The 72,089-nt window shown below is 38.8% G+C and overlaps 3 protein-coding genes and 3 long non-coding RNA genes across 10 annotated transcripts in view; 2 read left to right on the forward strand and 4 right to left on the reverse strand.

Annotated features, from left to right (window-relative positions):
- Positions 1-25,797: 25,797 nt before the first annotated feature.
- LOC108170884 (uncharacterized) lies at positions 25,798-30,722 on the reverse strand. Its single transcript, XR_011574258.1, has 8 exons — positions 30,512-30,722; positions 30,071-30,266; positions 29,388-29,737; positions 28,960-29,146; positions 28,784-28,841; positions 27,596-27,919; positions 26,329-26,432; positions 25,798-25,845 (listed from the first exon to the last, which is right to left on the reverse strand). It is a non-coding gene; the product is annotated as an uncharacterized lncRNA (long non-coding RNA).
- Positions 30,723-33,172: 2,450 nt separating this feature from the next.
- Positions 33,173-34,624, reverse strand: LOC103450048 (uncharacterized). 2 transcript variants are annotated; one of them, XM_008389365.4, is made up of 3 exons: positions 34,404-34,624; positions 34,167-34,226; positions 33,173-33,930 (listed from the first exon to the last, which is right to left on the reverse strand). In XM_008389365.4, the coding sequence occupies exon 3, from the start codon at positions 33,919-33,921 to the stop codon at positions 33,370-33,372; it is 552 nt and encodes a 183-aa protein (XP_008387587.1). In that variant the 5' UTR covers positions 33,922-33,930; positions 34,167-34,226; positions 34,404-34,624; the 3' UTR covers positions 33,173-33,369. The 2 variants fall into 2 exon arrangements, with proteins under 2 accessions (XP_008387587.1, XP_008387586.1); XM_008389364.4 differs by having other exon boundaries at positions 33,173-33,940.
- A 7,399-nt stretch (positions 34,625-42,023) lies between these two features.
- On the reverse strand, positions 42,024-43,187 carry LOC103450049 (uncharacterized). The gene is made up of 2 exons (XR_531487.4): positions 42,914-43,187; positions 42,024-42,421 (listed from the first exon to the last, which is right to left on the reverse strand). It is a non-coding gene; the product is annotated as an uncharacterized lncRNA (long non-coding RNA).
- A 1,937-nt stretch (positions 43,188-45,124) lies between these two features.
- On the reverse strand, positions 45,125-52,532 carry LOC103450050 (ethylene-insensitive protein 2.1-like). 2 transcript variants are annotated; one of them, XM_008389366.4, is made up of 8 exons: positions 52,333-52,532; positions 50,986-51,736; positions 50,553-50,639; positions 50,302-50,412; positions 50,009-50,221; positions 49,121-49,315; positions 46,319-49,033; positions 45,125-45,730 (listed from the first exon to the last, which is right to left on the reverse strand). In XM_008389366.4, exons 2-8 carry the CDS (start codon positions 51,232-51,234, stop codon positions 45,359-45,361), a joined length of 3,942 nt encoding a protein of 1,313 aa, XP_008387588.2. In that variant the 5' UTR covers positions 51,235-51,736; positions 52,333-52,532; the 3' UTR covers positions 45,125-45,358. The 2 variants fall into 2 exon arrangements, with proteins under 2 accessions (XP_008387588.2, XP_008387589.2); XM_008389367.4 differs by having other exon boundaries at positions 52,110-52,495.
- Positions 52,533-54,706: 2,174 nt separating this feature from the next.
- On the forward strand, positions 54,707-58,589 carry LOC114820232 (uncharacterized). Of its 3 annotated transcripts, XR_011574332.1 has the most exons (6): positions 54,707-54,979; positions 55,072-55,134; positions 56,498-56,559; positions 57,560-57,664; positions 57,911-58,235; positions 58,422-58,589. It is a non-coding gene; the product is annotated as an uncharacterized lncRNA (long non-coding RNA). The 3 variants fall into 3 exon arrangements; XR_011574333.1 differs by lacking the exon at positions 58,422-58,589 and having other exon boundaries at positions 58,186-58,414; XR_003767708.2 differs by lacking the exons at positions 56,498-56,559; positions 57,560-57,664; positions 57,911-58,235; positions 58,422-58,589 and adding an exon at positions 55,534-56,468.
- A 12,925-nt stretch (positions 58,590-71,514) lies between these two features.
- Positions 71,515-72,089, forward strand: part of LOC103450051 (synaptotagmin-3-like) — a 4,619-nt gene continuing 4,044 nt past the window's right edge. Inside the window, exon 1 of the mRNA XM_070810136.1 lies at positions 71,515-71,799. Within this exon, the coding sequence (XP_070666237.1) occupies positions 71,689-71,799 (111 nt within the window). The 5' untranslated portion in view covers positions 71,515-71,688. The remainder of the gene's footprint in view (positions 71,800-72,089) is intronic.

Here is a 72,089-nt window from a genome sequence, read left to right on the forward strand (position 1 = left end):
TCCATTTAGGACCCTCTTGTCCTACAGCTCCTTAAAGAAGTATACAAGTTGAAGGCTAAACGACAAGCTGAGATACCTGATTGGAACCAACCTAGGTCTGGCCCTTTTACAAGGAGGATCATCGACACCCCCCTCCAAGCAAAGACAAAGCAGAAGCTTGGCTTGCAACTCTATACTGGAAAAGAGGACCCAATTGAACACCTTAACCTTTTTGAGTCCATCATGGCATACCAGATGCACACCGATGAAGAGCTATGTCTTCTTTTCCCCTCCACCTCTCTGGCAGAGTTCTAACTGGTATTGTCGTCTTCCACCTGAGACGGTAGACTCATTTGAGGAATTGAGGAAACTATTTGTTGCTCAACACATTTTCCAGACCGATCGCTTGCACTCTGCGGATGACTTGTACACTATTTGCCAGAAGCCAGACGAGTCATTACGTATGTATACTGGCTGTTTCAGCTATGAGTATTCTCGTTATGCCGAGACAGATGACAAGACTGCCCTCAAAGCCTTCACGGCAGGCCTACGTGATTGTTTTTTTAAGTACATGATCAATGTCAACACTAGGAAGACTTACTCTGAGGTGATGGCGCAAGCTTATAACTATGCCTCCGCCGAGGCAATGACATACCAAGGGAAACCCCACACAGCCACCCCTTATCAGCAAGTAGGGAGTGGAAGCCAGATCCAACCAAATGAGAAGACTTCGACATTCCAAAGGGCAGCGATGCCTCCTTCTGCCTTACTTAATACTTCCCAAGTTAACAGACATATCAATCTCAGGGCAAAAGGAAGATTTTCATCCTCACCAGTCTCATTTTAGTAAAAGAAGTAATGGACACTATCAAGATAACCAAGGGTATTGCCACGATAATGCCCGCCCCCAGGCAGTCAACACAGTGGGCCAAGCACGTGTCAGGACAGGCCCTACCCCGAGGTATGAGACATACACACCTTTGAACGCCACATGCGTGGCCATTTACCCTAGTATAACACACCTGATACCGAAGCCAATGTCGAGGCAATCGGGTTCCAAGCCCACAAAGAACTCGGGCACGTTTTGTTGCTACCACGAGCATAACGGCCATGACGGTGAGAAGTGTATCACCCTTCGTGATCATATTGAAGCTTTGGCATGTGAAGGAAAAATTGATCAATTCCTCCTTCACCCTCTAAGGGGTAACCGTAACCAACGCTAGGTGAATGTGATATATTCCATAAGTGGTGGCACACCATATATCTAAATTTTCCAACAGGGCCATGAAAAATAGTGAACGAGCTTTAAAGTCTGGCCACCAAGTGTTTCACGTGGAAGACATCAGAGGAGGCAAGTATCAAAAGCCTAACTGAGATCCAATATGTTTCTACCCTGAGGAAGAAAGAGGTATCGTCTACCCTCACAATGACCCACTGATCGTGGAAGCTCATATAGCCAACTTTGAAGTACGACGAATCCTGGTAGACACGGGGGCTTCGGTCAATATCATGTTTGCTGAAGCTTTCAAGGCACTTAATGTAGCTGAACACTTACTCGATCGCTCGATTTCTCTTCTGATAAGCTTCTCCGGTGATATCGTGCAACATTTGGGGAGCATACACTTACCTTTCACCATTGGTACAGGCCCTTACACAGCTACCATTACCATTAACTTCCTGGTGGTTGATTGCCCAAGGGCATACAATGTCATCTTGGGGCGCACAGGCATCAATGATCTCAAGGCCATGGTATCCACACATATGTTGTTGATGAAATTTCCAACCCCCTATGGCAATGGTTACAACAGAGGAGATCAACTTAGTGCACGATCATGTTACAACACTTCGGTCAAGCAACATCACCTGTCTGTGCCCAAGAAAACCTTGTCTATACATGACCAAGTCATAAAGACTAGCCCAGACGAAGCCAACTTGGATCTTCACGGTGGCAACAGTCAACCTGACGATCCTCGAGATGACTCTTTCACCCAACAAGCACAACTCGCTGAAGAGTTGGAGAAGGTCTCTATCTCAAAAGATTATCCGGATCGCATGGTGAAGATTGCCACCACCTTGTCACCACCCATTCGGTTGGCATTGATCTTTTTTTTTGCAAGAGAATACTGAGGTCTTCGCCCGGTCATACGAGGACATGCCAGGCATTTCTCCCGATATCATCTGTCATCGCTTAAGTATTGACCCCAAGACCAAGCCAGTGAGACAGAAGCGAATATCTTATAACGCTGAACAATACGAAGCAATGAAGGCAGAAGTTGAAAAGGCATAGGCTTCGTCCGCGAAGTCAATTACCTAACATGGGTAGCAAATGTGGTCCTTGTTAAGAAAAATCCGACCAAAGAAAGTCTCTTGCTCCAAAAGGTCTTATGGAGAATGTGTGTCGACTATACCGACCTAAACAAAGGATGCCCAAATGATAGCTTTCCTCTTCCTCTCATTGACAGGCTTATAGACTCTACGGCAGGGTGTGAACTCCTCAGCTTCATGGATGCTAACTCAGGATACAATCAAATCTTCATGAACCATTCGGACCAAGAACACACAGCCTTCACTACTAACAGGGGACTATATTGTTATAAAGTCATGCCCTTCAGCCTAAAGAATGTAGGAGCGACTTATCAAAGACTAGTCAATTCAATGTTTGCCGAACAAATTAGGAAAAGTATGGAAGTTTACGTTAATGATATACTAGTCAAGAGCAAACATGTTGACCAACACATCGCTAACCTATCTGAAACTTTCACCATTCTAAAGAGGTATCGAATAAAGTTGAATCCTAACAAATGTGCCTTCGGTGTAGGCTTTGGCAAATTCTTAGGCTTCATGATAAGCCAATGAGGCATTAATGTTAATCCCGAGAAGATCAAAGCAATCATCGACATGAAGGAACCGGTAACTTCAAAAGACATCCAAATCCTTACTAGCAAGGTGGCAGCCTTAACTAGGTTCATCTCTAAGGCCACAGACATATGTGCTCATTTCTTCAACTTAAGGGAAGTAAAAAGTACATTACATGGACTGCTGAATGTGCCGAGGCATTCAAGAACCTCAAAGACTACATGAGTAAAGCCCTTCTGCTCTCCAAACCTAAGGTTGGTGACACTCTTATTATCTATCTGTTGGTATCGGTTTCAGCTGTAAGTTCCATTCTCATTCGAAATGATGGTAATGTCGAACGGCTTATCTACTACACTAGCAAGGCCTTACAAGATGCAGAGACACGATAGTCCAACATTGAGAAATTGGCTCTAGTATTGGTCATGTCTGCTCGAAAACTTCGCCCTTTCTTCCAAGCACACTCCATCATCGTGCTTACCAATCATCATCTTCGACAGATGCTCCAAAGTCCTAACACTTCAGAGCGAATGCTAAATAGGCAATAGCATTGGGTGAGTTTGACATCTCCTACCAACCAAAGCTAGCTGAGAAGGGCCAAGCAGTGGCAGACTTCATCGCCGACTTCACATATCCTGTTGACATTGTTTCTACGCCTAAAGAAATGGTTTCATTACCCTTGGAAACTCAGAAAATAGAACCAACAGCCCCAGCATGAAGTCTATATGTTGATGGCTCATCCAATCAATAGGGTTGTGGAGCAGGACTAGTCCTTATGACACTTGAAAAAGTGGCAATGGAGTATGCTCTTCGTTTCAAATTCAATGCGTCGAATAATAAGGCCGAATATGAAGCCCTCCTAGCAGGCTTACGTTTGGCCAAACACCTTGGGGTTAAACGAATTGATATCTTCAGTGACTCCCAATTGGTGGTTAACCAGGTCACCAACAACTTTGACACTAAGGATAACTTCATGGTAGCATATATGGCACAAACACAATTGTTGCTCCAGCACTTCCACTACCAGATCACCCAAATTCCTCGAGTGGTAAACAGTCATGCAGATGCTTTGGCTTGCCTCGCCTCAACGGTGGAAGACAAAATTGGGAGAAAAATTTAGGTCGAATTGTTGGCAACACCAAGCACCATGGATGCGGAAGTGTGCAACTTACAACAGGGGGATAGTTAGATTACCTCGATTTATAGATTACTTGCTCATGGAACCCTTTCAAGTGACAAAGTCCAAGCTAAGCAGATTCGATTCAAGGCTACCCATTACTTGATCATTAATGACCAACTTTACAAACGGGGTTTTAACCTACCATACCTAAGATGCCTTACGCCCGCAGAGGTGGAAACTATCCATCGGGAAATACATGAATGAGTCTGTAGAGATCATCCTGGATCTCGATCCCTAGCACACAAGGCTTTTCGCCAAGGAAATTATTGGCCAACACCCCACCAAGATGCCATCAGAATATCCCGCTCATGTGATAAGTGTCAACGCTACGTAACTATTCCTCACTCCCCTTCTAAGCCGCTCACTCCTATGATCAGCCCTTGGCCCTTCACCCAATGGGGACTTGATTTGATCGGCCTAATGCCTGCAGAGAAGGGTAAGGTCCGCTATGCAATCGTTGCAGTTGACTACTTCACAAAGTGGGCCGAAGTAGAACCCTTGGCAACCATTACTAAGGCAAAAATAGAAGACTTGTATGAAAGAACATCCTTTGCAGATTTGGCATTCCCAATGCGATAGTCACTGACAATGGGCAACAGTTCGACAACAATAAGTCAAGGATGTTCTGCTCTAAGTTCAACATCAACTTATGTTTTGCCTCCCCAGCTCATCCCCAGTCTATTGGACAAGTTAAAGCCATCAACAAAATAATAAAGCAAACTTTGAAAACTAGCTTGGACAAGGCTAAAGGTTGTTGGCCAGAATTTGTACCCAAGTTCTTTGGTCAAACCGCACTTCGTATCGGACATCAACAGGAAAAACCCTATTCTCACTTGCCTTTGGTACAGAGGCAGTTGTCCCAGTTGAGTTTGAGCAAGCAACGTTCCGAGTCCAGAACTACGTGCAAAGCGAAAATGACAAACAACTTACCCTCAACTTAAATCTAGTCGAGGAACACAGAAACCAGGCTCACTTGAGGAATGTAGCCTACAAGCAGCGCGTCTCCAACTACTATGACTCAAGGGTCAAACCTCGTTCTTTCAAAGTGGGGGACTGGGTATTGAAGAAAAGATTACTCTGCGACAAAGTCCCGAGTGAAGGAACACTTAGTCCAAACTGGGATGGACTGTTTGAAGTTGTTGGCATCAGTCGCCTTGGCTCCTACAAGCTTAGAAGCTCCAGTGGCAAGACCCTTGGCCATCCATGGAACGCTGATCACTTGAAGTATTATTACAAATAAACTTACATTGTACAAGTGTTAAGCTTCAGTCGTTCGACATCCTATGTAACGAATACTATTTGGCATGAATTCAATAAAAGAGGTGATTTAGACAACTCGGTCCTAATCCTCTTACATTCCAAGCAATGAAACACTTGGGTTCAAATCTTCAACATGAATGTTTCCAACAGGAAATCAAGTCTAAGTTATGGCTTATATCTAAACAAAGGATTTGCTCAAACATAGCCAGGCATTCATCAATGATAGTGCAAATACTTGGTAATTAATAACAAACTAGTACATCCAAAGTACATGGCACATGCCACACAAACAACAAACTAGTACATCCAGAGTATATGGCACAAGCCACACAAACAACAAACTAGTACATCCAGAGTACATGGCACAAGTCACACAAACAACAAACTAGTACATCCAGAGTACATGGCACATGCCACACAAACAACAAACTAGTACATCCAGAGTACATGGCACATGCCACTCAAACAACAAACTTGTACATCTAGAGTACATGCAGAAAAATAGGGCACTACAAGTCAACCTTATCTGAGGCCGAACCCCTAACAATATCACTCTGCGTTTCAACCCCATCGCCATCACCACCTTTCTCAGCATCTCCAGGACCATCCTCATTTTCCTAAGACTGCTCACTGATACTAGCCTCATTATCAAAGTCATCATCACTACTAGGATCAACTGCGAGGACGAAGGCTTCACCTTTTTGTCAGTACTCATCCATCTCATCACAGTACTTTCGAATAATGTTTCCATCGTCGTAACGCTCAAGGACGGCCATCCATTTCCTTTTCTCAAAATTAGCCGCTCGGATGCAGTGAGGTCTAAAGGCATTGTGAAAGGCCTGGGAACCTAAGAACTCCTGCACAGCAGCATCCCTCTCAGTTGGGATACTCTTCTTCAGCCTAGAAACCTCAACCAATGCACTATCTAACTCCCATTTAACCTTGGAAACCTTAAGGATGGTTGTCTCCAACTATTCCTTAGTCGCTTCCAATTGTTTCTTGAGCCTTACGTTCTCACCATTCCGCATCTTCAAACTCTCAAAGTTTTCATCCTTAAGGCGAATGGCATCAGCCAAAGCTTTGCTCATTTTTCTGGCGTCATTCACAAGCTGCTTATTCTCTTTAAACTTTACCTTATACCGCTCAACTTCTCGTAATCTGTCATCATACCCGGTCATGACCTACATGACAAGATAATCGTCACTACTAGGAAAAAGAATGGAGAAAGCAAAGAAATGACAAAGTAACACTTACATAAGAAGATAGCCTCATCATCCGGTCACGATCTGATTCGTTCTCATCTAGCGGCTCGCCAAGCTCATCAATAGTGGATCGACGTCTTGCCAGGTAATTATTGACATACCTAAAACTACTTGGCTGCATGGCAACCTTCAAGTCCTTCCACTGAATGCCGCCAACCTCTTCCTTGTACTTTCTCTTACGGCTACAGCTAGGGCCACCTTCTTGGTCAGTAGACTTCATGGTTGGAGGAAATATGGGATTGATGGTAGGAAGATGAGGCAACAGTCGTCTCTCATCCCCTGCAACTATGGTAGCAGCACACCCAATGGCCTCAGCTTCAGCCTTCTTTGAGGCAGCAATCTTGAGGGCTTCCTCTTATGAACTAACATGGGTGCTTTCCCTTTCTTGGCGCTAGTCTCCCCTTTCTTGCCCACTTTCTCCACTGGACAAGAAAAATCAAAGTAAGGAATGCAACTTTGTAAAAGAAAGAGGGGGCGAAATGAAAGACACAACTTACTTGCTCGTCTCTGGCAATCCGACACTAGGGGCTGGAAACCGTACTTTCGAAATAAGGGTCGTAGCTTGCCCAAATGTCTATCCTCTTTGGGCACCCTCAACACCTTCTCTATATCAGCTAGCTCCCTTCCAAACAGTTTGATAATCCCTCGCGTCACTGCAATAAGAAAAAAATGTTAAAAGCAAGAGAAAATCACAACAAATAGCAAATAATGCAAACAATGGATACATTACAACCTACAGTCTGGAAGTGAGTAGGAACACGTCGCTTAGGCGTGACATCTTTAGCATACTCCCAATCATTATAAAGAAAGCACCAACGGTTTTTCCAAGTGCAGTACGTTTTTTTCTTACCAAAGACAATACGTTCTCTCTCACTCCAACATGCACACTTAGCATAACCAGTGCATGCTTTCACCGAGCGCATCTTATAGCAGTAGCGCCACTGATGAAAGGAAGGTTCACCTAACCCACATTCCATCCAAATAATATAAAACCCAATCAAGGTATCCCAAAAACTAGGGTAGAGTTGTCCAAGCGCATATCCAATGAAAGACAGCATCCGTTGCAACCACGGGTGCAAAGGCAGCTTCACCCCTAAAGTCAATAATATCTGGGTATAGAACATAACATGACCCTTAGGCGGTTCAGAGGACAATTCTTCATGATGCACCAAACACATTCCTACACTACGGGGGATACTACATGACTGCCTTAGGGCCTCAAGCTGCTTTTCGTTATCTAACAAGTTTTGCACTAAATGGTCTGCTGTGAACTCAGAGCGAAATATGGGTATGGCATCACAAACAACCCCCTCACCCACTAACATGAATGAGGAATGACCAATATTGGCTAAGGCTTGGCAATTGCGAAGATCACCCAATCTCGAATTTTTTGTACAAGACTCCAACAAAGGCCCTGAAGACTCCAACATTGCAAGCTCAAACCTAGAGTTAGAGTTAGGGGAGCCCCCATCACTAAGACTTCCAAACTCTGACATCTACAACAAACAGAAACAAACTCTATCACCACATGAAAGATCGAAACATAAGGAAGTTCCTAGGGCATGGAGAAAAACTCAATCAGTTCATTATGTTCTCAACCAAATACATGAACACTCAAACAATTCAACAAGAATGAAAGCATGTGATCTAGTGGAGAAGACTACCAACCTGAAGATGCAAACCAATGCAGGAATCCCTCTCAACTATAAAAGCACTCTATCTCTAAAAATCACTACAAAATGAGCACATGAAGACAATGAAAAGAATGGAAACTTCTCATTCTTATAGGGTTCAACATGGCCAAAGAAATTCAAAATTCAAAATTCAAACCATGAGAAAACCCCACATGGAAAGTCTTCAAACTTCCACACAAGCTAGGGAGTTTTCAAATTTCAAACTTGCAGCACCCCCTCTCCCCCTCAAAAAAACAAAAAAAAAATCCAAAAAAAAAGGGAGGGAAAAGGTGAACACATTAGCTTCATCAATGGAGGGCAACCACAATTCTCAAAAGCTTCACATACTCTTGATCAAGACAGTGTGAAGCAAAACCAATTTATGCTGCCAACAAGAGCTTCATCAAAGGAGTTCAACCACAATTCTCAAAAGCTTCACACACTTTTGATCAAGACAGTGTGAAGCAAAACCAATTTATGGTGCCAACAAGAGCTTTATCAAAAGAGTTCAACCACAATTCTCAAAAGCTTCACACATTTTTGAACAAGACATTGTGAAGCAAAACCAATTTATGGTGCCAACAAGAGCTTGATCAATGAAGGGTAACCACAATTCTCAAAAACTTCACACACTCTTGATCAAGATAGTGTGAAGCAAAAACAATTTATGGTGCCAACAAGAGATTCATCAAAGGAGTTTAACCACAATTCTCAAAAGCTTCACACACTCTTCATCAAGACAGTGTGAAGCAAAACCAATTTATGATGCCAACAAGAGCTTCATCAAAGGAGTTCAACCACAACTCTTAAAAGCTTCACACACTCTTGATCAAGACAGTGTGAAGCAACACCAATTTATGGTGCCAACAAAAGCTTCATCAATGAAGGGCAACTACAACTCGTAGAAAGCTTCACACTTTTAATCAAGACTGTTCGAAGCAAATTTAATATATATGGTTCATCCAAACCTTCGACTACTACAAGGTGTGGCTTGCATCACAATCTCTTGCTCAACAGTGTGGAAGCAAAATTTGTATATGTTGTCTCTCCCACATTTTCAAATTTCTAATTTTCCCAAAAAAAAAAAGGGAAATTCAACAAAGCTTCATCAATGGAGGACAACTACAAATTCTCAAAAGCTTCACACTATCGTGATCAAGATAGTATGAAACAAAATCAATTCATGGTACCTTGCAAAGCTTCAACACAAAAGCTTCACCCACAAAAGCTTCACCTACAAAGCTTCAACTCCAAAGCTTCACCTACAAAGCTTCAACACAAAAGCTTCACCAACAAAAGCTTCATCAATGGAGGACAACTACAAATTCTCAAAAACTTCACACTATCTTGATCAAGATAGTGTGAAGCAAAATCAATTCATGGTACCCAACAAAAGCTTCAACTCCAAAGCTTCACCTACAAAAGCTTCAACACAAAAGCTTAACCCACAAAAGCTTAAGCTTGACCTACAAAAGCTTAAGATTGACCCACAAAAGCTTGACCCACAAAAGCTTGACCCATAAAAGCTTCACCTACAAAAGTTTCACCTACAAAAGCTTCACCCATAAAAGCTTCACCTACAAAAGCTTCACCCACAAAAGCTTGACTCCCAAAAGCTTGACCCACAAAAGCTTCACCTACAAAAGCTTGACCCATAAAAGCTTCACCTACAAAAGCTTGACCCACAAAAGCTTCACCTACAAAGCTTCAACACAAAAGCTTCAACACAAAAGCTTCAACTACAAAAGCTTCACACACTCTTGATCAAGATAGTGTGAAGCGAAATATATCCGGGAGGTGGTGGTCCATAATAGTTTCCATATCCACCACCACTACCTCCAGCTCCACTATGTCCTTCATCATTCCCACCTCCGGTGGTAGGTGAGTCTCCTGATCTTGTACTAGAGCTATCATTAGTATCAGCACGATGTTGTGGTTGTGTAGGATTGGAAAAATGTGGAATTCCAATGTTGCTTGGTCTTGGGTGCAAAAGTTCTTCGAAAGAGTCAGCGCTGCTAGATCCCACCTCCTCCTCTAATACTCTTTCTACATTTATCCCTTCATTACGTGCTTCTTCAGCGAAATTATTTTTTTTAAATTCAGAAAAATAGAAAGAATTATATTTTTTCTTATAAATACCCAACCATCATCTTCCACAGCACACCACATTTCAGTGACATTATGACGCCAGGAATTGGCGAGGGGAGGGGCGGATTTAAAAGAAGACTGCTGTTAAGACCTAGCTACGTCTTCGAGAGATTGCACAGAGAGAATACAGAGAACATTCACAATTTCATTCCTATCTCAACTTCCTTTACAATTCGTTATATGTAGTGAGTTCTAACAAACAACCCACCCAACTAACTCTCATCCAACTATTACCAACAGAATTATGCCATCTGTCACAGAGCTGGGTTGCCTTCATCATCATCTAAATGAAGAGGTCTAATCCATTGAAAAAGTTGGTTACCCTCCGTATCATCATCTTCACCAACAATATCAAACACATCTAGTGGGTCACCACGGTCGACATGATCGATTTCTGCTTCCTTATCTCGAATTTGAAGCTTCATGTTGTAGTAGCAATAAACTAATTTTTCCAAGCTACTATGAGCCAACTTATTTCTTTGCTTTGTGTGTATGAGTGCAAATGTGCTCCAATTTCTTTCACAAGCAGATGAGGAAGCTGTTTGTGATAATACTTTTATTGCTAACTTTCTCACAGTTGGTGCATCGGTCCCATACATGATCCACCATTCAGCTACAATGAAAAATAATATTGATAAGCCTAATAACTCCAACAAATTCTATTATAAACTTATAGTGAAATATGTTTATACTCACTAGGAGACATATTTGTTCGAGCAGCAACTGATGTTGGTTCTCCAAATGTTCTTCTTGCATCTTTAAACCATGTTAGCTGAATACAATAAATTGTGTTAGTTTAATCCAACAAAGTAATTATTATAATTTAAGTAATTGTGTACCTCATTTCCAAATTGGCCAACTGCTGGTGATGCAGGGTCTAATTTAGAGTATACATTATGTACAACACGTATAAAGTTACCATCATCTCCAACACCGGGTCTGTATTGGTATCGGGGATTCAAATAATATGCTGTTCAAAGAAACACATACTCCAATAAGATAAATAATACTTATGCAACTAAAGAAATGAATTGCAAATTATGACATAATTTATACCTGCTGCATGCAAATCGTGGTATAATGTTTTATACCATCGGTCTTCAATTATTTTTACGACCCACCTTGCACCATGTTTTCTTTCCAATTCATCCTTCACTACACGCATCAACTCATATACTGCCCCCATAGTAGGATACACTTCTGTGTCAACGATCCGTAAAACTTTGTAAAGAGGTTCAAACACTTGACACACATGTTCTGTTTGACTCCAAAAAGCATGATCAAGCACTATACTTTCCACCATACGACCTGTATTTGAGCGGCTGAAATTGTGGTTGACCCAATCGTCACTAGTGAATAGTTGTTTCAACCCTGCTTTCTTCTTGAGTAGGCTGTTTAATGCAATATAGTTGGTGGCGAATCGAGTGGTAGCTGGACGAATAATTTCTCCTCTGCAAAATTCACGCATCTTTGCCAACAACCAACCGTGATTGTAAATATAATTTGTGATCGTTCTAGCTCTTTTGACCACAGTAGCAACATTCTCTCTCTTCCCCATTGCCTCAAACATAAGATCAATACAATGTGCTGCACATGATGTCCAAAACACATTATGATGCTTCATTAACTTTTTTCCAGCTTTGACAAATGCAGAACCGTTGTCGGTCACGACTTGGACAACATTATGCTCTCCCACCTCCATGATTACATCCCTCAATAATTTGTAAATATACTTGTAATTCTTTATATGGTCTGAAGCATCAACAGACTTCAAAAAAATTGTCTTTCCCTTGGAGTATACCATGAAGTTGATGATAGATAATCTGGTCGGGCCGGTCCATCCGTCACACATGATTGTGCAACCATTAGTTTCCCACTTTGACCTCAACTTGTTAACATACTCGCCAATGTCTTTATACTCCATATCCAAATATTTGTTTCTTATCTCATAGGGAGTGGGAGGTTGTACTCCAACACCGGCCTGTTGACATCCCACTACCATATTTTTGAAATGATGTGATGATGCCTTCGCAGCAGGGACATTTTCATAGATAAAGAACTTGCTAATTAGACACCCCATTCCCTCCTTCACATTACCTCCCTTGAAATAACTCCAAACACTCTTTTGACGTGCGTTGGATGACTTATATAAACTTGGGGCTATTGGTGGTGTTGGTTGTGATTCTCTAAGACTGCCTCCCCGTCTCATTTGTGCACCACCACTTGTCCCGGAACCTTGTCCCTTATTAGGAATTTTATGAAGGTGTTCTCTTTCCCATGCTGACTGTTTGGAAGCACGTAATGCTTGTTTCAAACTGCGTCGTTCTTCAGGTCCCATGTCATCATCACATTCGTCCTCATCGTCATCATCATCACTGTCAACCGCTTGGCCATAGACTTCTCCCCGTAGCCCAGCTCGAATATTTTCCATTCCTTGTGTCATCTTTTCCTTCTGCTGTTTTTTATTTTTTAATAATGTGCTGATGAATGCCTTCACTTCTGGGGGGACATTATCGCATCGTTGGACATTTTTTGCTGGATCTAATCCACTAAGATGGTACTTAAGTCGTGTCACTCCACCACTCTTCATTACTCAACCACAATATTTGCAAATTGTGCCATGTTTGTTTCCGTCTATTGGGTCGCCATGTTCCCAAGCTGGATCACGTTTACTAGCTCCACTAGACATCTTAAACGTACCTACATTTATTTTTCATGAAAATTAGACAAAAGAATTAAATAATAAAGTTATTCTACAGAACCTAAATAATAAAGTTATTCTACAGAAGAATACAATATGAAGTAAAGAAAATGATTGTAAAAATTTAAGTAATTAAAAAAATAATATGGAATAATAAAACCTAATATTAATGAATAATAATCCAATTTGATAAAAAAATAATCCTAATATAAATGATGAATAATATTCCTTTTTGATAATAATCCTAATATAAATAATCCTACTATAAATGATGATAATTATGTTTCATGAAAATAATCCTAATATAAAACATAGTGATGAATAATATTCCTTTTTGATAATAATCCAATTTAATAATAATCCACTTTAATAATAATCCAATTTAATGAATAATCCAATTTGATAATAAAAAAAACCTAATATTAATGAATAATCCAATTTGATAATAAAAAAAACCTAATATTAATGAATAAAAATGAATAATTCGTATTTTTTTTTTCCTAAGTTTTGGACCTTTTGGTTCAACCCAACCCAACCCAAGTGTGGTTATGTTTGAGATTTGGGCCTAAGGTCAAGTTTGGAGACTACATTAAGTGGGCTTTAATGAATAGTCCAATTTGATAATAAGCCAATTTAATGAATAATAATCCAATTTTATAATAATCTAATTTAATGAATAATAATCCAATTTGATAATAAAAAAACCTAATATTAATGAATAATAATCCAATTTGATAAAAAAATATTCCTAATATAAATGATGAATAATATTCCTTTTTTATAATAATCCTAATATAAATAATCCTACTATAAATGATGATAATTATGTTTCATGAAAATAATCCTAATATAAAACATAGTGATGAATAATATTCCTTTTTGATAATAATCCATTTTAATAATAACAAGTAATTGTTAACATTACTTAACTACTTACAAAAATTAACATGCAAGTATTAATTACTTAAAAAAATTAACATACGAGTCCACACAAATTTATTTGTTGTTGTATAAATTACAATAATATAAATATAAGTTTGTAAACTTACCTTAAATATGGAACCCTTTGTATTCAAGCTTTGGAATTGATCTGGAATGGCTTTGAAAATGGTAAGGGAAATAAAATAATAAATAACATTAAACATATTAAAATTTTCCTAGGGAATAATTATACAACATTACTTAATTACTTAAAAAAAATTAACATGTAATTGTTAACAATACTTAATTACTTACAAAAACTAACATGCAAGTATTAACATTACTTAATTACTTAAAAAATTAACATGCAATTGTTAACATTACTTAATTACTTACAAAAACTAACATGCAAGTATTAACATTACTTAATTACTTACAAAAACTAACATGCAAGTATTAATTACTTAAAAAAAATAACATGTAATTGTTAACATTACTTAATTACTTACAAAAATTAACATGCAAGACTTAATTACTTACAAAAACTAACATGCAAGTATTAACATTACTTAATTACTTACAAAAACTAACATGCAACTATTAATTACTTAAAAAAAATTAACATGCAAGTATTAACATTACTTAATTACTTAAAAAAATTAACATGCAATTGTTAACATTACTTAATTACTTACAAAAACTAACATGCAAGTATTAACATTACTTAATTACTTAAAAAAATTAACATGCAATTGTTAACATTACTTAATTACTTACAAAAATTAACATGCAAGACTTAATTACTTACAAAAACTAACATGCAAGTATTAACATTACTTAATTACTTACAAAAACTAACATGCAAGTATTAATTACTTAAAAAAAATTAACATGTAATTGTTAACATTACTTAATTACTTACAAAAATTAACATGCAAGACTTAATTACTTACAAAAACTAACATGCAAGTATTAACATTACTTAATTACTTACAAAAACTAACATGCAAGTATTAATTACTTAAAAAAAATTAACATGCAAGTATTAACATTACTTAATTACTTAAAAAAATTAACATGCAATTGTTAACATTACTTAATTACTTACAAAAACTAACATGCAAGTATTAACATTACTTAATTACTTAAAAAAATTAACATGCAATTGTTAACATTACTTAATTACTTACAAAAACTAACATGCAAGTATTAATTACTTAAAAAATTAACATACGAGTTCACACAAATTTTTTTGTTGTTGTATAAATTATAAGAATATAAATATAAGTTTGTAAACTTACTTTAAATATGGAACCCTTTGTGTTTAAGCTCTGGATCTGGAATGACTTTGAAAGGGGTAAGGAAAATAAAATAATCGAAAAGGCTCCTCTGATACTGATACTCCACCTCTTGAAATTTTTTCACAATGACAACTTTGAAAGAATAACACAATACCTATGATACTCCACCTTTTAAAACAATATTGGCACACAGTTTTGAATGAAACCACCGTCCATGGTTTGAAAAGACTACAAATTATAATGGTACTAAAAGCTGCATGAAATTATCCAAATAATTGTAAAACTTGTCGAGAATATGGAGTGAGTCATGTGTCCTCCTGACAGGAGGAACCCACACACACACACACACAAATGACCACCATTCATGGTCTGAAAAGAATACAAATTATAATTGTAAAAACTGCATGAAATTGTCCAAATAATTGTAAAACTTGTCGGGAATATTGAGTGAGTTGTATCCTCCTGACAGGAGGAACCCACACACACACACACACACACATATGACACATCGCACGCACACACAACGCACGCACGCAGACAACCTCACTCTCTCTCTCTCGATCCTTCTCGTTCTCTCTTCTCCCTTCTCTTCTTCCACACACACACTCACACAGAGAGCTCCTCAGTCTCTCTCTCTCTCGATCATCCTTCTCGATCTCTCTTCTCCCTTCTCTTCTCCCACACACACACTCACACAGAGAGCTCCACAGGTTGACATCGGATCCAACACACGCACACACAGAGATCGGACTCACAGAGATCTCCGATCTCTCTTCTCCCAAACACACACACGCACACAGAGATCTCTCGATCTCTCTTCTCCATTCTCCGATCTCTCTTCTCCCTTCTCCGATCTCTCTTCTCCCAAACACCCACATACAAAGAGAGATCTCCGATCTCTCTTCTCCCAAACACACACACACACACACACACAGATCTCTCAATCTCTCTTCTCCCTTCGCCGTTGATCGTGGCTCAGGCGAAGTCAGAGTTGTCTCAGTCGTCTGTGGCGGTGCGCCGCTGAGCAAGGATCGTTCGTCTTCGTCTTCGTCAGGTGAGATTCCATGAAACCCTAGACCCTAAACCGACTTCACCCTGCCTTGAATCGTTTATGCATGCGTGAAATCTGCAGTATATATGTGAAATTGATGTTAAGATTCGTGTTTTTGCAAGGTTTTTGGGACGAAACCGGCCCGGGAATCGCCCCACCGTCTCCGGTGTTCTTCTCCGACGTCGCCTCGGATTCCGACGTCTCCGGTGTTCTTCCATGGTTGCAGGGCAGGAGGCTTATAGAAAGATCTAACCTTTAATTCTGTGATTTTTGCATCAATTTGTTGAGCAAAAGCAACTGCTTCAAGGACGTTCCTGGGCTGGAGAAGTTTAACATCATGCCGTAATTCAGGTCTCAACCCACCAATAAAGCAAGAATGAAGAAGTTTCGGGCTAATATCTCTTGTCCGATTCGTCAGCCGCCGAAATTCAAGAACATAGTCTCTGAGTGTACCTTCTTGCCGTAACTTGACTAAGCTTTCAGCAGAATCCTCCATGGCAGAAGGACCAAATTCGTGACAAAGAATCTTCGTAAATTCCCCCCAAGAAGGATAGTTGGTAAGGCATCGAGCCCATTGGAACCACTGCAGTGCTTCCCCTTCCATGTGAATGGACGCAAGCATGACCTTCTGCGCATTAGCAATACTGAAGAAATCAAAATAATGCTCAGCCTTGTAGATCCATCCCAACGGATCATCCCCTTCATTGAACCTTGGAAATTCCATCTTCAAAAAAGGCGATCGTGGTTGGTGATTGAAATTCTGCCCAATTTCGTGACGAGCAACATTAGGGTTTATCAGATTCTGAAATTAGGATCTCCCATAGTGGCCTCCGATGATTCTCCAATCGACCTACCAGCGAAACGTGCCATCATCCATTGCAATTGAGTGAGTGTCGACTTGATTTCATCTTGGGAATTCTTGACGTCGTCGAATTTCGACTCCAAACTGGAAACGCGAGCTTCCATGGTTTTTCGCAAGGACTTGCGCGACATGCAAACGCGAAGGATTTGGTAGGATCGAAACGTCTGGCTCGATACCAAATGTTAAGACCTAGCTACGTCTTCGAGAGATTGCACAGAGAGAATACAGAGAACATTCACAATTTCATTCCTATCTCAACTTCCTTTACAATTCGTTATATGTAGTGAGTTCTAACAAACAACCCACCCAACTAACTCTCATCCAACTATTACCAACAGAATTATGCCATCTGTCACAGACTCCTAACAACTGCATGCACTAATTAATAATTAATTAACCTTTCTTATTATCTTTGGATGTCTCAGTTTCAACAGAGGAAGAGACGAGAACAACATAGCCAAATAGAAAACCTTGAAAAATCAAAGCTTTGAAACCTTTCATAATTCTCTAACTCGTGCTAACTGTCATTTCCAATTCTAAAATGTTAGCACTCATGCATAAGAGTTAGAGAATCATAAAAAAAAATTAGAATGATATTAGTTCCGACTCAAAAGGAAAAATCAAAGCCTTGAAATCAGCTCTTATTCTATATTGAAATTATTAGGAAAGTTCTGGCCTTGAAGTCTTTAAAAAATCCCACGAGAAAGAAGACTAGAAGGATCTTAATTGTTAATGATAAGTCTTCGACAATCACGTGCTCCTAAACGACAAATAAAGTGTGGTCTCATGTTATCAGTTTTTTAATAGAACCTAAACGCATTGTTCTACTTAAAAATAAATTTCTTTGCCCAGGTCCCAAACAACGTCGTTTGGCCTCGATTTGAAAATTGAAAACAAAAACATGGCAGCACTGGGCTCTGTTGCAAAGCACTAAAAACCAGAAAACCAAACAATTGCTTACTTCCGACGAGACCAAAGGGGCGGTACCACCCCTCCTAGCCTTGATTTCCGACGAGGGGACGGGCGGCCGCCCCTCCTTGACCCTCTGTAGCTTCGCCCTTGGGAACAGGTATCTGACATTTAGATATCCACCTACATTTGTCACATAGTTCACTACTTAGTAGATTTTACTTGTATTGTAATGACTAAAAAGTATCCGCTATTTTTTTTCTTTTCTTATTCATGTAATCATTGTCATTCACTCGAGTTAAGGGACCAACTAGCCATTGGATCTTTGATACTCGATGGTGGAATGTTCATGGTTTATGAAATAAGAATTAGTGGAATACGAAAGACATCATGCTAAGAAAAATGTGCAAAGGTACCCACAATTTTCCTTGGATTTATGTGTGTTGGACTAAGTACTAGATATAAATACGCGTAATCAATCACTTAAGATTTCAAACTCAACTTGGAGAATTATATGAATACTTACTGTACATGAAATAATGGATTGACGTGAAAATAGAGTCCGATCAAAGGTGAAAACTCTGGACTTGTCAAGTAATCAAGTGTTAATGTAAACCTCGAGGGACGATATTTATTTTAAGGAGGGTGGATTGTGAGATCTCAAGAATTTATTATCAAATAAGAGAAATATTTGGAAAAATATGTTTAGATTATTTATTGAGAATGTATTCATGGAAAGATTGTGGACGTCATTACGAGTTTAGAGTACCTTTCGGAACTTGAATGAATTTTTAAGGTATTTTCATGTTGGACCAATGTGTAGATGACACATGGCAGCCACAAGTGTTGGAATTAGCCAGGAGTGATCAATTTGCCAACCACCTCGAAAACACTTGAGAGGCACTTGCCTTAAGTGCCATATGCTGGACTCTACACAAAGAAAAGGAACAAAGTGGGGAACTAGAGCACGTAATTAAGGTGCTAACTTATAAATTGCTCTAGAGTTTGGTGCACAACGTTTGGACATGATGAGAAAGTAAACGCTAAGCTCGGAATCTAGGTAAGGGAAATATGGTAGACTTTTACGGATTAACGGGTATAGACGAAGATTTTGCACTGCACTCTGCCTTGTTATTAATGATGGAAATGGATCCTCTCCGAATCCCTTCTTCCCAATCCACCAAGTCCGAGGCTCCGGGCCATTAAAATTTGATCCAATGGCTACAAAAAGGGGCCCACTTTAAAAGTTATAATAACTCTACCCGTTAGATCAAATTTCAATGGCCCGGATTCCCAAACTTGGTGGATTATGAGGAAGGGATCCGGAGAGGATCCCTTTCCATTAATGATGACTTGATACTTGATTATACAATGCTATGACACTTAATTTAGTATTGTTATCAACTGTGGTAAGGTTATGTACTCACTGAACTGTTGAAGCTCACCCCACTATTGTTGTACAGGTTTATGAACTAAACATTCGAAATGATAGATGGGATGAGATAGATGCGAGAATAGAAATTTTATGTCTTTATTTATTTTTCCACCCCGTTTCTATAGTTCCTTCTATTTATTTTAACTTTTATTTGCTCACCATGAGCGAGGTTATTTATTTAGGAAAACTAATGAAAAGAGTTTCAAAACTTTGAAGTTTAACCAAAAAAACCATCTACTAACTATATTTAATGATAAGGACAAGAACAAAGAAAAAACAAAAAACAAAAAAATCCTAACTAAAGCGCGTGAGCACACTAACCCCATTGGCAAGAAAATATGCAAAGGGGTCCAGGTCCTGATTATCATGATGGTTCCCCAATCGAATCAATCATGGTATTTGTTCTTTATTTTTTATTTTTTCATGTTATAGTTATTGTTAATTTTTTTTATGTATTGTTATTATTTTCATAGTTTTTTTTTTTTTCAGTGTACGTGACAGTCCTTAATGAACATGTGGGGGCTATATGTGTACCACATTAACATATTAACACATTAACAGAAATCTTTGGCAGAATAGTAATGGAGTGACCAACTTGATTTGCAACCCATATTCAAGGACTACATTTATCGATTTTTATTTTCAGGGACTCTCTTTATTGTATGGGTCAATTTAAGGAACTGCGAGTGATAAAAACCCTGATTATAAAGATTAATTTTTAGCTTTTTATATTGATTGCTAATCCTAACACCTCAACATCCAACTATTCAAGGACTACTGCAAACATCACAACATCCACCTATCCAAGGAGAAAGGAAATTACAGCCAGTTCGAAAACTAACGCGAAATGTATACAGTGACTAAGCAAGTCAGTCGTATAGTACATTTTTTTAGTTCTTGTTTTGTAAATTGATAATGGAAGAAAATTAAGTATGGTATAGAAAGCTAAGAAATTGAAGAGATTCAGAGAAAATTCAATTCTCCAGTGAGCAGGAGGTGTAGAGTCGATGCAACCAAGAAGCTGTGATGGTTGTTGGGTTGAGATTGATTTCTATGTGAATTACAAAGTTGTAGCAAGGGTTGGGTTTGATTTGGGTATCTCATGATGAGAAAGTGGAAAAGAAGAGATGAACGACTGAGTATCTCATAAAGAACCTCATGGGCATCACCACCATCATCACCATCATGAAGGTGGTGGTTGCTCAGGGAATGCAGCAAAACCGAAGAAGGTACCAATTCTAAAACTGAACAAAAAAAAAAAAAAAAAAAAACTAGACCAAGAAAGAGACTATTTATGAAACAGGACCAAGAAAGAGACATTATTTATGAAAGTATACAAATTACTATACATTATTTATGAAACTAAACCAATAACTAGACACTATTTATGTAAGCATGACCAAAAACTAGGCACTATATATGAAAGTGGACCAAGAATTAGGCACTATTTATGAAACTTGACCAAGAATGAGACACTATTTATGAAACTGTACCAACTACTATATACTATTTATGAAATAGGACCCAATAACTAGGCACTATTTATAAAAGTGAACCAAGAACTAAGCACTATTTATGGTGTAGCATCGTTAAGTTTCATAAATAGTGCCTAGTTCTTAGTCCACTTTCATATATTTTGCCTAGTTCTTGGTCATGTTTCATAAATAGTGTATAGTTATTGGTCCAGTTTCATATATAGTACCGTTCAGCTTCATAAATGGTGTAGCATCGTTAAGTTTCATAAACAGTGTCGTACTGTTCACTTTCATAAATAGTGTCTGTGATGGCCGCACGTGCGTTAGGTTTTTTTTTGTTTTTTTATAATAAATTTGTGTCATTTTCATTAAATTTTAAGTTTTTTTGTCTTCTTTATTAGAATTTAAGGGTTTTTCATTAAAATTTAAGGATTTTTTCCTTAAATAAAGTTATAGCATAGTTTTTTGTTAAAATATACTTAGCCCAAGCTTTTTTCATGAAGGCTCCTATTTATTTTCGAACCCTGGGTCTAAGGCGTGACACCAACCCCACCTGCAAATTTCTCTCAGGGCAGCAGGAAACCAAATGTCGTCAGTTTCAAAGAAATGAGGAAGAAAGCATTGAAACTTCGACCGAGCTCAAAGCCTTGTTGCCGGATGACGTCGTTTATAAGAGACGTTAGCATTGGTGGAGTGCTCCATGTTTGCTGCTCTCATTGGCTTGAAGAACTTCCTCAGCAATTCTCTCGCAACTGAGGTTCGTTGAGTTGATTGAAATTTGGGTTTTTGAAATTTGTAATCTATGATGTTTTTGTTATTGTTCTTGCTTTATAAAGTAGTAGCCTTTTCATTAATCATCAATTTTTATTTGAAGTACTGTTATCCGGTTTAATATCAAACACAGCATAAATAATACAATTACTAGTCCGATATTGCACTAAAAGCCCGATTAATTTAGTTAGTGTTATTGAATGACAATTTATTTATCCGACTAAAATAATCAGTATAGTCCAAACTGCCAAACGTATTTACCCTTTTTTGCACGCACTAAACCCAAACTTGAACACAACTTCTTTCGGTAATTTTAAACTTTAGCAAGCACTTCTCTTCGATATTTGAAGAATAAGTAAAAATCCATCACAATATACCAATTAACTACACATATAAACACTCAAAGTTTCCTACCACTGTAGGATACAATCATACGACTTTAGTTGTAAGACAATGTTAATAATTATACTCATCATATTCTAATAACTTGAATCAATTACATATTACCCTACTGCATCAAACACACATATCAATAACTCATTAACACATGGGAAGGAATGCAATCTATCGATTTGTTGCCTATTTTCTACTTTCTCAATAAAATCCAAATATTATGCGACATAAAACAGCTAGAGTCATAACCACGGAATTGGGATCAAATCGAAAGTCAATACATATATAATCATAAGTTTGAGATGCTAAAGGAAAACAAAACATGTGTTGCTCTTTAAAATTCCATATCTCCGCCGTCCTACGATCCACAAGATGATGACCTTCCTTTGTACACTGCATAAATATCAAAAACAGAACATGGCTCATCTGGATTAGAAAAGAAAAGAAAATGGTGTTTTCACTCAGTTATCAAATACTAAAAATACACAAGAAAACTTACCTTCCAACAACTTCCGCACTAACTACGAGTATCAGATGCTCCTCCGCTTTTGTTGCTACCAAGTGACAACCCATTATAATGAGAAATAAGAGAAGAAACAACACTGGTAGTAGTAGTTTCCATCCTCCTGAACGCACTATCACCACTTGCCGGCTTTCCGCTCTTACTCTCAGCCTCATATCTAGCTCCCTCATATGCATTACCAGCACGAGCCTCCGTCCTGCGTACATATAACATATCTAACATTATTAAACACATTAATCTATCAAGAGAGAGAGTGTTTAAAAGCTCAAACCCAATTAAGAAAGAACCCCACATCACCAAAACAAATGTGCTGCTTCTTTTCATTTCCAAACTCCAGTGCCACTCAAACAAGCCTATATGCCATGTATTGCCCAACTACCTTACGTATAGAATTTAAGGCATAATGAAGATTCAATGCATAGAATGAAATAAATTGAACGATAAAAGATTAACTTCGAGGTTTCAGTGCACTTTATTATAATTTAAAACAATTAAGTCAATTATTTTACCCTTGACTGCCTTCAGAGATAACTTGGTGGCTGGTAACATTGTCATCTGCGGTTACGTAGACTTTTCTCTCCTTGTCAAATGTTGGGAATGCAATGTGGTGGATATAAGGGAACGTCATTCCTTTTACAATATACCCCAATCCGTTCATACCCCAATCATTGCCCCATGGATTGCTGATGAGCCAAAATTCACCCACATTCGGAGCTTCATCCCTCTTCCTTTTCTTCAACCCAAAGCCGATGATCTTTTCTTCATATGTTCCCCACCCAAGAAGTGTCACAGCATGGGTTTGGGCCTCGCAAGGCTCATCCAGCGACGGCACGTAGACTCCGTGCTTGTAGTTGCGGAAGCGCTGATCTATTGAGATAATGAGAACAATGGCGGGATGCGTTTGAAGTGCCTTCATCATTATCTTCTCAATAGCCCTCTGATTAACATTGATACCGGGCATCCGCATTCGATCAGACATAGGAATACCGGGTGCAATTGGGATTTGCTCGGTGAACCATTTAAAACCATGGATCACAACTTTGACTCCTCTTCTCTCTGGTCGAGTGTTTGCGTGGGTATGCATGAGTAGTTTTTGATTTTCGGGCCCCCAATCTTGTTCGATAAGTGTCCCTTCTTCCACTTGCCAAAATTTTTCCAACATTATCCCGTGTTCACTTATGAACTGAAAGCAATCTACTGGCCTAGACTCACCACCAGACTGATAAGCTAATACACTAGCTGTCATCTCAATTTCTTCACATGAAGAGGATGAACCACTGTCCTTGCCAGTGTGTGGTTCTACTCCAAATATGTAAGGCGCACCTACATTGAGTGCCAAGTCTCTCACGGAGACCCTTGGTCCAACCCCGTAGTTGTAAGCCAGGGCAGCCTCCACTGTCTGTGCGACTGCATGAGCAACACATGTATGTTCTACTCCTTGACTGCGAACATCCTTTGGGATCATATCTAACCAATTCACTTTGTACCTATATATTCTCCTTCAAATATGATAAATAAGATAATGCATCAATGCCCATTTTCATTAAAATTAAGCCAACAATAGTTAATGACATGAGAGTACAGCCTATTATCCCCCAAGTTATCACCAAAGCTGGCTTGTGTTGATAATCTCACTAGGAACGAATGGACAGGGACGACAATCTGAGGAATAAAAGAAAATAAAAAAAAGGAAGAATTGACAAGAAATATGGCAATGGAGGGAGGAAGAGGCAACGTAAGGGACTCTAAAACAATAAAATTAGGGTTTAATTTATTTTTCAACTTTTTTATTAAGAAAAATCTAAATTTTTTTAGTTGAGCTAATTATCCGCTTGCATGTCCACCCTACTGCCACATAGTATTTGAAGTAGTTGGGAAGGCAGTCAACAAATATCCCTTGGAAAAAAAAAAAGAAGACGGCACTATATCATTGATAGTCGTTATATTAGTCTAGTTTAATTAATTTAAGACACGGATTTTGAAATTTTGAACTAAGCTAACGACAATCAATGGGGGGTGAGCATCACCCTAATTTTAAAGAGACCAAAACTAATAGGTGAAGGGAAAGAGAGAGGGGAGTTGTGGAGTCAGTCTCCATACCTAAATAAGTTTCCTGCATGACTAGAAATGGACATTTCATTTCATTTGATTGGATATGAACATAAATCAAAACCGGTAGCTAAAAGGTTACTTCAAGGCCTCGTTTGGTCGTCTATAGGGATATGGATTAGAATGGGGAAGCCTAAAAGTTGAAGGTAGATATTGAAGATAGTTGAAGAATGATCCCTCCTATTTATCATGGTATCTCCCTTCCTCCTACCCTACCACCAATTTGAGTGGGATTGGGACTGGGATTGGAATTGGAATTGATAGGTTTTCTTTATGCTAGCCGGGCCCAAGTAAGTTGGTTGGGGTGGACACAAGAGTTTTATATCTTCTTTTTGATTGTAACATAACTTGAATTTCAATAGGGATCCCTAGGTATGGGTTGATAACTTTAGAGATCAATCCAATCCAATCCACTCGAATTCGTTTCAATAATCTAGTCCAATATATAACAAAGGAGGACATCCGATATGCACCCAATATTAATTACCTTAGTATTGAAAAATAAATGAAACAAATCAAATTAATTATCCCTTAAGTAGTTAGTTAGTAAATAAATGAAATAAATAGGGGGGAGGGGAGTGTCGCGATACCCCATGATTTGCTCTGGCTCTTGTCGGCAAGGAAAGTGTTAGACTAGCAGCCCCATTTTGTTTTCTGTTGGTTTCTCTGCACTAGAATGCCCTGCAAGAAGGATAAAAGTGAGAACTAACAACAAACAAAGACAAAGACAGAGAATCGTATATCGGGGGTAAGGGAAAGCCCTAGCTAACTACTCAACTAGGGTTTGGTCGACAGAGAAATACCCCAAACAAGTGCTGCCCAGCCTCCTCTTCTCTGCCGCCTTCAATGGTGTCCTCTCTCTCTCTCTCTCTCCCTCTTCTCAGTAGCAGCTGAAGGTTAAGCAGCAGCTAAACGTCAAGAGAGAGAAAGACCAGCCAAGGGCGGCGCCCTTCGTCTCCTCTGATAGAATGTTAGGGTTAGAGGGTTTTGGTGGGTTTTACCGTTGGTTGTCTTTTTCTTTCTCTCCTTTCCCTCTTCTCTCCTCTTTCTCTTTCTTTTATTTTTGATGATGTTGGTTTGTTCGTTTGATCGTTCCTTCTAACTTGTAAAGGTTCCTTCGTCGCCATTAATTTAATTCAAACACCTCTTTTTTATCATTATTATTATTATTTTATGTTCAATTATACTTGTAAAACATACATTGCCAAGTCTGAGATTACAACAATCAACCCACATAAATTTATAAATGCTGTATTTTTATTTCATTTTTTTTTCCTTCCATAATGAAATGGGATCGGAGGCATGTTTTCTTGGTTAAAAACAACCGCTGTAGTGGCAGTTTGGATATACTTTGATTTTGGTTATTTGCAACATTTTGTTCCGTTCAAGCCTCTGCCGTCTGTTGTTAATGCAAGATGGATGCATGATTTTGGCTCAACACGTACTGTGTTTGTGTATAGTCACAGATAGCAAGATTCCTAAGCAACTAATTCAATCTGTGTTTCTGTTATACATCATTGACAACGCACGCACACACAGCTTCAACCACCACCAGCTGCAGCCTCCGTCCGTCGAGTACAGCCACTGTAACAAAATTCTATTCTCAACGTCCACCCGCCCGCCAACCTGCATATTCGGCATCGCCATTGCCAGCCATGTAAGGAAACATCACGTATTAATACAATGGCGCGTTTACTAATCCGTAATCAAATTGAGAGGAATTGGATTGAGGGGGAATTGGATTGAGGAGGAATTGAAATGAGGTGGAATCAGAATCAGATTCCTGTTGAAGTTGTTTACTAAAACTGTCAGGAATCGGAGTAGGAATGATGTTGAGTCCATATAAGTTGTTTACTAATTCATTTCAATCGGAATGAAAACTAAGTTGATTACTATATTGCCCTTACATAAATAAATTATTTTCATACTAATAATTTAATTTAATTCTTAATTAAATTTATATAATAAAATTCATCTATATAAGCATGTATAAATAGGTTTTATTTATTTATTAAAAGATGACAAAAATGATATTGAGTCTATATAAGTTGTTTACTAATTCACTTCAATCGGAATGAAAACTAAGTTGATGACTAAATTGCCCTTACATAAATAAATTATTTTCATACTAATTAATTAAATTAAATTCTTAATTAAATTTATATAATAAAATTATCTATATAAAAAAATATAAATAGGTTTTATTTATTTATTAAAAATGACATAATGAGTGTCAAATGAAGGGCAATGTTGGGATAATAAGAAACAAGTGAGGGCATAATTGGAATAAAATATGCATTCCTAATTCCCTTGCCCTTAGGGAATTCAAATACCTCACAAAACTAGGGAATCCGGTTCCTCCAATTTCAGGAATTGGATTCCTTGTTTCGTGTGGGCTCCACCACTTTTTTGATTCCTTAATATTTAGTAAACACCAGAATACTCCGTAATCGGAATTCAATTCCCTTTCTTTATTCCGATTACCCTTACGTAAACATGTCATCAAAGTGATGCTCGGCATCATTACTAACGCATGCGTATTATGAGATTGAGATTCCATACCTTCACCAACCCTTTTTCGTAATTCTTTAGTAAATTTAAAGCATTCAATACCCTACCGCTAACACCTACGCTATTTACTCTACTTAAAAAGTATGCTACTCAAAAGACACCCTTTCTACACAGCAGCAGAACTACGGAATATGACTGACAGGATCAAGTAAAGCTACTTGAATCAAATATAATTTTACTAGCACTACAGGACATGAGGAGACGCACAGGAGAACTACCTGGAAGCACCATTGCAAAAGCCTGATCCAGAGGTTAACTCTTCAAATAAAGCATCAGAAACATATGAGAGCAACCGACTGATCATCCATGTATACCACCTTGCACCCGTGCCATTTGTACTGTCCTTACTCTTTCCATGAAACCTTGCCGTGCTCCCATCAATTCCAATGGTTGACATTCTGCAGACTTCATATTGCACCACTTCCTAAGCAAAATAAAATATGCATTGCATGAAATGATGATTCACACCCATCGCCATGCTCGTTGGCAAGTTCCGTCTCAGCATCCCAGATTTATAGAAGCGAAGCATCCGACCGTAATTCCTCCTCAAATCAATAGTGGAAGATTAAAGTAAACACAATGTCTAAATGCCAACAAAGTCCATGACAAACCTTCACACAGAGGGTTGAAGATTATTGAAAGGAATTATCAATTTGACGAAAGAAAGAGCTAACCCCTCAACGACTCTGATGCCAAATTGGCGAAAATCTAAGTTCTAGTCATTCCCAATAAACACAATACATCCAAAGTCTAACCACCTCACGAAAAAAAAAAACTCATATTGGACAGAGAAAAAAAAATTATGAAACAAATATCAGTAGCTAAATTGATATACAATAAAACATATTTTCAATAAACATCTAGAGACCTTACCAAAGTAAGCCATCAACACTCGACAGATGAAAATGCCGTGCTAAATGAAGACCCCTCCCTTCTTGCATGATCAGTATTCCCCTCCCTTCTTGCATACACTCCAAATAGCAATACATCCTATTTGTGTATAGTGCCAAAATAGACAAGACCAGGAATACTATCATACAAATCCAGTAGTCAGTAAGAAAAGGTTCTCTATAGAGCATGTCAGAAGGTGCAATAATTTATTTTCGCGAATTGACACACTTCTCACACGTGCTACACCAGGTATCGATGCATTATTGGTACATAAATGTACGCAGATCTTTATGAAAACTTTCCAGTTTCGTTCACGTCTCTCATTGAAATCACTTTAAAATCTTTTTATTTATCTATTTACTTACTTTTATGTCAAAAGAAAATGATACGGTATCTCAAAATTTGGAAATATTGACTAAATGAGGCCAAACAATTCATAGCATTAGAATTTCAGATCTTAAACCAAATGGAAGATATTATGTGTACGGCATTGGAGGATCCAATATAACTATTACCTGACGGTCGCTCTTTAAGACGAACTTTCCTAGAGCTCCGAATAGGGGAAGTGAATGGCTGTAAGGATTCAAATTCATAGCAGATAGCTCTTCAGCAACTAAAGCAGCATCTTCTTGGACACAATTATGTGGAAAAGCAGATAAACAGAGCAAGGTAGCACTGGGAAGAAATTCACCAGGGCGGCCTGTTCTTCACTCGATGTCATTGGTGGTACCCAAGAGAGATGCGAAGCTGAAATTACTTTTACTGCCTCGTGGTTTGCTTAAAAAATGATCAACCGTTCTCAAACATGTAATATAGGATCTGGCAATGCCTCCAAGCTAAGGACTTTCTCAGCTCAAGTTGAACTGTTTGCAGATATCCTGTGCGGGGAGGTAAGACAATTATAGTATTAACTGATGAAATTTAATTCACAAAATACAAAGAAATGAAGAAAACTTTTTCTTCTCCAGTTTAAAAACATTTCATAAAAATAATTTCCACTTTCACTGTGGAAGTCAGATTTCTTTATGACAGAACATAAATGGACAAAGAAAGTATGAACATATATGCAATGCAACAAAGGGTAATATTATGAAGGTGCACTGCTAATAGGACCCTCACCGCAGAGAGCTTTTCCCGCCAAGGAAATCAATGAATTGTAACCCTAGAGATAAACGGGCCTCGGACGAGCTCAAGGAAAATAGGTAGTGGTTGACGTTTTTGTACATTATGACTCGCGAAAGGTGCCCCATCTGCTTTTTCCCATAAGTTTACCAACACTGTGAGAGGCAGCAGCAGCTGTTACATGTTCGAACCCAAAATAAAGCAGTATCTGTTCAACTCTGTTGGGTGAGGAGCAAAGGACAAAAGAAACTGAAATCAATTTCAACCAGCCAGCTTGCCATCCAAGCCTACAAAATCTGAGAAATGTATCAACCAGACCAAGTTCTAGTTGAACAGTGGCAGGGGATCTGGAGGAAGATTTCCTTCGCGGCAAACCTGCATCAACCGGCACCACATTCGAAGTTGGAACAAAAATAAGTTAATCTTAGAAGCAAAAGTTATCTCATGCTGCAAGCAACACAAGACAAAAAGTAGGTATAGACAAAAGATTTAGAAGATACAAATGCAAGTAAATACTCAAGAAATCTAATTCATAAGTAACCACCAATTCTAGAGCAGCCACTAACACCCATAAGCAGAAATAGAACAAGGCACTGAAGTTGTTGAAAGTGGATCATCAGATACAACACCAGCACCACCTTTGCCATCAGTCATCGGACGTTTGAGTATAAAAAAATCACCTGAAACCGCAACCGCAAGGTCTCTGGGGACAAGTATACGAGAGCGCTAGCTTTAGGTTGTCCATATGTAGTTCGAAAGCCATGTACTTTGCAGGCGAGAACAATGTCGACCAGCAGATTTTAGTTTACCATCCACCGATGTAATGCAAACCTCGAAAGTCAGGCCCAGATAGCTCAGCAATGTCCGTCCTCCATTCTGCATTACAAATAAGCGAGAAATTTTTTTTAAAAAGCTTCAAGCTTTCAACCCCTCTCCCTCTCTCTCTCTCTCTCTCTCTCTCTCTCTCTCTCTCATCAATTCCCTACACCAAAACAACTTTTATTGATAATATTAAACTAATTGTTGCTGAGAGAGAGATTACAGGAAGGAAAACATGAAAAAGTTTCATACTTTAAACTAAAATTTAGCATGAGAATCGAGGAGGAGCAATAAATAAATACCTCTACAAACACTTGCAAATTAGCAATGTCAATTGTCGCCGTCGCCATGAGAATCGACCGGAGTCGACCCAAACCCCAATACATACGCCTCAGCTTGGGACCGGACACCCTCTTGCTCATTTTCTTGCGGTGGCGCTGGCGGTGGTGATAAGAGGCGGCGGGTCGGGTTTAAAGTGTGACCCTCAACCCACGAAGTCGTTTATGACGGAGAAGACGGTACAGTGGATGGGACTGGGACTGGACTGGGAAGTGGGAAACCATTAATGGTTTGGATTATTACATTTTTCGTATTCCGCACGCAAAACTCAACATTATTAGTTTCTTGTTTTTACTTTTTAAGGAAACTTTTCCAAAGGCCTCTTCGGATTTCCAATTGTATTTGAGTAATCCATTTGGTTCCTAAATTAGTTTTTCTCTATTCTTTTTCACGGTAAAATGGTATGTGTCTTTATAGTAGTGAACATTAGTCGGTCTTCTGTACGTCGAATTATGAAATGCATCTAAGAGTAACTAATTATAAAACACCTCATTTCACTTGGAAGTTATTGAAGTGACATCTTTTGGGCGAAAAAGTTGAGAGCTCTTCGCTTCCAGAGACTTGGTATATAACCAACCACCCAGAAGCATTGTTGCTTACTTTTCAAAATTGAAGGTGCTTATATGTTGCTAGATTCTATGACTTCAGTGTTGTTTACTTATCCAAACTAAAGATATAGCCCGGTTGTCAAGACAATGATATTTACTTATCCAAACTGAAGATATGTTGACGGGAGGGAGGGTTGGGTGCGTGAGAAGTGTTTTGCGTAGAGCGAGGGTTTTTGCGTATAACAAAATATGCCTCTGCGTGTTTATCATCAAGTCACATTTCGAATTTACGATAGTTGAAGTTTATGTCGATAACATTAATCTCAACGGGGCTCCTAAAGAGCCAGAAAAAAATTGTGGTGCACCTCAAGTCAAAATTTGAGATTAAAAAATTTTGGAAAACTCAATATTGTCTCGGCCTCAAGATCGAACATTGTTCTGGCAATATTCTAGTCCACCAGGCGAACTATACCAAGAAAGTGTTGTGTAGTTGCTAATGAGGATAGAGGAAGCCTTCAAGTACTCATATGGTCATCCGAACATAAGTCTCCTTGTGAGCGTTTATCTTTCTGTTTGGTTAGATGTGGTGGTTATATATGTAGATAGCAACTGTATTGTGTTTTTGTCGGGTTTGTAATCATGAAAATGTATTCCTTATGGATGATGTTCCTCATTTTATTTTATTAATGAAATACTTATTACCTTTAATGTAGCTTTCCAAGAGGTTTTGGAGAGAGAGTGATTAAAAAACGTTCCGACAACAATTGTGCTATTAGATTGGAAGCTATTATGTTTAATTTTTCGACAATTTAAGTCACGTAACTTGCATATTAAGAGCTTATGGATGAGTAACTGTATTACTCTCTAAAGAGTGTCGTGCGCATGTCAAACAATTTTAATTGACAGATTACTGGCTACTGCATTAGTAGTGCAATCGATTGAATCCAAGAAATCAGGATTCATTTCTACTGAAATTGGCCATGCACGCTAAACTCAAAACGGAAAACAAAAAGTCTGCTTGCCAAAAGCCAAACATAAGTAAATATTAGAGGCATCAGATGCTACACTTAACGTCAACATTACAAATCGTTCCGAAAATACAATACGCACAAGTAAAAACACCTGATGATTACATTACTTAGCTAGAAGTGACTAACTCCTTGACAAGTCCTTGTGTCGATCCATAAAAGTCTTCTCCTCAAGAAGGGATACATCAAAGGAGGCAACACCAATCACATTGCGCCAAGGTTCTTCTCCTCACATCAGCAACAAGTGTATCAGAAGATTGAAGTCAAGCAAATCCGTTCCCAGGACAACTTGGCCAACCTCTTCACCAAGTCTTTGCCGAAGACGACGTTTCAGAAACTTGTTCAAGGAATTGATATGCGTAAACTTTTTGAGTTGTAAATTGTTAGTTCTCTTTGGAATTATGTCAAACTCAGGGGAACAATCCAAGTATACTCGCTTGATCACACAGAGAAATTCCTACACTTTCTCCACTCTCTCTCTCCTTGTCGCAACCCCTTATTCCCTTGTCACTAAAATAGGCCACAACGGAAATTCTAAAAAATCATCGTTAAATTTACTTTCATGTATTTGTGTTGGACATTTTACATGCTTGGAAATGAAATCCGTTCTGGCTGCCAATTTAGACATGAACCAACGCCCCATAGCTTCTCTCACACTCCAACATGAGGAAGATGTTCAAGCACTTGGCAAAACTGAAACTGAAACTGAAAGCGTGGGATGATGACATACGGAGGAGATGGACGACCGGGTGCCATTGTAATACCATTAAAATGTATCTGAAGGGGCGGGGATCAAAACCCGTGCATGGACGGGGAGGGGAGGGGAGGGGATGGAGAAAACCATGAACAGAGTCCTACTAAGCAGCAACCGGCACTCTGTTGGGAACATAAGTCGATAGATACACACACGAACGACACACCCCATCATCATATTCTCCACAAAAAAAGAAAAAAAAGCCTGCTTGCTATAAGCCTACCAACGGTTAACCTATTTATGCTACTAAACCTCTACTAAAAAAAAGTCTTCTTGCCAAAAGCCAAACACAAGTAAATAATTTGAGGCATAGATGCTATCGAATATACACTTAACGTCAACATTACAAATTGTTCCGAAAATACAGTACGAACAAGTAAAAACACTTATTACATATCTTAGCTAGAAGTGACTACCTCCTTGACAAGTCCTTGTGTCGATCCATAGAAGTTACACAATCTCCTCCTACCTACTTCAAGGGTAGGGTAGGGTCACTTCGCCAGACCCCGAATTATGGCCCGCCTTTTTCCTAGCCTCGTTCCTCGCGGCTTTCTGCACTTAGCCTCCTTCTCCTTCTCCCTCTCCTCCTCCCTCCAGATCAGGTACTCCCTCGTCCTGGCATCGGCCTTCTCTAGATCAGCATAAAAATCTTCCAAGTCAAAAGGCTCATCAGATAATGCAATCTTGCGACCATCACCATCAGTCAAAAGGTAGAGACATTCGGGAAAGGGGGTTTCATCAACAGGCATGTCCTCAGCAACTGGCCATGGCCATGGTGGCATAGCGGGAAATTGATAGGCCGCCTTGTTCTTGTTTGGTGAACGATAGGCCGGCTTTTTGGCAGCCAGATATCTGTTCTTCTTCTTAGCCTTATAGCTCGGTTGATGTGCATCCTCGTCCTCCTCCTTGCCCGTAGAGTTTCTAGTACTTATGAGATGCTCCGAGGTGTTACACACTGATAGTTTGTTATATTGGGAAACAAGGGCGGACACAGCACCAACCGTAACTCCCTTGCGAGCACTGATATCGCCAGCAGCCTCCATCGATTACCTCTGCAATGCACTGATACATATATCAATCACAGTATTAATCATACAATTCGTTGCCAATCAAACCCTAAGAACCGAAATTGCTTCATGGATCTCATGATAATAATTAGAACCTTAATTCAAACCCCAAAACTGAAATTTAGAGAATTAATTCAAACCCCAAAACTGAAAATTGGAACATTAATTCAAACACCAAACCTGAAATTGCTTCAACGAGAGAGAGAGAGAGTTACGTTTACCTAATCGATGAGATCGAGCCTGTGTTCGCCTTCACTCGTTCGTTGGTTGCCAAATAAACCCTGTTTCAGAAAACCCAAAAAAATCGGTTCATCATCCATGTTAGCTGCTAGAACCAAACCCTGAATTAAAATTAAACTACAAAAATAGAAGCAAACTGAGAGAGCAGCCAAACCCTAACCTACCTAACTAAATTTAATTAATTAATTACAGCAAATATATTCAAGCAAATCGAGTACCTGGTTGCTCGGTCTGTCGTCGGATATGAGACTGAGACGGAGAGAAAGAGCGTCTTCCTATCTGTTCTTTTCGTATACCAGCGCAGTATACGGTATTGATCCCTTGCCCGCCTTAAGAGCAATCCCATCCCACCCTACAAATTGCCCCACGGTGATTGAATCCCCATTCCAGCCCATGCCAATTTCCTCACCGAATGAGTGGGCCCAACTCCAACGGGCAAGGCAGTCGGGTGAGAATGGCACGAGGCCTTTTTTGAGGCTATCTAAGATCATCCACGTTATTAATTTTTTTTTTTTTGCTTCAGGCCCGTGACTTTAACGTGCGAAACATGGCGAGTGAGCCGACCAAAGGCAGGTGGCAGGGCCCACTTGCAGGCGCACTCGGACTCTTCTAAAAGGGGGCGATGTGGGTTGTTCTCAACCGTTGGATTTCCAACTACTATATTTCTAGGCCGTAGGATTCCCAACAGTAAAAAAATTTGAATTCTCATACCAACGGTTGGGCCACATGTTCGCTTTGGGTTGTAATTTCTTATTTATTGAATAGAGTACTTTATGTTGTTTCAATTTATTGAATTTAGTACTTTATTTAAACTAAGAGTATATTTATTTAATTTGGTAATTTATTTAAACTAAGAGTATATTTATTCAAATGACATAAACACACCAAATAAAATTACATAAACATACCAAATAAAATTACAAACACACCAAATAAAAAAAAAAGTCACTAAATGAACTTAAAAAACACACCAAATAAAATTAAACAAACACACCAAATAAAAACAAACACACTAAATGAACTTAAGTTTCTTGAGCTTGTTTCAATTCCCACTGGTGCTTTATCAAGTCAATTTGCCAAGCATTGTGCAGATATGGGTCTTGAATCGCAGTATATCGCTGAATGAGCCTTTCATTGTAACTTCCACCCCTTTGTAATGGCTCGTGTTGCAAAGGTTCTTCGATGGCGTCATGAGCACAATATATTTGTGTTATGGAATTGTTCATTGTGTCTGGCTCATATTCATCAACGGCATCATAATCGTACTCATCTTCCACAATCATGTTGTGAAGAATGATGCACGTCATCATGATGGATCGAAGCGACTTTAAATCAAACATTCTGGCAGCACCCCTTACAATCGTCCAACGAGCTTGGAGGATACCAAAACAACGTTCCACATCCTTCCTACACCCCTCTTGACAGCTTGCAAAGTGTTTTTCCTTTGCACTTCGCGGACGTGGCACTGTTTTGACAAACAATGACCACCTTGGGTAATTTTCCTTGCAGGACATCGTTGAACACTGAGGATTGGGCAAGGACATTGAGGTCATTTTGAGCCCCCGGAACACCGAAAAAAACGTGTCAAATCCATGTATCAAATGAAGCCACCGCCTTCAAAATGATACTTTTTGCTCATTTTCTGTCCCCATAAACTCCCCACCATGCATTTCGACAGTTTTTCCAGGTCCAGTGCATACAATCGATGCTTCCAATCATCCCAGGAAAACCTCGCATCACGGCCTTCTTCAGAAGCCTTTGCAAGTCCATCTCAGTAGGTTTTCCGGAAGTACTCTGCGGTGTATAGAGATTCGATTGCGGAGCAAAACCTCATCAGGGACTCAAGAATGGTTGATTTCTCCATCCTCGCTATCTCATCCACTTGATCTGCAGATGCTCCATATGCAAGCATCCGCAAGGCAGCAGTAATTTTTTGCTCAGGAATGAGACCTGTAACACCTAAAGCATCATTCTTTTGTACAAAGTAAAAATCATGATTGTAAACAACAATCATGATTTTGTTGAACAAATGTCGTTTCATTCTAAAACGACATCTAAAGTACGTATCAGGGAATGCACTGTTACGGACAAAATAATCGTCCAAAAGATCTTTACCTCATCATTGCCTCCTTCTATCATTGTTTGTGGAACGGCTGAGCCTGCAGATCTGAGCTGCAACTTGAATGACTCGATGGGAATGTGAGGCTTTTTGAGTAGGTTTCTGGAGATATTCTGCAGTGTAGAGAGATTCGATTGCGGATAAAAACCTCATCAGGGACTCAAGAACGTAACACCTAAAGCATCATTCTTTTGCACAAAGTAAGAATCATGGTTGTAAACAGCAATCACGATTTTGTTGAACAAATGTCGTTCCATTCTAAAACGACATCTAAAGTACGTATCAGGGAATGCATTGTTACAGACAAAATAATCGTCCAAAACATCTTTACCTCGTCGTTGCTTGCTTCTATCAATGTTTGCGGAACGACTTGGCCTGCAAATCTGAGCCCCAGCTTGAATGACTTAATGGGAATGTGAGGCTCTTTGGCTTCTTGCTTCATCATCTCTCATTCTACGGTCCTCATCCTCATCCTCTTCCTCTTCCATCTCATTTTGGGCCACCTGGAGATTGAACATTTATTCCCCTTGCTTAAACAATTCTTTCTCTTGCTCCTCGATTTCCCACAACGTTTTTTAAGAAGAAGACATTGTAAGAAGGAAGCATAAACTATAAATAATGATAGAGATTTTGATTTTGATTTTGGTGAAGAAGGAAGTAGAAACTATGAATAATGATAGAGATTTTGATTTTGGTGTGTGATTTCTTAGGATGGATGGTGGGTTATATGGAGGAAAAAGAAAGGACTAGGTTGTAGATGATGCCACTCGGCATGCCGTCATTCTTTAAAAATCTGATCGAAATCTATCCTCAAAGATTGTAAACAGATTGTGACACGTGGCGCGACGTGATTGGTTAAAAATCTATCATCAACGATTCTGAAAAGGTAATGACACGTGGCACGACGGCATTGGATAAAAATCTTATCGAAATCTATCACCAATAATTGTCTTTTCGGATAATAACACGTGATGCAACGATAATGATTAAAAATCTTATCCGAAATTACAAATAAAATTATTTTGTATTATTTTATAAAATAAAAAATATTAATATTTCATTACCTATTACCATGGCTATTCAGTTTAGGAGTAGAGATGCAAAAGACAGTTACTGTTCACTGGATGGATTCAATAGTGAGTAGCCCTAAGAGGCATTTGCAACGCTGGAGTTGCTCTAATGAACGGTCCTAGTCTTCCAACTTATAAAATAAAATAAAAAATGTAGAAAAAAAAAATTAAAGTTACTGTTGGGTGATGTGACAAAATTAGGGTTGTTGGATTGGGAAAAAAAATGTAATCCGACGGTCCTCAAAGCTTCACCTACAAAGCTTCAACACCAAAGCTTCACCTACAAAGCTTAAAAATATATATATATTTCAGAAATTCAAAAATTCAAAAATTCAAAAATTCAAAAATTCGAAAATTCAAAAATTCGGAAAGAAAAAAAATTGCCTAGGCCTCCTCTTCTTTGGGCCTAACAACTTTCATAACAAATATATGTGAAGGAGGAGTTTTGGGCTACCACTTAGAAAGGAAAATGGTGAAGTGTTGTTAATTTAGAAGCTTGGCTACTAGCAAGACATCTCCTTCGTCAACTCCCTCGACCGGAAACTTGTGGGACTCCTACCATATGTTACTGCACCTTGATACTCGGAAGTCTCACGACCACTCAGTGACTTGGATTTTTCAAGTCTCCAACTGAGAAGTTTTCCTCACTTGGGAAATTAAGGAAACACTACCTCAACCTACATGCTTCACTTACAAAGCTTCAGCATACAAGCTTCAACAACAGAAAAAATTCAAAGAACTTAGTGAAGAAGGTTTTGGTGTATTTAACACAATATGTTGAAATGAAGCAAAACTTATTTATTGATATCTCCGATAAGTTACAAATATGTACATATACATGAGTCAAAATAAACAAACAAGAAGGAGCTTTCACAAAGGTTGCTTAGGAAAAGTCTCAACGGTCGGCAGAGCCCCAAAAAGAGAAGGCACCGGAAGGTGATCATTCGGAGCCTTAGTACTAGACAAAACCCCAGAAGGAGGAGGCATTGGAGGTTGATCATTTGGAGCTTCATTACGTGGTACAGCCCCAAAAGACGAAGGTAATAAATGTCTTTGGAACAAACCCACAAACCTCCTATGATCAAGTAAAATCTGACCATCAGATTCCTGCATCTGGTCAAGCTTCCTCGTCATGTTTGTAGCATAGTCATGTGCGAGCCTGTGTAACTGTTTATTCTCATGCTTGAGCTCTCTAATATCTTGTTTGAGACTTATCATTTCAGCCGCCAATGATTCAACTTGGCGGGTTCGAGCAAATAGGCGTTGGGTCATATTAGACACAGAACCTGCACACTGAACACTGAGAGCCAGAGAATCCTTAACAACCAACTCATCAGACTGTTTGGAAAGTAGTATGTTATCTTTGGGAGTGAGAAGGTTTATGTCCACCATCGCAGCGGTCATATCATTATTCATCACAGAGTCCCCAACGGTAAGATGACCAGTAGGGGATAAGAAGGATGGGCGTCATATGTTGTCTTGAGGAAGCATGGCTGCCTCTTCACCGAAGTTCAAGTCAAAACGACAGTCGGATGGGCCAGACATTTTCAGAAATGATGAAGGAGAAATAAGGTCCAATAAATCTCTGAAGTACGAAAATAAAGGGAAAATTCCTACAAGCAATAACTCTCTAAACGTACTTCTTGCACACAATTGGTGCCCTTATAAAAGAAAGGGCAACATGGCCATTTGTTAAAAAATCAAAAAAGCACCACTCTTTGGATTTCGAGAAGCAGATTTTCTGAGTAAATATGTCGACAATCCCCACACGCAACATCAGCTCCTCGGGTACCATAGATAACTTTGCCAAAAATCTCTGACAAAGTTTAAACACATAAATTTTGAAGGTCCAGCTACCCTACTATTATCCACAAGGGTAAAGGAACAGCACCACTGCTTGATAACTGGAAAGTCCCTATGTGTGTCAACCTCCGTGCTCCGTGGCAAGGCAGACTGGCAAAAATGCCTAACCTTTACTCATATTCGAGAAAACACTCCCAACAAGATTGCTTGCTCAAAAATCGAAGAGGCACCGTTTTCCGAATCTCGAGAGCCAGACTCCCAACAGGATTACTTGCTTAAAAATCAAAGAGGCACTACCTTCCGAATCTCAAGAGCCAGACTCCCAACAGGATTACTTTCTCAAAAATCGAAGAGGCACCGCTCTCCGAATCTCAAGAACCAGACTCCTAACAGGATTACTTTCTCAAAAATCAAAAAGGCACTACTCTCCGAATCTCAAGATCCAGACTCCCAACAGGATTGCTTTCTCAAAAATCGAAGAGGCACTGTTCTCCGAATCTCGAGAGCCAAATCCCTGACAGGATTGCTTGTTCGAAAATCAAAGAGGCACCGTTCTCCGAACTTCGAAAGCCATATTTCCTTTGATAAAGCTTGTCTGCAATCTTCACACGCAACATCAGCTTTCCAGATACCACAGACCACTTTTTCAAAGTGCTCTAACAAAGTTAAAACATGTGACCGAGAAGGGTAAAGGAACAGCGTTACCACTCGTTGTTGGGACAATTCCTATATATGTCGACCTTCATCCTCCACAGCCAGGCAGACCTGCAAATAAAAAAATGCTCAACTTTTCTTCACATCCGAAAGGTCACTCTCAGCAAAGTCTCTTGAAATACACAGTTTTTTTTCCCCCCGATATTACCTCTGCAAACAAGCCACACCAGAGCAAGAGTATCTCATATCATCAGGGTTAAAAGTAAGAGTATCCCATATCATGCTTTTTCCCTATCTTTTCTTTTGGCCTTGTTCTTACCTGCAAGACAAGGAGAAAGAGAACAATCAGTCAGCACTTAGAATCAAGCTTTCAGTAAAGAACTGACAACCTAGAACTCCTTGCCTGATTACTTACCTGGCATTGCTCTCGAGTACTCATCATCAACATTTTATGCTTCCAGAAAAGATACCACATCTACCTGAGGAATAGATAGGGCAAGTGAGAAGGATACAAGGAAGCATGTGGAGACAAGCGCAACAGAACACGTGCTGATTCATCTATTACTTTGTCAATAGTAAAAGTATCTCATATCATCAAGGTCCAACGCACTCTTGATTTAATGGACTTGTTTTGACCCTCAAATTCTTGAGTCGGCCTTATACTCTAGAGGAAACCAGAAAACCCTCCAGCCCAGTTCAAGAATAAGCCTGTGAAAAGTTACTTCTTCAAAAGCAAAAGTATCTCATATCATCTCTTTTCCTTTTTCTTCTTTTTATCCTTCCCACTACCTGCAAGATAGAGAGAATGAGAACAATCAGCTGGAACTCGAAATCAAACTTCTGATCTAGAACTGATTGCTGGGAACTCTGATTGCTTACGTTGTCTGTCACCTCTTTAGGAAAATCTCCTAGGTCGGCGACTTGGGGGACTCCTACTACATGGTTTGTATCGCGTTTGACCAAGCCTGAAACTACAAGTAAGCTTCAAGTGAAATTGATACATTACCTTGTGCATCTCCACCGGTTAAAGATACCACCCCTAGATGGAGGAAAAATACTTCCATAGAAGATACCACATCTACCTATGAGACAGATAAGGTAAAAACGATACCACACTTCGGTACTTAGAAGTTTCGTGATTACTCAGCGGCTTAGATCTTGCAAGTCCCCAACCGAGGAGCTTCCCTCACTCAAGAACTTAAGGGAGCACTGTTTGTATCATACTTGACTAATCCCGAAACTACTGAGCACCGGTCAACGTTATACCGTCAATGACCCAGAAGAGTTTCCCTCTAACCAGGAGGCCAATCACAGCATGACACGTGTCGACATCAGAAGCCAATCATAACACGACTTGTGTCAATGTCAAAACAAAACTAGAAACTCTCTTCTATAAAAGGAGATCATTCTCCCACAATATTTCCTAATGTCATTTGTACTAAATCATTCACTAGTACTCACAAAAGGAGAGCTTGAACCTATGTACTTGTGTAAACCCTTCACAATTAACGAGAACTCCTCTACTCTGTGTTCGTAGCCAATCTGGGTGAACCACGTACATCTTGTGTTTGTTTTCCTGTCCCTATCCATTTGCATACTTATCCACACTAATGACCAAAGCAATCTAGCAAAGGTCATAAACTTGACACTTTCTGTTGTACCAAAGTCCTCACTGATTTTGTGCATCAACAGGACTGGTTACTGGATGATGGAGTCTTCTTTCCTACCTTCTTTGAGGCGTTGTTAGTTCAAATTTTGGAGTTCATCGGGTTAGATGGGTCAAGCTGATCAAAAGGAACTGGGGCGGCATTAGTAGCAGAAGGACTAGGGTTTCCTACGGTTTGTGTGTGTTTTGGGCCTAATCATTTGGTTAGGTGTTTGTTGTTTAGTTTGGAAGGTCCCATTTTGCTTTGTGTACATGTATTGGGCCTTTGTAAATTTGTTCCGTTAGTAATAAAAGTTTCACCATGTTCTGTCATGGTGTTTTACCCTTAAAAAAAAAAAAAAAAAAAAAAAAAAAACAACCACCTGCATGGCCTATAGACTTACATGACGGATTAGTATTTACCTTGGTCCACCCCAACATAGGAGGTTTCCATACAATAGGGATGAAACACGATCAGTATACAACAAAGGAAAAAGACCTAAAGTCTCAAAAACAAGAGCACTTGACGTAGAAGGAACCAAAGAAAAGACCAAAGAGGTAGATCCTTTAGAACACGTCAGAATCCTAACCTTGACATGAGTCATACATAACTTAGCACTCTCAAAATGGTTCTCGTTCCTCCTTATATTCTTGGGTTGACTTGTACACAAATGTATACTCATTAAGCTACAAACACAAAAGTTTATGCATACATGTCAAACTATGAAAAGAAAACTGAGCTGATTATAATACGTCTAGACCTCGGGGAACTTCTCTTGGGGTGGAGGCACCGGAGGCCCAAAATACTGTGGAGCAGTAGATGATTGTCTTCGGCCCGTTGCCCTACCAAGGAGGTAAAATGCAAGGGCTACAATCATTATGAACAGTATAACCGGCGCTGATACCACAATTATGTATCCCATTTGATTTGAAGCTAAAGAGTCTCTGCATATCACAAATCATGCACTTAGATTGAAAGTTAAATGAAACATGGATTCATCAACTAATCAAAATACATATTTACTTTGTTAATGAAACATGGATTCATCAAGTAATTCCATCTATAAATCCCATAAGATTAGCTAAAATTGTTACGCAAATGATTAGTTAGTCTAGTGGTATTCAGTCTCTACTTTATTAGATCTCATAGACGGAATTACTGAATCAATAAACTAATGGTATGTCCACTTAACAACAATGCAATGGGATAAAGAAGGAATCGAAGAACTTAGAAACTGTAGATGCAAGGAAAAGAAATCAGATTCTTGATTTTCAGATGTTTAATTACGGATTTCAGTGGGAACTCACATCTTTTCGATTCTATTTTAGTAAAACACAAAAGAAAGTAAATGAAGTGAAACCACTCCTATACTCATGTTAGTAAGCACAAGGAACTCAAAAGTCCAAATGATTCCAATTCTCATGGACAGGACTTACCTCTTGGGCTTTAGTCTGGAGTGTGCCTTTGATTTTTCCAAACTAAGCAAAAGATTACCTGAAAGATTCTGTGAAGCCTGGAACTAAAGCTTCAAAGACTAAGACAGAAAGAGATGATGATGATGAACACATCATGTCCAACCAGATCACTCGGTTGAGCTCAGGATGCGGCCTGTAAGCTCCCCACGTGTCAGGAATCTGACCGTGGACATGGGGTCACGTGAGAGGGAGCTGCTGATGAACTATACACGCCACTGGTTGTCAAGGTTATGCCATATCTATCTTGTAATGTCAACAAAGCAGCGACTTAAATAAACTAAAGTCCTCACTCGTTCACTTGCTCCAACTGCAATTTTATTATAATACTGAAAGATTGACTGCTCTTTCGTTTCTTAGAAAAATGTTGGCTTCTGAAATAAGAACTTTTACTACTTTTTCTGCACTCGCTCAAAGGTGGAAGCAGTTAAAGGATGTTAGCAAGCGGTTAATTGTTACGGTGGTTAGGGTCTTTCTTTTGCTGCATTGTGTTTCGAATTCAAACTTTTCTGCTCTTTCTAATTTCTACTTATTAATAAAACACGTATTGTCAACTAAAATCTTATGAATAAGAAATATATGGCAGAAATGTAATTTCACACAACCAAATTTTGCTTTTTTTTTTCAAAGCCTCACCTACATATAATCATAACATATCTCTAATTATAAAAAAATTATAAAAAAATTAAAAAAAAAAACTTCCCACCCCACATTCTCTATTACTTTCTTCCTCTCTCCTTCTATTTCAAAAACAAAAATAAAAAAATTTATCACACTTGGTGTGTGCCCATATGCTAATCTCTATTAATTAATGAAACTCTCTTTGTCAACAAAAAAATGGTGAAAAGACAACTTAGTCTTTTATCACACAAAAAAAATGATGGGCAATAATGTAATTTCACAAGTCTAAATTTTACTGTTTTTTTATTAAAATCTCACCTATCGGTGATGTTAAAACATCTTTAATATTTAAAATTAAAAATAAAATAAAAATAAAAAAAATCTCTCACTCCCCCCACATTCTCTCTCTCTCTCTCCTCATTCTCTAAAAAATTATGTTCATACACACAAAGTATGTAGACAAATGTTAGTATAAATTAAAGTAGTATTATTGTTTTGTTTATAAGAGTGTTAAAATTAGTGACTTTTGAGTTAATTTTTAGTGATCGAAAATAACAACCACTCTTTTTTTTTTCTACTCTTATTTAGTTTGTTCATTAGTTTTGTTTGATTTATTCCATTTGATTAACAAAAAAATAAAGAGAAAAGTGTCGGAGTAAAAAAAAAACGGTTATATTTCTCTTTAGGCTACGTTTGGTGTGCGGAAAAGAGTTGAGGACTAAAAAACTGCTGTCTTCCCCATATTTAGAAAGTCTGGACTTGAAAAAAAAAATGACTTCCCCACCAACAGGTGAAAAAGTGAATACTACTGCTCCCCTTGTATTCACTTTCCTTCCCCAAGGGAAACAAAAATAAAATGCACTAATTGATATCTTTTTATGATAAAAATGTTCCCGTTGACAATTTAAAATTCACATTATATCTCAAAAAAGTGATATTTCCCACCAACTTTCTCAACGTTACAAAATACTGACGAAATAATTTTGTATTTCCCTTCCCCTAAGAAAAGACGGAAAATCATTTCCCATGAATTCATTTCGGCATACCAAATATTCCTCTTCCCAAAATCCTTTCCCGAATTGATAAAAGATGGGATGGTCTGGTTGGTGACTACAACTACATTATATGGGACACAGCCGAATCGACTCACTAGCACAAACACCCGTACATACAAGCGATACTCTGAGGAGGAATACAAACTCGGAACTTTACATGCCGATATTAAATGCTCCTAACCAACTGAACTACCAATCTCACGCTCCACAACTTGATAATTTAGGGCACAAAATTAAGGAGACGAGTGACCAAAATGGTCTAAATACTCAAAATCGAAGTATTTTCCTGCCAAAGTTGTTAACTGGCGGATTAGTATTTGCATTCATGTTCATTTGTTTCATGTCAGCAGCACCTTGGATTACATCCCATCCCCATAACTTCCTGCAATGGAAGGAGAGACGAACGAAAAACCCCTGGCGTTTTCGAATTTCAATCTTATCGGAAAAAGTAACAGATGCAAGCAAGCAGGCAAAGTAACTCAAAATATGCAACAACCAATTTTCAACCTTCCACCCATTTTCTTTGATAATGCTGCAATTACAGATCCAGCAATTCTTACCTATGTATATGTTAAAATACTAGGAAATACAAATTGCAGCGACGGCTTTGATACAGTGAGAGAAACTGTCTTAACTGAGCGTTTCGATCCAGAAGATTAGCCGTTTTCCAGAATCAAACAGCTCGATAGCCCAGTTGAGACATACTGTGTCTGTGTATGAAACTGAGAGTTATTTACCCATAAGGAGCAGATGTCAGAGACTTGCCCGAACCAGGACCCTCATGAGTGCCAACAGTTTTGTTGGATAATCTACGCTTGTAGCGTTTGAGGACAGATGCCAGATTTTCTTTTCCCTTCGGGAAAGCTACATCACCAGCTGCTGTCCCTGTTCGGCCCTTTCGAGAATTGATTGCAATCTCCACATCCTTGATTATGTCTAGAAGCGTTACTGCCGTTGTGCATTTTCCCCTGGCTGGTTTCGCAGGAGGAGGTATTCCATTAGAAAATGACAGACTCGATTGCAGCTGGTGTGCCGTGGGAACTTCAAGGCAGATGCATGGTGACATTGGAGAACGAGGCTTTGAAAATGCCGAATCAATAATCCCCTAGAATTAACAAGATACAGAGCCAGTAACACTACTGATTAAGAAGCTTTGGAAATAAATATACATTTGAAGTTAATCTGCTTTTATACAGAAGTAGCATTAGTGCAATGCAAGGAGAGAAACTCCAGTACAATTCACCAAATATACAAAACTCATGTATTTCACCATGCTAATCATGTATAATCCTCCTCTCGCACTAAGCAGCAATAAACAAACCTTATAAGAAGCCTACAATGTAGTATACAAAGCAGTCAAAGTTCAACGTCCAAAAGAAAAGTTTTTACATTGATTAGACCAAAAAAAGAGTAAATAGGGCTCAGGTTATGGAAATGTTGTTGTGCTCAAACAAAGATTTGTCCGACGTAGCTTTTGAAATTGGAAGATCTGTTCCACAAAGATTCTAAGTTGTGTTCAAGGCATGTTTCTACAGCGGCTTGAGGAGTGTCAGAACCAATTCAGTCCATTTAGGGTTTACTTAATTTAATTTATTCTAGGATTTCTATTCATGCTGTGGTTTGATTTCATTTTTGTTATTGCAAAATTTGAGACACGAATGTAGTTTATTAGACAGAGATTTTAATTGTTTACCTGAAGTCGGTTGAGGACGTAGGTATATTTCCCCCATAGCTCTGGCCGGCTTTCCATAAGTGACAAATCAAGAATGCGATGGATACACCAAACCCCAAAGCTTACTACCAAATCTTCCTTCCATATACAACCATCCCCACAATGTGGAACTGAGGAAATCATAATATAACTCGAATCATTATTCTTCAATGCTGAAGCAGACTCCGTATCTGAAGAACAGTACTGAAGCTCGCCCACTTGACCTGTTTGATTTATCACTCTAGTTTCAGCTTCATAACGAAATTTCTCCTTTGCAGCCACACGATCAATTAGATCCTCATCAACCCCATCATTCTGTGTAAACAACCAGTCCGACCCTTCCAATTTCAAAAGCTTCACAATGCAATGCCTGAAAGACTGAAGAAGCTTGGCCTCTGAATATGCAACTGAAGTAGTTTCTTGATTTACTGAACCTACCCTATTACCAATTCCACTACCAATAGTACGACTAGTATCAGCCACACCAAACTGCTCAAAAGGCTGTCTAGACCAGAGTGAACCAGCGTTAAAAGTAGAACTCTGTTGTGATGACAGAGAATTGTAGACATTTGGAGAGAGTTCATCAAAAGCCAAAGGAGCTCTTGTTCGTGCCCCAGAATTTGAATAAAAGGATGATTCATAACCAGCCATCCCAGCAGATGATCCATACCCGAGAGGACTTTCCCAGTTAGCATTTTTATCAGGCATGTAAAGCTCCCGGTGAATGTCTGGTAAACTATGGTATTTCTTTGCATTGGCTGGACTTACCACATTCTCAACAATTCCAGAAGAGCATGGATCATAATACGGTCTTTCAGATTGCATTGGACTATTTCTAGATACTGTAAAGTTCTGAAAATTGGAGGCCTGACCAGATCCTAACCCATTTTGCAACTTCTGCCCCATGGTAAATGCAAGTGAATCTCTGTAGTTTCCAGCACCCAACGAAGAACCGGACTTTAGGATTGATGGCTCCATTTGACCGTTCAAGTTATCAAAATTTTTTTCCTTTGACAATCGATTGAGATATGATGCAATCTGATAACCATGTACTGTAGCTGGCTGGTAATCCCAACTCTCAGAAGTTGGGATACTGCGCATACTTGGATAGCGCTTCCCACCACTCTCAGAAGTTGGGATACTGCACACACTTGAATAGTGCCTCTCATCAGAGTCAATAATACTACGGCTTGAACTTTGTACATAGGCATCTAACAACTGCATGTGGCTGGGCAACAATGGGGAAGATCCCCTTTGGACCGCATATGACTCTAAACTGCTTTGAACCCTATGCTGCTTTGCAGAGTCATATAAACTTGAGTTGATAAGAGAATCAGATCCTCTGCCTCCTAGAGATGGAAAGTATCCCAAAGATTCTTTTGCATCAGTATCAACTTTCAGCGAGGAGGACACCGCCTTTGAATCTGATCCCAACAAAAGGTCCAGCTTCTTAGCCTTTGCGTCTTGAATTACATTCCCATGGAAATCATACAGTTGTCCCCAAAATTCATCAAGCATAGTAGCTAGTTGACGTCTTGCAGAACGCCCCAACCCTGCTAATCTTGAAAGGCTTCCTGCACTGCTCCCCAAATCATCACCTTTTCCACTTAGACTCCTAAAGGATCCTGATCCCTCGGAGGCCAATGGTGCAGTGCTCCCAGAAACCCCTTTTGATAATTCTTCAGGCTCCCAGTTATCTCCCTCATCGTCATCTTTTTCAGTTGGTAAGTCTCCTTCAACTCCTTCAACTTCAACTGTCTTCTCAATTTCTGTTGACTTGACCTTCAGTGCACTGGTGTCCTCCAATGTGACATCAGAAACATCATTAACGACAGTTGCGACTGGAACTGACTCCACTGCAAATGTGGATCCCTCCATGCAGCTTTTAGGGGAGCTAGGAAAGGTAATATGAGAATTACTATTCTCCGCTACAGTTGTTTGGTTAAGTTCCTGATCAGCCTCCACGATAGTGTCAGGCAGATCAAGATCAAAATTTGCAACTTCTGAATCAGCATCCAACCCAAATGATGGTGATGGTTCATGGTTCTGGACACTTGCCTCTCTCTGATACTGAGGTCCAGCTATATTACTCTCCTCTTCATTTTTCAACAAATCTGATGTACCCTTCAGTTCCCAGTTCCACACCTGAGCCTCTAGTCGGACACTCGCAGATTTTAATGGGGTAGCTGCCAGCCAAATCATCAAACAAAATGATGCACAAGCAGTGAGGAATAGTGACATACTACTACCACTGTTCGACCTCAAGATACCACCCCATTCACTATTCCCAAAAATCATTTCTACTACAAATATAACTTTCAATCCAAGCATCCCAATAAGCGTAATCAGGGATAAGAATTCAACAAATTGAGAAATTTTATGGACGCCCATTCTTGGTCTTGAAGCAGCAATTCGAAAAATAGGGATCACAGAAGGTGGCAGTAGCAGAGCTGCCAAAACTTGTGTGAATATAAGCAGTTGATACATTCCTTCAGCTCCCGAACTCCAAACAAAATAAAGGGCTGGAACAATGGCAATAATTCTGATTGTAGCACAATGAAGCCAACCAGGAAGGTCCACTTTCAAAAATTCATTCAGGACTACTTCCCCACCCAGACTCCAGCTTAATGTTGTAATTTGATTTGACAGAACGAGAACCAGTAAGAAGGAAGCCGGCACTATTGGACCCCAAAAGACCTGCATAATTTCAGAAAAGGATTTAATTGGCTCAGAATGGTGCATGATATTGCAGGATTAAATTGGCTCAGGGGAAGAAAGTGTAACCTGTTCCATTAGTGACATTGCATCCTGAAACGTAAGAACAAGCCCTGAACTTGCCTCTGGACTGTAGAATAAATTTTCTGCTGAGGTCATAAGGACATAATTCACCATATAAATACCACTGAAGATGCATATGATGGCAACTAAATGGTTATGACACAAAGCACCCTTGGGAACAGTTGCCTGCTGCTGATATTGCTGAAAAATTAGAAAATTGGAGTTTTAGAGACCGTCACTGCAAATTAATTATCATATGAACAATTTTCAAGTAGTTAACAGACACGAGTGATGCAAGTGTATTAGTTGAAGCACAAATTAAAATTGATTGCTTTTTGGCTCCCTAGTCGAGCAAGAGAATATCAATCTCCCGTTAATGGAACTTTTTCCTTTCTACTTATGAAAGAAGTATGAGCATGTGTAACTCGGCGGTCTCCAACAACCTCCAATGACAATCGAAAATGGCACCATTTGTCTTTAATTGCATTATTTTGTAAGGAAGTTCTTTCAAGTGAAGGGAATAGATGACTCAGCAGCATGTCCTAGGAAAGTAATCTTGAAAAACAAGAAAAAGATGGACACTGCATATCCATGCATTAAATGTATATCTAAATAAGTCAACTGTTGAAAACCATTATACATCCAACACACGGGAGAAACATTTGCTACCAATTTGAATTAAACCAAAATTTCCCATATGAAACAATCTGCATCTGCAATGAGCAATTGTGTAAAACCAAATATGCACAGACAAAACAGCATACAACAAAAGAATCAATGTGTGTATACATAACAAGATACAGATGCTTGCACAAGCTCATATCCAGCAATATCTGCATGGATGTGAACGTAAATGCAGAGACCGAAACAGGGGAGAATGAGAAGTACAGATACCTGCACAATAGAAGAATGAAAATACAGACTGTGAGGCATTATGCTGGCTCCAAGAAGGCTCATCAGTGCAAATGCACTCTCCCCACTCAGCTTTGTTAGCATCCCATTCATGGAATGGGGCATTTCTGGTTGACTGATAATTACTCCAAGAACAAAGGAAAGGAGTATAAATCCTGTAACATATATGCATACAACCTTCACCTTGCAAGTTTCCTGGAATATGGATACTCCATCGTCATTGTAAACATTATTGCAAATGCGACAGAGGAATAAATGCAAGTAACAGAAATTACCAGGAAGGTGGAAAAAAGAGGGTATAGAACGGCATTAACAGCAGTCAAAAAGACACAAGTGAACAAGTCCCAACCAAACAGAAGATTAAGCCCATGTGCAATGCCGAGGACCTGGTAAAATTAGTGCAATCATACGTTACGAGAATTGTTAACAATAATACAGATCATAACTTAATGCAACACCTACAGCAGCTACCACATAGTTTTGACAAATTGGAGGTGGGGTAAGTTGGTCATGATAGAGAAATTACCATGGTTAGGTCTGACAGGATCGCAGAAACCTCAGTTTGAATTCCTAAGGATATGCAAGTGCCTTTGTCATACTCCTCACTGCATATCTTTTGACATTAACAAAATTTAAGAAAGAGAAAGGAGATGTTAACACTTGTCGACTTAACATAAAAAGAAAATGTCATACTCCTCACTGCATATCCTATGCGTACATAATTGTCTGAACAAAGGAGAAACAGAGACAGAGGGAGAAACACAGACAGAGAGATCAAAAAACCAACTGCATAGCCAATCAAATAACGAGATGCAACTATAAAAGTTATCCTGGTTAGGACGCAGCTCAAAAGCATGATTGCAAACAGAGTATATGCATAAGTAATAGCGCCTCCACCAATACCACTTATAAGAAGAATTATGCATTAAAAAAAAACCCTTAAATGAGAAAAATGATACCTGTGCAAGATCTCTTCCTGTGACTACACCAATCCGAGCTGACAGATAGTGACATAAAATAGCTGCCAAATTGAAAATAAGCATCAATGCTGCAAGTTCAGATCCAAAACAGGCACCTGCTTCAGCAGTTGCTGCCCACTTTCCAGGGTCAATATATCCAACTGAAATCAGAAGCACAGGTCCAACAACAGGAATCAACCGCTGTAGAACACCCGGTATAATGTTAGCATTAGGATTGGCGGATTCCATAGCTATCAACTCTAGGAGAAACCAAATTTCCAGTCCAATGGATTACGGATGGCCTTCCTGAACTACTCTGCAAAACTAGACTCACAAACCGAGGCAGCAGGAGAGAAAAAAGCACTAGCACCAACTTAATATGCCACAATACATGAACCCAATCTACTGTCTTTGGAGGACATAAATAGGTAAAGAAAGTGCAACAAATGAAGATCCAGATAAGTAGCGCAGGCTATTCTAATACAGTTGCGGAGATCAAACCTAACTTTTCCAAATGGCTACTACATTATCATTAAACCACATCCAATTGGTTTCCATTGCATGGTAAACTTTAGCCCACTAAATTTTCTATTCATATCCTGAGAATAAACAAGAGTGTCCATACAATCCTCGCGAAACTTCGAGCCAATTACTATAATTACAGAGCAAAATTAACAGACGGTCTCAACTCCATCCATGGAACGAACTTCAACCGCTCCAATCATTCGGTACTCTGCCTTTGGCATCAATCCTGATCCACAAAATCACATTAGTTTGATGCACCAAAGAAAAGGGCTGGTATCAAAATCAAAGCATCTTCACAACCTATTTGTATGACTAATTCACATTTGATGACATCATATGCACCAAAACAATTCATCTCCAAAACATGCTTATCTTCCAAAAATAAAATGGTCAATCGAAAAAACTAAAACAGAACAACAAAAACAACCTTAACAAGAATCTAAGAGCAACCAATCAAACTCCAACTCAACATATTCAAGCAGAAATGCAAAAACCCAGCTCCAAACCCATGTCAGATCCTTCCCCTACATTAGAAAACAAAACCAAACATAAACAGAATCAACATGGCACATACAAGTCCCAAAACAATAATAACTCACAGTTGAAAGACATCCCAAAACCCTAGAATCCCAGTACGCTGAGAAGGACATCAGAATCCATTGCCATGGATCTGAGGCACCAAGACAAGCAAAACCCAGAAGCCATGTACACAAAAATCGAGGAAGACGATACAATCAATTGATCAATCAAAGTACAAAACCACAGAAAGTTGGGGCCTTTGGCTCATGAGTTTTTAGGGTTTTCGAAATGCTATAGCTTTACCTCAACCTTCCTCTGTGAGCCTTCCCTTTCACTTATAATGTTCTGTTTCAGTTTCTCTTCCAATCTCTATCTCCTAATCTAAAGTCCTACACAGGCAGTAGATCTCAGAGGACTTCGAAGAGACCCACAAAGCTTTTATATTTTATGTAGATAATCTTGTACTGGATATATATATATATATATAGAGAGAGAGAGAGAGAGAGAGAGAGAGAGAGAGAGAGAGAGAGAGAGCTATTGGTGGGGTTTCAAGGCCATCTTGATTCTTGAAGAGAGAGAAAGGAAGACAGATGGTGAAAGTGAGGTATTGAGGAAAAGAATTTCACAAAATGTGTCTTTTTTTTCTAATAAAGATGACAAAACATAAAACATAAAAAAAATCAAAAGTTCCTAATAACAGTTTCTACTTTTCTGTATCATGTGTTACCTCCTATTTTCCTCTTTTGTTTTTTATTAAAAAAAAATCAATTAATAATTTCCTCACGATAGTTCAACTTGTCGGAAATCGAAAAAACTCACAAATATATTTGAGGAGAAGTAGACAAATGGCCATCTCGGTTCTTGTTTTTTTGATTCATGTGAGTTGAATATCAGAGTGCGCAACGAACAAGATTAACAAAATAATAAGAATATTATTAAACTAACTGAGAATGCCGAAACGACTACAAAACTCTAAGAGACTACATTGTGAATAACTTTTTTTCATCTATGAGCTACAAAACATCATATATATATATAGAACTAACCTAACCCTAATAAGCAAGAAAACGAAACCCTAATACTAACGGGCTAAACCCAAATTCAAATAACAAAATAATCATAAATTCCAACATCCCCCATCAAACTTATAGTGATACACATCATAAGTTTGCCAACAAGCAGATGCTGATACAAGTTCCGTTAGGCAGACAAGACAAGACAAGCTTCATTAGGCGGACACGACAAGGCAAGTTTCGTTAGACGGACACAACAAGGCAAGCTCTGTTAGGCGAACAAGACAAGGCAAGCTCCTTTTTTTCTCCTTTTTTCTTTTTCTTTTTTTCCTTTTTTTTTTTTTTTTTTGTTTTCTGGTGGGCGTGATGGCGAGTTTGATGCAGGTTGTTGGGTTCAACAAATCTAATCAGGTGGGCTTGGTAAGCATAGCGACAGATGTGCAGCAGCAGGTCAATGAGCGAAGCATCTGGAGTCAGGGATGGCAGCAGGTACAGCAGCGGTGCGAGACAAAGGTGTAGCAATGGTGTGGTGGATTGGTCAGATCGACTGGTCGAGTTGGGGTTGTAGGTAGGCAACAAGGTGTGGGTACGATGTGGGTCTGGTTCATGGTGCAACAGCATGCAAGTTAGAAACAGCGGTGGTGGCGGGTGGTCGTCGAGCAACAACGGTGGTGGATGGTTCTGCAGATCAGCACGTGTGGATGGTGATGCAGGTTTGTGGCGGTTGTTTCGAGTGTAGAAGAAGACGATGACGTGATGCAACAAACAGATTCAATTTTTTTTTCTTTTTTTTTTTTAAGCAACAAAACCCTAACTAGGGCACCACGACAAACCACAACGAAGAAGAGGAACGTGACAAGACAAACAAACTAGCTACCAAGAATTGATTCAATCCTGAATGATCAAACCTGCTTTGATACCAAGTTGAATATCAAAATGCACAACGAACAAGACTAACAAAATAATAAGAATATTATTAAACTAACTGAAAATGTCGAAACGGCTACAAAACCCTAAGAGACTACATTGTGAATAACTTTTTTTTCATCTACGAGCTACAAAACATCATATATATAGAGAACTAACATAATCCTAATAAACAAGAAAACAAAACTCTAATACTAATAGGCTAAGCTCAAATTCAAATAACAAAATAATCCTAAATTCCAACAATGTGTGTTACCTTCATATATTTATTCAAGTAGATATTTGTATTACAAGTAACTAACATTTTGTGATTTTTTTAAGAGACAATATGGAGTAGTTAATAAGAATTTTCATACTAGTGCCAAGAGGAGATATTCATCAATTCATTTTGTGTAACTTTCAAGGGGTCGGACACGTTACAAGGTTTGGACACAAAAACATATGTTTTCTACAAACATCCAACCATGCAATTTATTTTCACTAGTTTCTTTTAAGTTATTTAATTTGCACATAGTTTCAAAATTATACATATACTAAAACCCAAACTCGGGTGCACTGTTTTTCACTGTTTGTGAACAGTAAAATGACGGAAATGCCCTCCAATTTTTTTCCAACCAGCAGTATCTTTTAGCTTTTTCTACAGTACAATGACGATTCTGCCCTTGGAAACCACGCGTCTGTCAACAGTGGTTCTTCCGCTCCATTTCTACTCTGCCTTTTCTTTGGGTTCCCTTCTCTCTCTATCACCATTTTCAGCTTTTCCTTATTTTGGAGCCTAGGTTTTTTCTCTCTCCCACGCCTTTGTTGTTCTCGCTATCCGTCCTTCGCGTCTTTGTCTCGCCGATTATTCAAGGCCGTTTTCTTCTCGGAAAACTAACGATCTCTGGTGAGTTTTTTGCAGTTCTTGCCATGTCTAATTTCAATTTTTTTTCGTTGTTTGGGTGTGGCTTTGCGATGCGGTTTGATTTTTGGTTTCAGGAAAAGTTATCGATGCGATCTAAGGCTTTTTGGTGAGTATTCTGCTTTTCTGATTGTATGTTGTTTGATTGTTTTTTCGTGCTTTGGGTCTGCCTTTCTGATCTGCTTTCATATTTGGTTTCAGCAAAAGAAGTTGTTTGAATTTTGGCCTTTCTGTCTGCAACCTTGCAAGCTGTTTGCGATCAAGGTATTTAACTTTTTTTTTTTTTTTTGGTGTTGGTTCTTTCTTCTATGATGCTTTGTTTGATTGGTCAGAAAATGAAATAAATAAATTATGAGATTTAAACTGAATTATGCTTTATTTAATTAAATCTTTGGTTTTGTTGGGTTGTCATTGTTTGCCCTGTTCTAAACTTATATGTCTTGGGTTGCCAATTTTTTTCGGTTGTCATTTTTTCCTTTTATTTTCTGCTGGAAGCACTATTATATTCATGCTAATTTTGATGAAAAGGAAATGTGTGTTTAATTGAAGGATTAAATATGTATGAAGCAGGACATATGTATGAAGCAGGACATAGTATGCTATAATACATTTTCCCTTTTATTCTCTGTTTCTTCGTATTTCATACGATTTGGGTTTGGGCAGATCAATCCTGCAAACCGCTTCAATAACATGTCTTGGAACTCAATTGGCCAGTATCAGCGCAGCCTCCATATTCTTGGTAATACACCAGAACCAATCATCTCATGGCTTGAAAAGGATGGAAAGACTAATCCAGGGCAATCACATAGCATTAACTCATCAGACATAATCAACGTTTGGAAATGCTTTGTCTTATTTTTTTATTTTTTTATTTGGTTAAAAATTCAAACTTATCTTTATATTTATTAGTATCTTGATTTCCTTGACAATTCAAGCATATCTTTTTTGTGTTTCTTTTTTTTTTTGGGTGTTTAATTTTATTTGAATTTCTTAATTTGTTCAAAGGATGCTTTGGTTAGTGGCCATCTTATTTAATGATTTTTTTTTCTTTTGGTTTTTTAGCACCAATGGTATTGGTGAATGGTGAAGAGGTTTGTATGGGTTCATATATCTTAAACATGTAGTGAGAAGTGAGGGTTTTGTTTTAGTATTTTAGATAATTTGAGGAACATGTAGATACTATGATTTGTGGTTGCTTTCTTAAACCATGATAAAGCAGTCCATGTAATTTTAACATAGATATAATTTTTTATCTAATGCATGAGTATATGAAATGTTAATACGATAATATATTGGGCAACACTATGTGATTTAAAATGCAAAGAGAGACAATGAACCATGTTTGATATTTTGTTTGTGTTGGTTGTTTTAAATTTGAGCTTTTTTGAGTTGGATTTATGTGTTTTGTTTAAGATATCATTTTTGGTTTATGAATGGTTTGCCAGTGCGAAAGTTTGCATATTTTTTATGGTTGGATTCATGGGTTTTCTTAAGCTTTGAAGTTCTTAGTTTTTATCAAGAAATTTAATCTGGGTTTCATTTATTTGTGAAACTAGCACTTTTTTGTGAAGATTTTCAGTAAATGATTGCTTATTTGGCCTTAAATTTGATCTCTTTAAATTTCCAGGTTGTTCTAGACTTTGTCAACAGTGCAGAGTTGTCTTCGGCAGAGCTCGATAGCAACTCTAGGTCAGTCTGAATTGCCAGTAGATATGATTTTTCTTTAATTTATTCATCTTCTTTCGAATTTATGTGCAAATATTTTTGAAGCCCAAGTGATTCAAAAGTTCAAATTTATTTGTAAAGTATAAGTGTGGGTGTGGACACCCAATATGACTTTTACATGGTGTTGCTATCTTCTATTTGACAGAATTATATTGGGGACTGTCTAAATTTTGGTTTTAGCTGCAGATGAAGCGAAATCAAAAGGTTATAAATTAGAGGTATAATTTAATTATTATATTTGATGCATCATTTGATTAAATGAATACAGTAGGAACATTGATTTGACGTATGTGCTTTCGTATGGAAAACTGAATTTTGTGTGTTTATAAGTGTGTATATACTCAATATTTATTTTAATTACAATGGAATTGACTGAAAATTATGGAGAATTAGTGTAAGTTTACACACATAAAGAAATAGAATGAAAATTTAAGTAAAGAAAAATTAGAATGTAATACATAATATCTTTGTTTGTGTGTGTGTGTGTGTGTGTAAGGGATTGATGACTAAATGTGCTACGTGAAGAGATTGCTTATTTCGTTAGTTAAGGGCAGCACTTGATAGAAGCATGACCAAACCCAGGTAAGATTCACATTTTGGTTGCCTTCCTATCCTTATTTTTTGTATTTTTCACTTAGCTCTATGTTGTTAACTGCAAATTTTGGTATTTTGTTCCCTTTAGTTTTATATGCTAATTATTGTTCTACGAATTGTATTCTTCAGTTAATTAATGATTAACTAGAATGTCCCAAAAAAATAAAAAAAATAAAAAAAATCAAGCATTACAATGTTCGGGATGATAATTTACATCCAATATGATCATTAGCCAGTCGAGAACCTAATTTGGGAATTGGATTTTAAAGTTTTAATAGTTTTGTTGTGTGTAAATTTCTTGCTTTGCCTACCAAGAATCTAAAAACTAAAGGCTTAGTTATTTCCTCAAATGGTTTTCAATTTGTTGTAGGTAAACAAGAGCTACTGGACTATTATGCACAGGGGAATGGAAGGAAAGTAAAAATTCAAGCTTTTAATACAAATTGGAAATTGAGCGACACTAAACAAACGATAGGTAAAACTGACAACTACTTTCTTTCCGTTTAAATATAAATCAATTGATTAAGTCTGTGTTTTAAAATGAAGTTTCAATTGTTTCCAAATTCTAACAACGATCTCATATGCTTTAAGATAATCTATTTAGAGTTTTGATCCACTTTTAATTACGCAGAATTTCAATTTTTTTTTCCATATAAAGTTTCCATTTTTCTTGAGTACGAGAAGAAGCTTTAATTTGGGTTTACAATTTTTCCCTTTGTAGATTTTCAAAGTAGGACCAAGCTTTCAAAAGGCACTTCAAGTTCTGGAATTATTATTATTATTATTATTATTATTATTATTATTTTGGATATGCTTTTGTTATATCAGGTTCTAAATTGCGCATACCATTTCTTTAAATTAAAGAAAATTAAGCACGATCTTGCTTATATACATATTGTTATTTTAAGAAACAATTTTGTTTGTCTTTTCTATAATAAGAACATTAATTTACTTTTTGGGTTTCGTTCTTAACTGATTTCTGAATTTATGCCCAAGTCTAATCTACTCCAAAGACAGGCTGAGCAAAAGGAGGAACGTTTAAGCAGGTATGTGTACTATGTGTTTTATTCCTTCTTAACTTCATTGTTGGTTTCTGTACTATTTTTCTGTGTCTAAAAATTTTAAATAAATATGATCTTTTCACTATTGATTGTCATTCCAAGTTTTTTCCACAGAAAATAAAATAACAAATAAATATTTTGTTTCCCTTCTTCTACTTTGTTCTTTTGCAGCAAAACAAGCATGATTTTGTTGGCACTGCTTATTTAGTGAAGCAACGGTTTCATATTGTGAACTGTTTTGCGTGTTTATCACTTTATTCTTTATGGTTTCAATTTCCTAAATGAAGTTTGACATGTATGGAATTTCACAATTTACAACCATAAACTTCATTTCTCCCATGGACACCTTTTTTGTTCCTTATTGTTGATAGAGTTGTAAATAAATTTGCACATGTATGTACATAGTATTGTCTACTGTATATACATATATATATATATATAATTTTTTTTTAGAATTTCTATGTGTTATACAATATTCATTCCCGCAGCAACGCGCGGGCATCCTTGCTAGTTCTTAACTATAGATCTATACGAGACCCGATATAGAATCCACATTAATCAATATTGTGATTCGCAACTAGCAATTGTCAATATACACGTGGAAAATAGATGTCAGCATTTACTTTCTTAAGAATCAAAATACTACATGTTTTTTCTTTTATCTGTATTGCTTTAATCATTCATTTAGAAACTCAGTGTTAGAAAGATCATCGTCGCACGTGATTTTTTGGTACAATTAGGGCTGAAGCTTAAGACCATCTTTAAGGGAAATGTCAAATATGTCAAATAAGATTAAAAGACATTTAAGTGTTCTCCAATGGATAAGTCATGTATGATGTGGTATGTGAGTAATTTAACTCCTTACTTTCTAGCTGCATTTTTTGACAGCAAACAAAGAAAGAGTCAAATATATTTAATTTAATTTTTAATGTATGGATCCCATTAACAATCAATAGAATAAAAACTAAAACTAATTTTGATTATTTTTTAATAGTTAATGTAACTCTAGGCCCAATAAAATAATAACGTAAATATTTGACACATCCATTGGAAAAGAAGAGAATTTAGCATTTGTATTCAATTTGCCACATCAACCATCAAATAAAATTTTGACATCTCTTTTAGAGATGCTCTAATAACAAATTTAACCACAATCCCATTTACGTATCGAAGACCAACTCCTATGGTTGGATTAAAACTCAGAACATAAGTTTTAAGTTTGCTCAAAGCTTCTCCAATCATTGGGCTAAAAAAAGGTTTTGGGCTACAAATGATTTTTTGGCCAAATTTAACCCAAAAATGAGCCAAAATACAGTTAGTAAAACTGTCAACCACTTGTTAAAAGACCAACGGCTATTTATTTTTCTTGGACGGCCCACGTGGTTGGACCGTTGGTTTAAGCCAACAGTCTAGATTCATTTTTTTTATAAATAAAACTATAAATACACTAAAGCCAACGATTGAGATCGAATATAAGCAAATCTAACAATAAAAAGAAAATCTAACAACCCAAAATTAAACCACAATCCCATTTACATATCGAATACCAACTCCTATGGTTGGGTTAAAACTCAAAACATAAGTTTTAAGCTTGCTCAAAGCTTCTCCAATCATTGGGCTAAAAAAAGGTTTTGGGCTATGTTGATGCATAAAATCGATAAGGACTTTGGTACAACAAAAAATGTTAAGTTTGTGACCTTCACTAGATTGCTCCGGTCACTAGTGTGGATAAGTATGTAAATGGATAGAGACAGAGAAGCAAACATAAGATGTACGTGATTCACCCAGATTGGCTACGTCCACGGAGTAGAGGAGTTCTCATTAATTGTGAAGGGTTTACACAAGTACATAGGTTCAAGCTCTCCTTTAATGAGTACAAGTGAATGATTTAGTACAAATGATATTAGGAAATATTGTCGGAGAATGATCTCCTTTTATATAAGAGAGTTTCTAGCTTTGTTTTGACATTGACACGTGTCGTGTTGTGATTGGCTTCTGATGTTGACACGTGTCGCGCTATGATTGGCTTTTGATGTCGACATGTGTCGCACTGTGATTGGCCCCTGGTTGGAGGGAAACTCTTCTGGGTCCTTGATGGTATAACATTAACCGATGCTCAGTAGTTTCGGGATTGATCGAGTATGGTACAAATAGTGCTCCCCTAAGTTATCGAGTGAGGGAATCTCGTCGGTTGGGGACTTGCAAGATCCAAGCCGCTGAGTAATCACGAAACTTATAAGTACTGAAGTATGGAATCGTTTTCACTTACCTTATCTGTCTCATAGATAGATGTGGCATCTTCTCTAGAAGTACTTTTCCTCCATCCAAGGGTGGTATCTTTAACCGGTAGAGATGCACAAGGTAATGTATCAATTTCACTTGAAGCTTACTTGTAGTTTTATGCTTGGTCAAGTGTGATACAAACCATGTAGTAGGAGTCCCCTAAGTCGCCGAGTTAGGAGATCTGCCGAAAGATGTGACAGACAAGGTAAGTAATCAGAGCTCCTAGTAATCAGTCCCAAATCAGAAGTTTGATTTCGAGTTCCGGCTGATTGTTCTCATTCTCTCTATCTTGCAGGTAGCAGGAAGGATAAACAGAATAAAAATGAGAAAAGATGATATGAGATACTTTTGCTTTTGAAGAAGTAACTTTCCACAAGCTTATTCTTGAACTGGGCTGGAGGGTTTTCTGGTTTCCTCCAGAGTATAAGGTCGACTCAAGAATTTGAGGTTCAAAACAAGTCCATCAAATCAAGAGTGCGTTTGACCTTGATGATATGGGATACTTTTGCTATTGACAAAGTAATAGATGAACCAGCATGTGTTCTATTGTGCTTGTCTCCACAGGCTTCCTTGTATCATTCTCACTTGCCCTATCTGTTCCTCAGGCAGATGTGGTATCTTTTCTAGAAGCATAAGATGTTGAAGATGAGTACTCGAAAGCAATGCCAAGTAAGTAATCAAGCAAGGGGTTCCAGGCAGTCAGTTCCTGACTGGAAGCTTGATTCCAAGTGCTAACTGATTGCGCTCTTTATCCTTGTCTTGCAGGTAAAAACAAGGGCAAAGGAAAAGACAGGGAAAAAGCATGATATGGGATACTCTTGCTTTTAACCTTGATAATATGAGATACTTTAGCTCTGGTGTGGCTTGTTTGCAGAGGTATTATCGGGGGGAAAATAAGCTGAGTATTTCGAAAGACTCTGCTGAGAGTGCCTTCTCGGATGTGAAGAAAAGTTGAGCATTTTTTTTATTTGCAGGTTTGCTTGGCTGTGGAGGATGAAGGTCGACATATATAGGAATTGTCCTAACAGCGAGTAGTAACGTTGTTCCTTTACCTTTCTCGGTCATAGCAATGTAGTGGAAGCTGCAAGAATCACATGTTTTAACATTGTCAGAGCATTTTGAAAAAGTGATATGTGGTATCTAGAAAGCTGATGTTGTGTGTGAAGATTGCAGATAAGCTTTATCCAAGGAAATCTGGCTCTCGAAGTTCAGAGAGCGGTGCTTCTTCAGTTTTTGAACAAGCAATCATGTCGGGGACTTGGCTCTCGAGATTTGGAGAACGGTGCCTCTTCGATTTTTGAGAAAACAATTCTGTTGGGAGTCTGGCTTTCGAGATTCGGAGAGCGATGCCTCTTCAATTTTTGAAAAAGCAATCATGTTGGAAGTCTGGCTTTCAAGATTCGGAGAGCGGTGCTTCTTCGATTTTTGAGAAAGCAATCTTGTTGGGAGTCTGGCTCTCGAGAGTCGGATAACGGTGCCTCTTCAATTTTTGAGAAAGCAATCCTGGTGGGAGTTTGGCTCTCGAGATTCGGGGAGCAATGCCTCTTCGATTTTTTAGCAAGTAATCATGTTGGGAGTGTTTCTCGATGTGAGTAAAGGTTGGGCATTTTTGCCAGTTTGCCTTGCCACGAAGCATGGAGGTTAACACACACAGGGACTTTACAGTTTTCAAGAAGTGGTGTTGTTCTTTTACCCTTGTGGGTAATAATAGGGTAGCTGAACCTTCAAAATTTATGTGTCTAAACTTTGTGAGAGATCTTTGGCAAAGTTATCTGTGGTAACCGAGGAGCTGATGTTGCGTGTGGGGATTGTCGGCATATTTTACTCAGAAAAATCTACTTCTCGAAATCCGGAGAGTGGTGCCTTTTCGATTTTTGAACCAACGACCCTGTTGCCCTTTCTTTTATAGGCGCACCAATTATGTGCAAGAAGTACGTTCAGAGAGTTATTGCTTGTAGGAATTTTCCCCTTATTTTTGTACTTCAGAGATTTATTGCACCTCATTTCTCCTTCATCATTTTTTAGGATCTTTGGCCCATCAAACCGTCGTTTTGACTTAAACTTTGGTGAAGAGGCAGCCATGCCTTCTTAAGACAACATATAGCGCCCATCCTTCTTATCCCCTACTGGTCCTCTTACCGTTGGGGACTCTGTGATGAAGAATCATATGACCGCTGTGGTGGTGACCAGGAACCTTCTCACTCCCAAAGATAACAGACTACTTTCCAAACGGTCTGATGAGTTGGCTGTTAAGGATTTTCTGGCTCTGAGTGTTCAGTGTACAGGTTCTGTGTATAATATGGCCCAACGCCTATTTGCTCGAACCCGCCAAGTTGAATAATTGACGGCTGAAGTGATAAGTCTCAAACAGGAAATCAAAGGGCTCAAGCATGAAAATAAACAGTTGCACAGGCTCGCACATGACTACACTACAAACATGAAGAGGAAGCTTGGCCAGCTGCATGAATCTGATGGTTAGATTTTACTTGATCATTAGAGGTTTATAGGTTTGTTCTAAAGGCATTTATTGCCTTCGTCTTTTGGGGCTATACCGCGTAATGAAGTTCCAAATGATCAACCTTCGGTGCCTCCTCCTTCTGGGGTTCTACCCAGTACTGAGGCTCCGAATAATCACCCTTCAGTGCCTCCTCTTTCTGGGGCTCTGCCGACTGCTGAGACTTCTCCTGAGCAACCTTTGTGAAGGCTCTCTCTTGTTTGTTTATTTTGATTCATGTATATGTACATATTTGTAACTTATCAGAGATATCAATAAACAAGATTTGCTTCATTTCAACGTATTGTGTTAAATACACCAAGACCTTCTTCACTAGTTCTTTGAATTTTTTCTTTTGTTGAAGCTTATATGTTGAAGCTTTGATAGTAAAGCATGTATGTTAAGGTAGTGCTCCCTTAATTTCCCGAGTGAGGAAAACTTCTCGGTTGGAGACTTGAAAAATCCAAGTCACTGAGTGGCCGTGAGACTTCCGAGTATCAAGGTGCAATAGCATATGGTAAGAGTCCTCCAAGTCTCCGGTTGAGGGAGTTGACGAATGAGGCATTTCATTTTTAAATGGTAGCCCAAAACTCCTCATTCATATATATTTGTTATGAAAGTTGTTAGGCACAAAGAAAATGATGCCTAGGCAATTTTTTTTTTCGAATTTTCGAATTTCCGAAAATATATATTTATATATATTAAGCTTTGTAGGTGAAGCTTTGGTGTTGAAGATTTGTTGGGTACCATGAATTGATTTTGCTTCACACTTTCTTGATTAAGAGTGTGTGAAGCTTTTGTGGATGAAGCTTTTGTGGTGGGTGAAGCTTTTGTAATGCGTGAAGCTTTTGTGGTGGGTGAAGCTTTTGTGGATGAAGCTTTTGTGGATGAAGCTTTTATGGTGGGTGAAGCTTTTGTAGTGCGTGAAGCTTTTGTAGGTGAAGCTTTTGTGATGAGTGAAGCTTTTGTGGGTGAAACTTTTAAAGTGGGTGAGCACTTATGTATTGAGAAGTGAACCCTTATTCTATAAAAGGGACTTCCTCAAATTATTTTTTGGCCAAATTTAACCTAAAAATGAGCCAAAATACAGTTAGTAAAAATGTCAACCACTTGTTAAAAGACCAACAACTATTTTTTTTTCTTGGACGGCCCACGTGGTTGGACCGTTGGTTTAAACCAACAGTCTAGATTCATTTTTTTTTATAAATAAAACTATAAATACACTAAAGCCAACGATTGGGATCGAATATGAGCAAATCTAACAATAAAAAGAAAATCTAACAACCCAAAATTAAATCCAACGGCTAAAAAAATTATTTAAATCAAAATTCACCAAAAAAACTCTATAATTATCTACGTATTTGTTCAAATATCCACACAAAATCATCAAACAATTCTTCCTTTTTCTTTCTTTCTAGTCAACTATGTATTTGTGTTTAAGAATAGGGTAGGTTGTGTGGTTTTCCATGTTCTTTCATGTGGTGCATATGTGTAAGAATGAGGTAGGTTTAGTGATTGTTCATAAAAATAAATTAGGATAATCTATATAAATTTTATTTTTAAAAAAGTTACCGGAAAATAAAATTTAAGCTAAAATCATTCTTTAATAATTTCGAGCTAAAATTTTAAACCAAAACTATTGGAGGAGAAAAACAGTTTCTAGATTAGGAGTGGGTATAAGGAACTCAACCTCTATTGCTTCCAAGTCTACTGTTTTAATCACAATTTCTAAAAAAAATTAAGATATTGTAGGGCATCAGTATGTAAGGCAAAATTTCTCGTCATGGTAATTTTTTTAGCTTGATTGTAACACTGTCACATGAGATTACTAGTCTACTCATATTATATTTATAAATGTTATACTCTATAATCTAAATTCTTAATAAAACTATATAACGGTGTAGCAATCTCATCTATAAATTGTTTCTTTGGTCCACACCAATAATTGTACTAAATCTTCCAACGGCCAAAACGGAAAATTTCTAAATTTTGTATTCTTAAACAAGAAATTAAGGGCCTATTTGGTATTGGATTTGGATCCAATATTTTTAACTCAAAAACAAGTTTTGAGTCACAATTTGAGGTCTTTGTTTGGTATTTGATTTGAAAACAATTCTCAAAATTCCAACCCAAAAATATTTGAAAACAAAGCCTATTTGTTGAAAACACAAATTATGTGTTTTTAGACTCTTTTTTTTGTTTAGATTCAGCCACTCCCATCTCTCTCTCTAACCTTTTCACAGAGGGATGCACTGCAATCTGCTTGATTTCTTAACAGAGCTCCACCTCTGGCTCCTCAAATTTCCAGTTGTTGCAGATCTCCCAATTGTGAGACAGATCCTGCACTATGATTGGCCTCCATGGTTGAAGGGAAACTCTTCTAGGTCCTTGACGATATAACGTTGACTAGTGCTTAGTAGTTTGGGGATTGCTCAAGTATGGTACAAACAGTACTCCCCTAAGTTCCCGAGTGAGGGAATCTCCTCGGTTGGTGACTTGCCAGATCCAAGCCGCTGAGTAATCACGAAACTTCTAAGTACTGAAATGTGGTATCGTCTTCACTTACCTTATCTGTCTCACAGGTAGACGTGTCATCTTCTCTGGAAGTACTCTTCCTCCATCCAGGGGTGGTATCTTTAACTGGTGTAGATGCACAAGGTAATGTATCAATTTCACTTAAAGCCTACTTGTAGTTTCACGTTTAGTCAAACGCGATACAAACCATGTAGTAAGAGTCCCCCAAGTCGCCGAGCTAGGAGATCTACCGAAAGAGGTAACAGACAAGGTAAGCAATGAGAGCTCCCAGCAATCAGTCCCAGATCAGAAATTTGATTTCGAGTTTCGGCTGATTGTTCTCATTCTCCCTATCTTGCAGGCAACAGGAAGGATAAAGAGAAGAAAAAGGAAAAGAGATGATATGAGATATTTTTGCTTTTGAAGAAGTAACTTTGCACAGTCTTATTCTTGAACTGGGCTGGAGGGTTTTCTGGTTTCTTCCAGAGTATAAGGTCGACTCAAGAATTTGAGGGTCAAAACAAGTCCATCAAATTAAGAGTGTGTTCGACCTTGATGATATGAGATACTTTTGCTATTGACAAAGTAATAGATGAATCGACATGTGTTCTGTTGCGTTTGTTTCCACATGCTTCCTTGTATCCTTCTCACTTGCTCTATCTGCTCCTCAGGCAGATGTGGTATCTTTTCTGGAAGCATAAGATGTTGAAGATAAGTACTTGAGAGCAATGCCAGGTAAGTAATCAGGCAAGGAATTCCAGGTAGTCAGTTCCTGACTAGAAGCTTGATTCCAAATGCTGACTGATTGCTCTTTTTCTCCTTGTCTTGCAGGTAAAAACAAGGCTAAAGGAAAAGACAGGGAAAAAGCATGATATGGAATACTCTCGTTGTTAACCCTGATGATATGAAATACTCTTGCTCTGGTGTGGGTTGTTTGTAAAGGTATTATCGAGGGGAAAAGAAACTGAGTATTTCGAGAAACTTAGCTGAGAGTGCCCTCTCGGATGTGAAGAAAAGTTAAGCATTTTATTTTATTTGCAGGTTTGCCTGGCTGTGGAGGATGAAGGTCAACATATATAGGAATTGTCCCAACAGTGAGTGGTAACGTTGTTCCTTTACCCTTCTCAGTCATAGCAATGTAGTGGAAACTGCAAGATTCACGTGTTTTAACTTTGTCAGAGCACTTTGAAAAAGTGGTCTGTGGTATCTGAAAAGCTGATGTTGCGTGTGAAGATTGCAGACAAGCTTTATCCAAGGAAATCTGGCTCTCGAAGTTCGGAAAGCAATGCCTCTTCGATTTTTGAACAAGCAATTCTGTCGGGGATCTGGCTCTTGAGATTCGGAGAGCGGTGCCTCTTCGATTTTTTAGAAAGTAATCCTGTTGAGAGTGTGGCTCTTGAGATTCGGAGAGCGGTGCCTTTTCGATTTTTGAGAAAGTAATCCTGTTGGGAGTCTGGCTCTCGAGATTCGGAAGGCGGTGTCTCTTCGATTGTTGAGCAAGTAATCCTGTTGGGAGTCTGGCGGGGCTAATTTGCTTTCGGCCTTTTGCCTGAAATGCTCGAGGTGTGCCTTCATCTCCCCGGGCCGAAGAAGAAGTTTGATCCGTTTATCAGCCTCTTCGAATGTGGTTTCGACATCTCGGTTGACCAGCCGTTTCCTTTGAACCAACTCTGTCATAATAGCTGGAGGTGGTCGTTCATCATCAGTAGCAATTGTGTCATTCGGCCGCCATTTAGGGACCGAAGTTTCTTGGGCTGCCCGTCGGCGGGCCATGCAATCTATCCTTTGGTGCCGGCATTTCTGGGATTTGGACAGTGCGGTGTAGACGCCTTTCGAAGAATGATATGTATACCAACGTTGATCTCTAGGTTCGGGAGGTTTGAAAGTTTTTTGGCCCCGCGATGATTCCGAATTGCTAGAATTACGTTTATAGTAGTCATCGTCATAAAATGAAGCATCAAAATCAAGGCGCCGCCTGACTGAGGGTGTCTCTTCCATCCTCACTTTAGGACCGAGCCTATCAAAAACCCCTTGATGTTGGCCTACGTTGGCTACCTTTTGCTGGGTTACGGCCGTAGGTTGTTTCGTTATAAGCGAAGAGGGCTTCTCCTCTGGCTCACTGCCGACCTTTGCTCTACATTTACTGCACAAAACTGCCGTCCCACTGTCTTCATCGGTGCTATAATCCATCATAGGTTTGACAATATCGGGTCCCGTTAAAGCTGTAGGTGGTTCGTTTGAACGAAAATCGACCATGAAACGTGGCCGAGAATTTTGATTCCGAAAGTGTTGCATCGCAACAACTTCGGCCTTCCCTTTCCCTTTGTCCTTAGGTAGGCATGCATCGACCATATTTACTGTTGCCGTGGGGAACGGGTCAGTATCAACACTCATCTTCTTCTCTGGAAATTTCAGTTTGCCATTATCAATCCAGCTTTGGACGTTGTCTCGAAACACGACGCAATTGTTTGTCGTATGTTTACTTGAATTGTGGTATTTGCAATACATCTTTCCTTTAAGCTATTCGGCCTTGGGAATGTTGTGACCAGGCCGAAGTTTGATGATCCTCGCTGATAACAGTTGATCAAAAATTGCGTCGGCCTTTGTAATATCAAAAGTATAAACTTTTGACGGTTTCAGTGTTCCTTCAGTGGCCGAGCGGATTTTGACTTCCTTAGAGTCAACTTGAGTCAGTGCTTTGCAAACGTATGGCTTATCTATCACTATCTCAGCTGCATCCACACTAACGCATTCATCCTCGGTTGACGCATAATTGACAGTAGGATTCTTGTAAATCGTCCCCCGAGATGGAGCTTTCGAAATCTTCTCCTCGCGGAGCAAATAATCATACTGCTCGACATGTTGGGCTAATTCGTACATATCCCGAAAGTTTACCCCCAAGAATTTCTTTTTGTATTCGACGTCAAGACCGTTCAGAGCAAGTCTGACGAATTCAACTTCGGGGAGAGGTACTCGGCACCAATTCCTGGATGACTTGAATCTGGTAAGATAATCCATTGGTGACTCATCGGACGCCTGAGCCATCCTTGCTAGTGAGGATACTGACATTTCCATTCCCGGCCGATAAAACTGCTCATGAAACTTCTCGACCAACTCTTCCCAACTCTGGACGGAGTTCGGTGAGAGGTTAATAAACCAAGCGAACGCTGAACCAGTCAACGAAAAATTGAAAAGTCGCAGCTTGTGAAAGTCACTATTGAAGTCCCCGCATTGCGCGGTGAAACGAGCTACATGTTCTAACGATGATAAGGATGATTCTCCGGCGAAAAGGATAAAATCCGAGATTTTAAAACCTCTAGGCTATTCGAACTGTTCAACATAAGCTGGATATGGGTGTATAAACTTAGGGAACTTCGGCCCTTTCTTCATGGCCGAATCGATCATCCGTTGGACCTCGGTCATATCGACGGATGTTACTTCCACTCTCTGGTCGGATCCGTCTGACCTACTATTCGACCCTCATCCTCTTTCCAAGTTAACTGGCCTGAGCCGAGCAGGAATTGGCTCGGTCGGTGCACTTGATAATAGATTATTCCTCGGCGGCAAATGCTGGGCAAGATCGAAAGTTCTACCATCGCTGACCTTACTAACCAGCATTTCGAGTAATCTGGTTTGTGCTTTACTGGAATTGCGTATCACGTCATGAAGCTTATCGATTCCTCGACTCAATGTCTGTTCAACTGTCCGAGATTGCTCGTCAAGCCGTTTTCGAAGAAACGAACTTGTGGGTGGATCGGATCCTTCGCCACCATCCTCATCACAATCTTCTATTACCCCTTCATTGAGGACGCAAGTGTTCCTGTCGGGAATTTCAAGACTGCGAACCTGACCGCCGAGATTAACTTCCCTTTCTCGGCGGGTAGCACTCGTGGACTCAAGTGTTACAGCGCTGATGGGAATCTGCGCCTGTGGCACACTGTGTCCTATGTTCTGAATCGGCAGATCGGCTGTTGATTTTCCCATAGCTGTTTTCTTTTTTACCGATCGCGTTTCAATTGGCATGAACTTCGTAGTTTAGCCCTATGTCTCACTGGGCGCGCCAAAATGTTGGCCCTAGAAACTACCAAGCCTACGTGGCACAGGCCGAGTAATCTATAAGCTAACTACGTCCTTCGGTGAATGCGGGGCGTGCCAACTCGTCGACCGAGCTCGGCCGAAGAGTAAATTTGTTGATGTTGCGTTGGGCGCACGGCTGACTTCTGCGTCTCGCGACTGTGGCTGAGAAAGGAACACGTCTCGGCCTCTTGGGCTCTCGAACATGAAGACAAGGTTATTATTCTTACGAAGTTTACGAATCGCCGTCGTCGGATTCGGTCACCGTGATGTTATTCGTCAGAGTAAACTCTCGCCGAATCGACACCAAAGTGTAAGGGCACAAATACTCAAAGCAAATATAAGTTTTAATAGTGAATGTGGTTCGGCCGTCCGAATGCCGAACTCTAAATCCCACTTGGGAGTATCCAATCATAAAATAACTCGGCGTGCAATGCGCCGAGCTCGATATACTGTAACACCTCACTTCGCCGAGGAGGCTAATGAGATGACCTCAATCAATAAGGATCTGGAAATCCTTCTCGACCGAGACTTGGATAGGTAACCAACCGTCCTCGCCGCAGTGCTGTTGATGCCAACGGAAGATACTGCGAGAGCGACTGATTCTACGATGACAGAGCTATCTATGCCGACTTAAGATATCACTGGTTGCTTCCACAGTGCTGTTGATGCCAACGGAAAATGTGTCAACAAAAAAAGAAGAAAAATCTCAAGTTGTTGAGAGAGTTTGCGCAGGGCAGTTTTGTGTTGAATTGCAGGGGGCCTCGAATGATGCACAACCTCTTCTATTTATAGCAACGGCTCCCTCCAAGGTCGAGTTAAAACCCCCTCCGGACTAGGACTTCTTCTCCCAATCAAACACTGACTCGACCAATCCTACTTTCATTATGACTGTGAACCTAATCCTTTATTGAGCCGGATTCGCTCTCGGGTTATTAATCCTGCCAAGACTCCTTATTGCACCAGGACTCGACTTATCCTACGTCCTGACCTAGCCGACCTAGGTTTGGAGGCCCACGTACTGAACGATCCATGCCGCAAGGCCTTCCGGGCCGAGAATGATTCTCTACTCGGCTCAAACTATTATTTCGGGCCTAAACAGGAAGTTATAGGGAAAAAAAAAGAATTTTTACAATTTTTTAAACAAATTTTGTAAATAAAATAAAACTATAAAATAAAATAAAATAAAAAATAACGGTTTGTTGACGTCAGCTAGCTAATGGTTGCAATTTGAATTCTGAACCTACCTAGGGTTGGCTGGTTGGCCCTTTGGCCTTTTTTTGTCCAGTGGGGCCCACGAGCCCTTTCTCCTAACCCTCGATTGAAGACGGTTTTCAGGTTATTTTCGACCATCTGGCCCCTGAACCCTTTGGTTAGAGATGTCCTTACATTCATTTTGTGGAGAAGAGAAATGCTAAGGGACTCTCAAAGTGAGCCATCTTATGTTTTTGAAAAAATATTTTATAATATTAACACAAAAATTAATATTAAACTGTAAAGTGACAGATAATTCATAACATTTTTCTTTGTATAAACTCTCAACTCTCAAAAGTAGGAGGAGAGGAGCATTTTTCACACCATCTTCGGTCAAGTTCCTACAGGCTAGCAATTACATGGAAATGGATCCCCTCCGGATCCAAGGGAACTGAGTCCATTAATCAATGAATTTGGGCGATTGAAATTTAATCAAACAGTTACAATTATTATAACTTGTAGAGAGACTCTTTGTTTGTAGCTGTTGGATCAAATTTCAATAGTTCGGATGCATTGATTAGTGGACTCAGTTCCTTTCGATTTAGAGGGGATCCGATTCCCAATTACATTGCTTAACTACCGGACACGTGGAGCGTACAGTTAAGCCCGTAATTATAAAGTAAAACCCTATCCTTTTTCTGACACGTGTACTATACAACGACACTCTAGTTTGGCAGTTTCTGCATCCCTTTACTTTTTTGCAATTTCTGATCCTTGCATCCTCCTTTCTTTCTTTCTTTTTTCTTTTACATAATTCTTCCAGATATTGTATTGATGATGGATTTCTGGATTTTAATTTTCAATTTTCTGTAGGGAAAAATGAGAATTCTGAGTCTTTTATCCGATTTTATTGGATTTGGATTTGGAATTCCAATCGGCCTTGTACTGGGATTTTTCATATTTATATACTCTAAGCCTGAAGATGTGAAGGTAATTAACCACAAAACCGAGAACTTCCTTAATTTTTCGTCTCATTATTTTATGACAATTTTCATTTTTCTTCCATGAATGCCATGTCTGATATGGGAATGTCAATTAAACATCGTTCTTCATCTCCAATGCTATATGTGTTCAATTTTGTTTTGGTCTACATTTGCCCACTTGCCCCCATCTCACACGATTGCTTCGCATTGAAATTATTCATTGTTCATTTACGTCCTTGTTAAGAATAGCTGTCAAGCAGCGGCAAGGTGCTTAACAAAATGCCTAAAAAATCCATG

The sequence above is a fragment of the Malus domestica genome, chromosome 12 (genome assembly GCF_042453785.1).
Source record: "Malus domestica chromosome 12, GDT2T_hap1".
Taxonomy (NCBI): Eukaryota; Viridiplantae; Streptophyta; class Magnoliopsida; order Rosales; family Rosaceae; genus Malus; species Malus domestica.

Bases quoted from the DNA above. Each gene is read 5' to 3' on its own strand.
- LOC103450048 (XM_008389365.4), bottom strand. From the start codon at position 33,921: ATGGAGGCTGCTGGCGATATCAGTGCTCGCAAGGGAGTTACGGTTGGT.
- LOC103450050 (XM_008389366.4), bottom strand. From the start codon at position 51,234: ATGGAATCCGCCAATCCTAATGCTAACATTATACCGGGTGTTCTACAG. The intron at 49,316-50,008 runs GTATCTGTACTT...CTAATTTTTCAG, and splicing joins TTCATTCTTCTATTGTGCAG to CAATATCAGCAGCAGGCAAC. The intron at 49,034-49,120 runs GTTACACTTTCT...GAAATTATGCAG, and splicing joins CAATGTCACTAATGGAACAG to GTCTTTTGGGGTCCAATAGT.